Raw genomic sequence first — 72,089 nt, forward strand, 5'->3', positions numbered from 1 at the left:
GACCATGTCCTGCTCTAATTTAACCCACACAAATTTTATGTTTGCTAGTAAAGCTTGGGAATTAATAATACTCAAGCACAATGTTTCAGTAGTACTAATATGGAAAATATGACTCAGATGTACAAAGGATAATCACTTCCTCTATTAAACCCAGGCCCTGAGCATTGTTCCTGTCCAGAAGGCACAAGGACAATGTTACACAATCAGCATTCAATCCCCAGGGCAACAGATGACACTTTTGTGCTAAATCAAGACACACAGAGATTTTAAAAATCTTTTTATTATTGTAATGAGACTGCAATATTATCTAAATAAACTTTTCAATCACTTTTACACTCTATTTTCAGCATCAAGGTTTCAGTTGAAAATGCCACACAGTACTCTGTAGCCTGCACACTTTATAGAAACATTCAGTATTAAAAGGCTTTGAAAATGTGTTTCTTTAAAAACATTAGTTACAAATCCAAGTGTCTATTAAAGCAGATTTATTCCAGAGACTCACTGACAAACAATTCCACACGATCAGCCAAAGAACAAGCCTGTGTGTGCTTACAGTAACTGTGGAGTAACCCTGTCCATGGGTACTGCTACGAAAAATAAGAGCAGGAATTGGGGAGTGTCAGAGTAGTCAATGTGAGACAGAATTCAGGCCACTGCTCATGACAGTTAAATTTTGCTTAATTCTGTTTCTCACCAGTTAATACTTAAGGCAAATTTCCTTTTATGTTTATTTTCCCAAGCTAAACTAACTATATAAGCATAGCTCACCATACACTGAACAAAGTATTTTATGATCCATGTAAGATGTGGCAGGAAGAAATCAGATACGTTGCAATTAGAACTCTTGCATTTAGAATGATGAAACTCACATTTTCCATTTATATTCACCATGATTATTGACAAGTCTAACCTTTCCAATCTTACTAGAAATGTTATTTTAGATTTGAACCAAAAGGTTTATGCAGTTAGAGATGTCCCAGAGCATCTGATGCTCCTCCAGGAAGGAGTGTAGATACCTGTCCACAAATACTCAAATAAGGACAAATCCAATGCACTAGAAGTAGACAAGCCACAAATTACATTCAAATAAGAGATATTTCATATGATTCTTTTTACTACAACATACTAAACTTCAGTAGCTCCAACAAGCTGGGAAAAAGAATTTAATTTTTTAGCCAAGACTAATTTTCCCATGCCACAGTCTTCAATTTGCAAGGGCAATGTAACATCAGCATCCACTCCCCAGCTGTAAAACTTCTCATCAGTAATACACAGCAAAAATATATCTGACATAAGAAACAATAATGCAAACATGTACTTGAACATCAAAATACTGGCACAAAAATGAGAGGAGACGATTGTGGTGGCATCCTTGAGTATCTGGACCATAAGATGTGTTAGCATAAAAAGTATCTAATGAAAAAGGCAGCATTTTGCCTTTTTGAACCTATTGTTAATCACACATTCAAATAAAAACCAAAACTAACTGGAGACAGCACCAGCAGTGCCCTGCCTGTTCTGTCCTGCTGCTCCTGGGATACGATTTCCCATCTTTTGATTCCATAAACCAGGCAACACAAGGCAGAATTTAATCTCCAGGGTGTGCACTTAAAAATACGAACATCTTAATGGAAAAAAAAAGGACGTTTCATGGATTTCTGGAATGTCAGGAGACAAATTTCTAAGTTAAAGATTTCATTCCAGACAGTTCTGAAATGTCATTACAGTGAATCCACTGAGAAGAACAGTGATTTTAAACTGAAAAACTGGACTGAGAAAACACATTGTTCCAGGGAAGAACTGTGTGCTTTGTGACCTGTATTTATTTTTAAATATATTTATAATTTTATAGTACAGACTCAATCATTTATACATATAAATACAACAGTACTGAAGTACTATAAAGAACTGATTTTTAGAAGTAAATGGACTAGACTTTTACAACTTTTATGCAGGTATGGACACTTTAAAATTTAGTTCCTGCTACAGTTGAAAAAGTTGAAATATTCTTGTACAATTTTATTACAGGTTTCTTCCTCCTCTTGTGAAAATGATGAAATTTTAGCAAAAAGAAACATAACACAGTTCTTATTTCTGACTTCAAACACATTTAACAGTATTTGCTCAAATCACACAATTCAGCTATTACAGTGATCCAAGAGAAAAATGTATTTTCACACAGTGGAATCTCATTCTGACAGACAACCCCAACAGCTCAAACCCATGAAATTCTTACTCCTGTGTCACCTCCTCCTTAGGCTGTTTCAGTTCAGTCAGAATCTCTTTTCCAGCTTCTCCTGCTTTTGAGGCAAAGAGAACAGCTCCCTGTTTAAAGCCCAGGAGCTTCAAGCTTCTGGCATAATCTGCATACACAGCATGGATCAATTTATGTAAATGAAGCATTAAGGAAAACACAAATTAATAGCAACATGAAAAAAACTCAGAATCTTTTTTTGCCTTCTTACTCCTTAGCTCTCCCAAGGGGAAAATGCTGAATGTTGCTGCCAATTGTGTCAATCCAATATTTTTCAGCACAAATAGAGAGAAAAAAGTTGCTTTAAATCCTGCTGTTGAATGCAAATTAGCATGACAGGCAATAGGCAGAGTGATATAAACTAAAGCAGACACATTTCAGATATATAAAAATACCTACCATACACAATGGCATAACTTGTAACAGAAATTAAAAAAAAAATTAAGGTCACACTATAAGATTTGTTTGTCAATTAGACTTGAAGTTATCTCATGACTTATTAGTGGCTTTTTTATTTACAAGCTGCCATCAGTGATGACCATAAAGCAGGATCAGGTATTATTTACATATACATTATTATCTATTGCATGAAATACAAAAGTCAGGGCAACTGCTCAGCTTCCAGAACACCAGGTTAGATACGGAATTCTTTAGATACCTTCAAGATATTTTCTGCTGAAAATGCTCATCTGATGTTGACCTTTAATTTCTTTGTTTGCACTGTCTCAGAACTGACTCCTTCATAAAGGACATCAGTCACTAAAACAATAAGATGGTGTACAGAGGGATCCAATAAAGGGATTGTTTTTTCCTGAACATACAATGTTTAAAAGATACCTGAACTACTTATTTCACTATACAGGCTGCAGCAATAATTTCCAATAACACTTTATCATCCTTTCTTTTTTGTCCTATCACAGTATTTTTTTTCAGTTCAAGTTTGTATTAAAGTGACACAGCCCTCACAGAGTATCAGGGTGAGGTAAGAATATCAATTTATGCAAATGACTCCTTTTAACTTGTTTCTCAAACTACACAACCTGGAAAACAGAAGTAGGAACTCCTATTTCTGTGCAGACCAATCCATCCAACAGAGGCTCCCACATACTCACTGTGTATGACTACACAGATGCAAAGACAGGATTTCCAGAAAAGGATATTTGTATCATCATTAACTTCAAATGCCCCGTACTTCAGACAAGCTTCTACAAATAAAGCTGCTCTATCAAAGTACCTCATGCTGTTAAATGGAAAAAAACAGAGAGAATCATTTGTTAGGATACAAACCAGGAAAGTGTTGCAGGTTACTGCACCAGAACACTTGCACAGAGGTTTTCTAAAACTTTCTTATATCTCTCCTTCCTCCCTGCACTCAAGCAACTGACATTTGATCCAAATTGTTTGAAAGATTAAGGCTCAAGTTACTCAGAAAAATTCATAGTTACTATAAATCATTGTTGCTTGGTCAGTGGGTGCTTGCAATCTTAAAGCTTGCAGTAAATTTAAAAATCTATCAGCTGCAGCCTACAGAAATGATGCACTCCTGAGGTTAAATTCAACTCCAGAAAAACATGCTAAAGTAGAAACCAGTGCCAGAAACTGCATAGCCCCTTCCTTCCTCCTCCTTGACTTCTGAGTCACTAAATCTTGTGCAGTTTTGGACAAGAGAAAATACAGGTTGTGCTGTTTCGTCTTTACCTGTGCAACATCTCTGCAACTTTTGTAAAGCATCCAAGTGACAGGAGGACAAGAATGGCCTTGGACTTCTGGTTGACTTGTGGAGAGCAAAGGTGATCTACCCAACGCTTCAACACATCAGCACATTCCTCCGAGTTCAAACGGACCTGTGGGAGATGGCAGAGCCAGGTGTGAGTTCTCAGCTGCTGCTAAGGACTGCAGTCTGCTTCTGTTTCAGTCTTTCCAGTGCAACACTTGGGGCAGAAGTAAAAGTATCTGAAATTATCAGTTTTTAATAAAAAGTACACATATCCCTTGAATTAAAACAAGGGAAACTTAGAAATATATAGGTATGAAAATACTCCACTCTGGTCACTCCATTTTTACATGTGATCAACCTTATTTTTACCTCAAGCATTTTAAAATTCCAAGTATGAAGAACTTAAAAATTTTTTTCATCCTTTACTGAAGACTTAGGGACAAAACATCTCCATTTTTTTACAAGCAAAATTTACTCATTTAGATTCCATGTTTTCCTTGGGAAACATAACAGAAACTTTACTTAGAGACTGAAAAACCCTTACTGACTCTTGCCCATTATAATGTGGAGAATTAGTGCTGTGTGTAGGTAGTTTTACTGTACTTATATCTGCATACCAGAACAGAAGGAGATGCAATTTTTTTTTAAAAATCAGCAAGTCACACATGGAGCTCAGCACAAAGTCACTGCCCAGTTACTTTTCCACTTCCAGGAGTGGATTTTGTAGTTTATTACAAACTCTGTACTGCTGCAGCTATATGCAATTTCACAAACCACTGCTCAAAAATTAGAAAACTGAGTATTCCAACCACTTTTAGGCCCCAATCCTGTAACCTGGCCAACCAGGGCAGACCTGTGTAGTCAAAAAGGCTGAAGAGCCTGTCAGTGCTGATTGATGGATTGGCTTGTTGTAGCTTAAGACATGAGAAGAACTGATGCAGGTAATGCAAACTGATGTTTCAGTTATTTGACTGGAGAACTTCAGCACCCTCATGAGGCTTCAGAGCTACATATGCAGAGAGTGGGAGTCTCTGTTGGCACACTGGAGACTGGGCAGGGACGCACCTTTGCCAGCCAAGCCGCGCGGTTCCACTCGCCGTACGTCTGCAAGTAGCGACAGGCGTCAGCAGCCTTATCGATCAGACACAGCAGCTGCACACCCTCTGCAGAGGAAAGACACCCCATATAGTAAGTTGGGGGAAAAAACAGTGTGATCACATCATTATTCCCCCCCCAAAAAGGATCTCTGTATCCTTCTTAGCACATGAAGATGTTGAAAATTCCTAATTTCTGTCTATCTGTTATTGGGGTTTTTCCCAGGCTACAGAGCTCAGAAGGACCACACAAAGCTCTCATTTATCTTTGTTTTAAATAGAAAGGGGTTCACAGGATTCCTCATCATAAAGAGATAATGCCCTTTGTAAACCAAATAAACAGATTTCATAGGTAATCTTTATTTTCATTTAATATTGTCCATGATGTAATTATTGACAGTGAAGTGTCACTTGTCTAAAGGGTGGAAAATAGTTTTCCAGGCAAATAGAGACATGTGTATTTTCTCTGCACATCTCTGAGTATTTCAGTCAATTGTCATATGCTGAATGACTCTTGCATTAAGCAAAATTAACCTGCATTTGTAAGAAAACACATTTTGAAACAAGGTCTGAACTAAAATGGAACTAAGTCCATATTTCATCTTTGTAATAGGACACCAAATTTTAATTCACACTTTAATTAGAACAGTGGAAAACACATACCTTTATGTGCTCAGCCTCTTTTCTGCAAACAACTGCCAAAGATTTACTCCAGAAGTAACTTTTCCAATGAAAATGAATCAAAACTAATTGAACTTCATAACTGAGTTACTGATTATTTTTGTGTTGACTACTCTAGGTAGGGCATATTCTAACGCATGCAACATACAGAGTCTGTTATAACAGGACTCTCTCCTCTCCCATCTCCACTAGAAGCTTTAATAATGAACACATTTACTAGTTTATAAGCAAACAGAAAGTGGTATTTTACCTGCAAGCTTTCCATTGGCTATCATGTTGGTTGCTACCAGTTTAATGGTACTTTGAGATGGACCTGATGAGGTGACAGTTGTGACCAAACAAGCTTTGAGGGAGTCACAATAATAATGTGCATTCTCTGAACTGGTTTCTAACAATAGTTGCACTGCTCTGTCAGTCTGGGAAGAGAAAAATAGAAAGACTTTCAAACAAAAGTGAATATGGTGTGGTCAGTGTTCTATTTTTACCCTTTTTAAGACATGGAGCAAATGAAAGTTATTCTAAAACAGGCTGTAAAAATATCTACCAGCACAGTAATGACTAAGTTTCTATTTCAATAAAGCATTTGTAATAAGAATAGCATTATAAACCCATCCTGAATATAATGTAAATTAATGACTGTAAATAAAAAATAATTCAGAATATGTATTATTATAAACTTCTGCAGAGTTACAAAATGAGAGAAACATCTAAACAGGCAGAGAAGAAATAAAATTGTAAAGATGCACAAACTTGGGGCCAGGACCCCAAACACTATCAAGAATATTTCAGGTATCTTTTACTGGTAAGATTTGGTGACCTGCTCAAAAGCAAAGTGAAGTGGCACAGAAATCATTTAAGTTCAAGGTAGTAATACCAAAGCTATTTTTGGAAATGGATCCAGCACAACTGCAGTAGCAGGGAATAGTTCATTAGCAGGGAATAGTTCAAACTGTACAAGTCCAGCAAATCAGGGTCTCACTGCTCAGTACAGACCTGCCACAGGCTCAGGCACATCCTTGTTACCCAAAGGAGAGCACTAAGTGCACACTGAGTTATCCCAAAGATGTTTTAGTCATTTCTGGGAAACTGAAAATGTAGGGGTTTTTTTCCAGTCACAAGATGGAAAAATTTTCAAAGGATTCCCACAAAAATGTAATAGTCTGAAGCAGATAACATCAAACATTATCATATGTCATTACAGGCAGACAACAGTGTAATAACATACCAACAAGGCAAAAACTATGCACTGAGTTAATAAAAGTATGAAACAACAAACAAGGGTTAGAAAACAAATGTACTTGAATAGGTTAAGTACATAAAACACAGGGAAGAAGAATAAAAAATTCAAATATTACCCACAAACCTGGCCCAGGAGAAGAAGCTGATCAGCACATTTCCTGGTATGATCATATGTTGATCTCTTCACTTCCTGGAGATTTACCCTTTCAAGCTGGAATTTCTGGACAAAGAAGGAAAAATATTTTAAGTCTACTATAAGAAATAAAACAAAGCATTTAAGAGATATGTAAATATTAATTTAAAAGATATGTAAGTATTTTGAGAGTTTTTGGAACACCCTCTATTTTTAATTAACAGGCAATGATTTAATCCAGAGTGGTATGTGACCAATAAAAGTGAAATATGCACAGAGAAATGCTCCAAGATAAGAAGGTTGCAATGCTGAGTGTTTATTGTGCTGATGACATTCTTATTAAATTTGGTTTTGAACTCTTTGAAATACCTGGAAGTAGGAATTTTCACACAGTATGTCATAGCATATATCCAAAGGATTAACCAGCTGTTCAGGTGTGTCTGTTTGCTTTGCAGGCTTTTCCTGGCACAGGCTGTGCAAATAGTGGGCAGCAATAGTCCAGAAATGCAGTTCAGATTCATCCCCATACAGTCTGAGGAGATACAAACCAGCATGTGAAACAGGTTTGTGTTTTTTCATATGCCACATGAAAATATGACCCATTTTTTTACAAAGACAAGGCATTCTTGTGGACACCACCAGTAATCTGCATTACCAATGGGACAAACTACAAGAAGAGAAGGTTAAGGAAGGCTATAATAGCAATTAAACTCAGTGGATGTTCAGCATAGAAGATGTGGAAATTGGTATTTACTATTATTTTACACTTAATCACTAATATCCTCTTTCAATCAAAAGTTACTAAGTTTGAAAAACATCTTTAATACAGACAGACTGCAATTATCTCAGTTTAGGCAGAAGAACGACACAGAACAAATATATTTGAAATAAAAAGCTGTTTATATATAATCTATTGTGAAGTTCTCATTTACATTTTTGGGCTTTGCACAAGTAAATCTAACATAGTTGGCAGAACTGCATTTATAAAAGTACCACAAGAGTGCAGGAAGTTGTCTGTATCCAGTAAGCAAATAAAACTGTGTTTCAGTAAGGTAAAATTTCTGTTCTTGGCCCTAAAAACTCTCCAATACATGGAGAATGAAGTAGTTTAGGAACTGCACTGAGTTAAAGAAGAATAGGCTGAGAACCTAAACCTCAGCTCATTGATATGCATTAACAGCACCAAGATTTTACCAGGAAACATTTGCCAGAGTTATCTGAATCCACTACCTGGCAATGAGGAGACATCTTTGCAAGAGGGTAAAATCCGGATCAAGCAAAAGTTTCTTTATGTCACTGCAAAAGAAAAGGCCATAAATAATCAATAAAGGCTGTAAATAATCAATGAAATGCTGTGCAAGTTTTTCTGGTTGGTTGGTTTTGAACCCAAAGAGGATATATCACACACAAAGTGAAAAAAACCAAATCTTAAAATACGTGATTTGTTTTCTGAAATGAAAAAATGCATTTATGAAAACAGTTATATATAATTTGAAATATAACTGATCTCGAGAAGCAAGTCCAGTGAGTCCATGAGCAAGTCCTTATCCTTGCAATACAGGGGAACACCACAAGGGTGCATACAAAGCTATCAATTAGCCTGCAGTAATTTTCTAATTACAGTATTAATTCAATTACAAATAGTTTTGCAACCATGTAGTGTCACATGCATGAATTCACATTTTCTACATATGTTTCAGACTGGATAAAAATATGCTGTTACTTTCTCCATCCTACTAAAGGAAGCTTTACCTATAATTTTCATGGTTTAAATGGAATGTCAAAATCCCTTTCTGTGTAAGCAGAGTAACGTGCATGAACATTATTCTGACATAGTATCTTCAGTAAAGGATTTTTAGAATTGTCTTTTCTTCCTCAGAGAAGAATTAAATATCCTACCAAAACCTGAAGTATTTAAGTAGCAGTGTCTGGACCAATATCAAAGAAGAATAAATCCCTGGGAAGTACTGCTTAAAAAATTTCAAATGCTCACTGATCAGTTCCCAATATACCCTGACCCTAATCAGTATCTTTCAAGCACCAATTTTAGGAGTTACATAAAAATTAACTTTGTTTAAAAGAAAAGTTGTCTTTTCTCAAGCTTATCCTTAAAGAGGCAAAAACCATTCTTTCTTCATTAAGTTGTGAATTGCCACAACCTTCATGTTTTTTGCCTTCTTAGAATTCCACACCTTACTCCAGTAATAATAAGAAAATTCTTACTTGGACAATGAATTCAGCTGCTCTTGAAGAAGGTTTTTAATATTTTCATTCTCTGGATAATCACTAGATTTAAAAAAAAAAAAGGGAAACAAATACAGGTTATTTTATTACCAAAATGACAGTTATCTGAAATGGAAGAGTCCTACTTGTAGTAGAAAAACACAAGAACATATATGGAAATCTTTCAAAGTCCTATGGTAAACCATTCATGAAAGACTCTTTGTCTAGTTACTAGTTCCAAAATAGTAATGGAAGTTTTGTTTTGCTTCCTCTCAACCTCAGAGCCAGTGCCAATCTCTCTTTTCCCATTTTTCTTTTACTAATTAACCTTAAAATTAATGAAAATGTCAATGCCAAGAGCATTATTCTGTGTCCACAAGCAGGACCCAAACACAGCACAGGACAGAGGAATGTGCTCCTGTGATAAGGTGAAGATGGTTCACTGAGTCGAGGTTTGTCACACTGAGCATCACTTTCAGTTACACTTTAGGGACCAATTCTGACCACCACATTGACTTCTAGAACAAAAAGACACAGCTGTTCTCAGAAGTAACATAACCTGTAAATGACATAAAAATATTGCCAGTACCTTACAGCAGAGAGCAGTTTTCAATAGCCAAGTGCTACTGAAAGTCATGAGAAATAAAATACTTGACCTTAAAGCATATTTGTGACTTTTAGCAATAAACAGTGAACCAATTATCTTTTTGACTGTCTTAAAGAGTGAGGAAACTTAAATCTGTCAGTTATTTTCACAGAAAGACCAACAAAAGATGTAGGATTCAAAAAATAATGTTATATATAGATAAATATTTCTTCTTACATGTCCATTATATCTAGAGAATATTTCTCATCCCATGGCTGATGCAACAGGAATGCTTTTAAAGCTAATGAAGCCCTTGGAACAAGCAGATAGGGACACCAGGCAGGTTCTGAAACACAAGGAGAAGATTCATTTTCGACTGGTTAATGTGCAGTGTAACCCTGTGTTCAGGAAACAGAAAATGCACCACGTTGTTTGCAAGCACCAGAAAAAATCATAAATACCAGTCTATTCATACACCTAGCACAGGTTGGCAGATAGGAAAGCTTATCTCTACACTCAGGCAAAAACATTTCCTAGAAGGTACAGGGTTATCAACCATGATCTAATGAGAATTTCAGGACATTCCATAGTAATGTAGCCACAGACTCCTGGACTGCATTACACTGGCATTAAGTAGAGCTGTATACAATGATTATTGCTACTACAAGGGCAAGCTGAAAAATAAGCAAAGCTATACCCAAATGCATCATAATGCATGTTTAGCTTTGCTCCTGTGGCTTCTACAGTATCATACAAGGATTAACATCCATCATCAGGAAAGGATGTTGGGAAGTTTATTAGCAAAGAAGTAAAATGAAAATTACAGGATTAAGTGCTGTCATACAAATTTAGAAGTCAGTAACTCTGTATTTAGTACAAGGTTTGGGTGATGTGCAGTAAATGCCACCTAGTGACTGAGGAGTAAAACAAGCACCAAGCAGACAGATTATTAAACATTCAGAAATCCCCTGTACTTCCAAGTAGCAATCTGATACATGTGTTTCTGTAAATAAAAGATTACCAGAGTGTAGAGGCAGAAGGGCAGACAAACCACAGGCAGTCTTACAGCTGGCATATCCTAAATTAAGTGTGCTTGGTTTTAAACCATTAATCTTTAGAACTTAATATTACAGAACACTCATTTGATAGTAAAAATGGCTGTGATAAATCACATTTCCTCAAACATCCCACACCACAGTTCCCCACACACCACAGTTTTCCAAATATGTCTTAGTTAGAATCTACAGTGTTTTAAGGAAATCTAATGTTTCAAGGAAATTGTACGAGTAAAGGTGGGCTTGACTCAAAAGCAGAATTTGGGACACCAGCAATAAAAAATAAAAAATGTAGCTTAGTTAATCCGTTAAATATTTCAACTCCCCTCTTAAACATAAGGTAAAAAAGGGAGCACTAATATTACTATTTTAAAGCTCAGTTTGAAAAGCAATGAATCAATCTACAAATTGGCTTTTGATATCTGAAAAAAAATCAAAAAAGACATTTTTGCACTTTGTCAAATGTTTCAAAACCATGTCATGAGTATCACTGATGTAGGTACTGATACCTAACTGATATCCAACTGATACCCCAATGCTTTTTAAGTCAACATTCCAGATTATCTGCACAAAAAGGTCTTATTTTGTTCATTTTTATTCTAAGATATTAAAAAGTATATGGTATTTAGAAAATTCAGCTTGTACCAAAAAACCCATCCATATGACCTAAGCCTAAAAAAGTTGCTCTGTATCTATGAAAACCACTAGAGAGGCATCAAAGTCTCTTCACGAAACAATTCTCTGTTCTAACATTTTTATGGTCCCTTTTCAAACCGTAAGTGCAGCAGCATCTCCCAGCTGACAGCACAGACATCACCACACCTATGAGGTCCTGCTCGTCCATCCTGAAGCACGAGGGTTTCAGGGACAGGTCCAGGACCCGAATGCAGCCATCGTCTGACGCCAGCACCACTTTGTCAGAGGTGCACCAGTCCACATCCAGGACCCGGAAATTCACGTTCCTCCCACTCCTTAAACTGCTCACCATTTGTACCTGCAAAAGTTATTTGTCATTTTTAGTAGGCTCTCCATCACTCAGTGTAAGGCTGTGTCACCTGCCCAGGAGGCACAGCTCAAGATTCACAATAAAAGGTGAAGTTAGTTATAAATCATTTTAATAATGGTCTTTGCTGGAGAGTAGGGAATATAAAAATCATGGATGCCCAGAAACAATACTTTGCCCAGTTCACAAGGGAGAAAAGATCCTTTTTAGCACAGCTGTACAGCTGCCTTTTTGTTATCTTTTCTGACATAAAATTTCCATGGTGAACTGGTGGAAATCTACATTCCCTCTTTAATTCCAGTCCCCTGACCCAGCATACGTTCAGCAAGGTCAAGGTGAGGTCCTCACTAATTAATTATGCTCTTTATAAACATAGACCTTCTTGTTAAATACTGAACCTGTCTAGAAATACAACTAGACATAGTATTAATGTAACTTTATGGGAATGGGATGGTTCATTGTCCACAAACAAAAGAGAAACAAAACACTCTAAACTGTGCTTTTAACTACTGGTCAGTGGCTGGACATTTGGTAACCCCTCTGCACATCACAGAACATTACAGTTGTTAATATAAGGAAACAGTAGCAAAAATTCCACTGCAGTCAACATTCTGCTGCTTCCTTTCACTTGTTCCACAGTAAAGCACAGAGTTAGAGATGTCAGGCACAACAGCTCCAGGGCATGATTATTTTCATCAGTGAGAGAATTAGGACTGGTTGTAAGCAAAAGCTGAAGTTTTAAGGAAAGGATTACATGTACAATAGGACTGAGACTATAAAATATTACTACAGATTTCTGAAAGATTTTCAGCTGAAAATGTGATTTTGATTTTAAGTATTTTGACGCAGCAAACTCTGTCCTAGAAAAAAAGAGGGAAGAGCATCTTATGGCATCAAAACTACTTAAATGTGCTTCAAGGAGAGACTCATGGGATAATATTCAACTCTGCTTAGGTATCTCACAGTAGTTGTTTATATCTGCTGTCCAACTCTCATTACCAACAGAGTTCCATACTGCACTAATTAGGTGTCTGAGTCTGGAGTTGGTGCTCATACACAGCAAACAGAACAAAAAATAAAATTCCTGTTTCAAACCCTCATAACTGTACTTAGTCCAGGGGGTTAAGTTGATACAGTAGAATTATCTTCCCTTCCCCATGCTACTACAATTCCCTGAAACACCCATGAAGCAAACCCCAGAAAACTGTTGAATATAACTACAGAATTTCTGAGTAAGATGAGAAGCTAGACAATGTTAATTAACAAAATGTCTAGTTTTCTGGTACTTCTGGACAAATTAAATCTACTCTTAACAATGCACAGAAGTTAGGAAACCAGTAGTAAAACTAATCCTTTATCCACAGATTAAATTCTAAAACTGGGAACTCGCCCTTAAATTTCCCAGGTCCGTCTGAAAACCATTACAAGAGGATGACAAAGAGGATCTCAGACACATTGTCAGCTTTATGAGTGAAAGGTGCTTTTCATTGATGGCAGCTTAAAAATGCTTTATAGGAAGTAAAAGTCTTCTGAGCAAAGCCATACGAGTTTATCACACAACTGTCAGCAACAAATCATGACTCAGTAAAACTTAATCCCTCCCTCATTTTCAATAGTATCTGCTTAGAAAACACGTGCCTATCAAACCCACAGGCACTCACCTCTTTTGAATCCCAGATTTCTGCTCCATCGCTGTACAGTGCAAGAAGCTTTTGATTTCCTTTCCCTGGGGCAAAGCGGATCTTCTTCACCCAACTTCGGTGTGTTGGGATCCCCCTGGGAAAAGGGAAGAGCAACAGTAGCATCAGTCACTCTCCACCTGATAATGGGGGCAATTAGATCCTTTCCATGAACTTCACAGATCCTGATACTGCACAGACTGAGGGGAAGAATCTCTCTCTATATAAATACACACACCAATGGCTATACAGATTGCTACAGCTAAAATCATTAGATGACTGAGATAAATACTACAATACTTAACATTTTATCAGAAGCCACCACAGATTTAATGTAAAAAAGACACCTCGCTGCTTTTAGAACTTTGGTTAAATGTTAATTCTTCAGAAAACACAAAAGATGAAGTGTAGAGAACTGTAACACAGTAGATATTTTCTGAATTTTTATTTCAAAATATTTGCATTTTACCCTCAAACACCACGCACAACGAAGAAGAAAAATGAGGAAGGATGAAAAAAGCCCACATTCTAATACTCATTATCTCATGTTTGACAGACTTCATTTGCATTCCTACCTGGATACTCTGGCTTTCAAATCCCAGAAGTTTAAGTTTCCATCAACATCTCCAAGAACCAGTATATCCCCTTTCCAGGCAATACATGTAATGCTTCCCATACTTCCCTGAAAATATTTAAGAACAAAATCTTGTGATCAATAAACACATGAATAAACATTTCAACCCACACTCAACAAGAATAATTTTTTTACATATTTAAAAAAATTTTATGACGTGACAGATCAAATTCTATTCAGTCCAAACAATTGCATCCAATAAGAGCCCTTATCAAGTCATTCATATTTGCTTCAATATGCACCAAAAGATATTTCCTTGTAAGAAATTTTAGGATTATAGTAATGAAAATCACTTCTCTGTCTCTTATTGCAAGGAAACACCAACCTGACAGACCTCAGTGACCACAACAGTAGCATTTACTAAAGAAGGAAACAAAAATCAAAGAATACCTATTTCAAAGTATCAAAGCCTTTAAGAACAACTTAAAAAAGAAAGAATTCTTCGGAAGAGAACAAACTCAAACTCAGGAAACAGAGGCCCACTCAAGTCCCCCTGATGACATAAGATAAAATACCTTAATAGAACAGAATCATGTTTCAATAGCTGCCTTTTTTTTATTCAAGATTTTCTATATGCTTTACTAAAATTCTTAAAAATATGTCATGCAATTTATTCAGAAAGCAAGTCAGGATCTAGGAAGATTCCAACTTGCAAAAAACCTCATTTATTTCAACAATGTTTACAACATAAAAATGGTAAGATTCTGAAAACAGAATTGTTATAGTGTTTGAAGTTGGAATTTGTATTTCAGATTTCAAACTACTGCATCAGTGACCACTTGCTGCCACAAAGCATATTCCTGATGGTTTTTTTCAGGTACTCATAGCTCAGAAAAAAATTGAAGCATCAATGATATAGAAAATTTGAACTCACATCTGGAGGAATTCTTGCACTGTCTTTTACTGAGTTTCCTTCTACTGTGAGATGATAAACCTGCCCATCAGCACCTGTAAACACAAAGTGCTCTCTGGCAGAAATGTTCTGGCTCAGCTCTGATTTACTTTCAGCTTCCTGTAACAAGCTTTAAAAAGAACACAATGAGACACAATTATTTCTTTCTTGAAATGAAAATTGCAAGGCAAATTCCATTTAATGCAGAGAGGCAGCACAAAAAAAAAGCAAATATCCTTCAAAACAATTTATCTAGAAGGAACAGTGGAAATGTCTGCAGGCAAGTAATCATTTTGCTGTAAGAACCCGGTAACCAAGGGGCTACAGACACACCTGAGAGAGACATCAAAGTACATCAAACTCCCACATATAAAAACAAAAGGGAGGTCCACAGAGTTGCTTTGCCAGCTACAAACTCAAAGGGTCAGTTCCAAAATACATGGAATGATGGCATAGGGTAGGGTAGAATAACAACAAGTGATGTAGAAGAGCATCCCATCAGTGAGAGGTACCTGATGACAGAGGACTCCACGCTGGTCACTTCAGTGTCCGACGCCACCGTCTGCCGGGCCATGGCCTCCCGCGCTGCCAGCTGCTTCTTCCTCAGGCTCTTCAAGTTATGGGAAGGGGACCATTCCTGGGAAAAACAGTCCAGGAAAAATAGAAAGGACAAATGTTTATTTCCTGAACTCACTGGGGATTGGTAATGATTTCCAAGATGACAGCTCCCTCCATCACCCAAGGGGCAGACCACATTTTTTCACCAGTTCCTCCTTTTCCTCTTGCCTCTCTACGATGACAGATGAAAATGGTGACAGGTAAAATGTTACAGCCCTTGTGTGTAAATGCTACAGATACACTCGCCCTTTGCTACAAAATTGTTCACAGATTTTTATACTATCTCAACTTAAGGCATTTAATAAATAGTAACAGAATATTCCTTACCAGAGCAGTTGCTGTAGGGAAGTTTTTAGACATCTCTCTGAGCAGAGTGCATGTTCTGACATCCCAGATCTCCAGTGGTTTGTCTTTAAATACCACAGCTAGGTACTGCCTAAAACAAATGAGAATTTACTACAGCAAAAGGAAACATTCCCATTTCATTTGAGCACTTTACTTCACATGTATTGTTCACATCAGCACTCTGGAAATCCTCAAAAACCAAGAGGAAGCAGAACAAATTAATTTGGTTTAAATCCCCCTCTGAAGAGCAAAAGCATGTCTGAAGAAGAGTTCTCCTCAAAGCTGACAGGAATTTCTGTCAGGTGGTTCTGCTCAATTACTGTAAAGGAGACAAGGGAAGTAGTTCAGAGGCAGCAGCACCTCTAATTTGGCCACATCCAGCCTGAGTTGTGACTGCACAAATATCAGAAGGACACACCAAGAGTGTCAGATGAACAGATTTTTTCCTCTCCTCCAGATGCAGGCCACTCCCTAACCCAGGAATAAAATCATCTTACACTTGCTAGGTACGTCTTCAGACTGTTCATCTGTGGAGCTACATGAGTATAATACCTTTAATATACCATTTTTCACATTTAATTGAAAACAGAGGCTGTGCAGACTATGCACTGTCTGCCACTGCAGTTATCTCTATTCAAATGAACTTTCCTTTCTTGCTCTCACTCAGCACTCTCTGGTCTCTTCATCTAAGCCCACGGCGGTTCTTAATTTTTAATGTGTTAATAAGACCATTATACACTTCAGCTCTTCCAAATTCTCTGAAATGTTTACATGCTTCTGAAAATATTCCTCTTCCAAGCTAGAGGACATTAATTTTTTTCCTCCATTGTGTAGAGATGATGCCTTATTAAATTCAACACTACTTTAATTTCATTTAGAAAAAGAAGTAATTTCCCAGAGCATTACTTTTTTTTGGTATTATGAAGACCTGTCACAGGCCTGAGCTCAAAATAATGAGGACATGAAGTAAATAATTTGGTTGTTTATCAGCTGACTTTCCAAATAACTGGTTTTCCAGTAGACAATTATTATATAAAGGTGTGAAAATACTTAGAAAAACTAATAAACCTGAAAAATCATCCAATTTTTAATGCTAAACCTCCCAGTTTTACTGAGGCTTATGTTATAGAAAAGAGAATTAACTCATAACAAAATCAAAATTGACACAAACTGTTCAGCACTTTTATTCTCCCTAATATTATCAAAACTCCTGTTCAGTCAACACAATTTTTATAAGAAATATTAATGAGTGATCTTGCAATGTGATTGAATCATTAAATAACTAAGACAACCACAGAAACATTCACATCTTTCACATTTGGAATTAATATTCTGAAGTATTTTTCTTTTGATGCTGTTGTACATTTTTCTATACACCCTGAAGTGTTTTTTCCCTGGAATCTCCATTGTGTCATGAGGATCTTCATGGAGCTCAGTCAAAAGTGTAACCCTCCCCAGGCTGACACACTCACTTCAAATGAGACACCTTGATCATTTCAATGGCTGGCTCGTCATTGCCCCGCTCCCCACGGAAGGCAACGCTCCTGCCTGCAACACAAACACAGCAGGGGGAAACAGAAACAGTTACCAAACTAAACAGAAATACAGCAAGAGCTCACAAATTGTTCTGTTTGCAAACAGAAAGAGTTTACAAACCAAACCAGAACATCTCCAAGTGACCTGCCCCATCTTACACTACTCTTGTCATCGTTAAAGTTTTGCTTCTCTTTCTTTCCAGCTAAAAGAACAAACCCTAAGAATTTACAACCTTATGCCCAACAAAATTTCCTGCCACTTGGACAAAGTGTTGCAGAATTACAGATGTTATACATAATAATGATGTACAAACACAGGGGCACCACACCATCTCCTGTTCAAGTTTCATTCTCCTCAGCTTTCAAGGAAAATACAAGCTTTTAAAATTTAGCTACTCTTGTGGCTGCTCATACCTAAATTATTTATGCCAATTATGTGAATAAATCTAATTATCAAGAATGCTGGTTAGAGTCCTCATGTTAGAGACCAGGCTACAGGAAATCTTCCAGCTCTATTTTCTTCATTAGTGATGAAACACCTCAGGAATTTTCTTCCATTTTTTTGTTCAGAAATGTAAATGTGAATTTTGTCCAAGTGTTTCTAAAGAAAATACTAATCAGCAGAGTTTTCCTAGCCCTAAAATAGAAAGCTGGGCACACAAGTGATGGAAGCAGCAACAATCAAACAGTTAAACTGCTAAGGCTAAAAAACCTTCCTGACAGCTTTAAAAGAAGAAATGTAACATTTTTAAGCAAAACATATGCTAAGGTTTCAGGTATTCACATTTACTTGAACCTTGGCTGCCTATGGAAATACTGAACTTTTCATAACTTCTGATTAGAAATGTTCAATACAAGCTGATTTACAAGCTGAATGAACAATCAAAATTCCATTTTATGAGATTAATGTCAAAATGTGCTATTCTTTTGGTTTTGGTTTTAAGCAGATGAGTAAAAGACATTATATGGGAAAAAATTAAAACACTGTCATGTTACAAGAATAACCTCTTTGTGCAGCATCCTGGAAATACAATTGAGCTTTTTCCCTAAGCTTAAAAAAACAATTATAAAAAATCACTTTACACTATATAAAGTGATTCAGAGTTAGCCATGTGTTACAAGATTCAGGCTCTTCAATTAGAAATTAAATGGCTCCAAGTTTTCACATTCAAAAATAACTTGAAACTACTGAAGTGCTTTCTGTTTTGGGCTGTTTGATCTACCCAGTTATACGTCCTAATATTGTGCAAAGATTGAGTTCAAACACAAAGACATTTGTCACCCACTATGAGGCCAGAATAGTTGAAAAACACACACAATCTGATCACTTTGCTATCAACAGTATCTTTGAAAAGTTATTTACTTGTTTAACCTTTCCAATTCTTTCTAGAAGTATGAGATTTTATTGCTAAAACACCCACAAATTCTGGCCAAGTGCCTGATCTACTCTGAAAAATCCTCTGCTGCCAATACAAACCACCATAAAAGGTTCAACACTATTTCAGGTGCCCGTGACACACACTATGACAATACACCTTTGGAAATACATGCATTTTGTGAACAAAACCCATCACCAGCACTGGTGCTCTGTGACTGCTCCTAAACCTCCTGCTGACATCTCATTTTTTAATTAGTCCAAGCCACAAATGTTTTTGCAAATGTGTTGGTTCTGTAGAGCACCAGACAAAACACATCATGTGGCTAAACAAGGACAGAAGAGGAAAAACAGTTAAACTCTTCTCCACTACTTTATTTTGTCATGACAGCAGAAGGAATAAAAAAAATGGTGAGAACTTATGCTTGTCACTGCCCAGCAAATGTGTCAGCTTCTGGAAGATTCCTCAGCAAACACTCACCTGTTGGGAGGTCCACCAGCTGCAGCTCATTCCTTACCAGTCCCAGATTGTTGGGTGTTGATGTAGCAAAGGAAATGAACCCAGTCAGGCTTATCCACTCAATTCCCCTGTGAGCAGAAGGGAGTACATGGAGCATGTTGGCCAAAATATTTGAGTGGCTAGAAAACAGCCTGAGGTACAATTCTTCTTTTTTTGCAAGCATAGTCTTCAGAAACATCAGCACAGAAGTAATTTCTACACTTTATGGAAACATTATATTTAAGGATAAAAATAAGGTATGCTTTCACACCTATGATGTAAATATAAAGCTTTCTTTTCAGACCATAGTTGTTGTTCTTTGGTTAAACCAAAAATTTCAGCTAAAAGCACTGTCAACTTTTGCAAAAATCCCTCACACACACTCAGCTGTAGAGTGGAATAAAAGCAGTGCTCCGATTAAATCAATGATCACTACCAAACAACTCAGATTTGCCAGCATATAGAGAAATATTTATAAGGACAGCAGGGTGGGCAGACTTCATTCCTTCAATACAGAGAGGGGAGAAATAAAGATGATAAAAAGAAAGACCCTGAAGAGATTTTAAAGGCTATCACTAAAGAACTGAAAACCAGATGATTTTTTTGTTCTTTTAGATCACACCAAGGCAGCTCCCAGCCAAATCTCCCTGAAGTGCTGCAAGGATGGGAAGTTCCCCTGCACACAACACACTGTCAGCACAGAGATGGATTCTAAGCAAGTTCTTGGGATACAGCACAGAGCAAAAAGGACAGAAGGTGGCACTGGGTGGTGCTGTTCCAAAAGGAGATTGTCCTCCATCCCCATTTCACACACACACCTTGTGCCTGCAAAAATTGCTGAGTGCTTTATCTGAGATATAAATCAAGGAACTAATCTAAAAGAAAATTGAGGCTGCTCTAATACATACATATGCCCAACTTCATTTTAACATGGATGAAAGGATTTGGGTTTTCCTCAAATCCTTCAAACACAGATTACTTAAGAACTGTTTCCAGGACAACTAAGTATTCTGTTACTTCAACTGTAAATTCATGGTGTGCTTTGCAAGAATAAATGTGAAATATGAGAAAGATAAATAACAGTATTTATGATTTAATGCCAGTAAATCCAGCTCATGTTATATTAAGCAGAAGTTTCCTAAATGCAATGTAGATGGGTGAAAACAAAAAGTACTCCCATAATATCTTGCACATATAATTTACAGCCATATTTATTGTTTTGGTCCAAGCTTCAAAAATATGGGGAGCTTTATTCCTAAGTCCCCAAGAAAAGTTAAGAATTTAAGATCCAGGATTTCCCAGCAGGACCTATGAAAGTTCAACCAATCATTTCTATCAAAATGAGAAATACTCCATGATTAATTGAAACATTACAGGAATGATTGAATAGAAATCTACAGCTGCAGTGATGTGTGACATTGCAAGTCTCCAAAGGGTCATAAATACAGGGAGCTTTCTGAAATGGAAGAAATGGGAATTCTGACACCTTTTCATTTTTTATCTATTACTCTACCATGTTTTTTGGAAAAAGCCCAGACACTCAATGCATTGTCACTGCTGGGAGTTATTCACCCTTCTCCTTCCCTCAAAGACCTGAAGCATTTTCTACACTTCTTTCATCATCTCAGATTTAACAGGGCAAGTCCTTTTTCTCTGCTGCTGCCTGGCCATCTGTCAATACCAATAAAAATCTACAGAAACCCAAGACACTCATAATCAAAAGGAAAGCTTAGCTTGGCTAACTGCTTGCACCTGAAACAATACGGAATTTTTTTACTGTCACATAAATTGAGAATCTGAAGACAGTGGTTTAAATTCTAATGCAGGAAACAAGGAATTTCTTCCCTATTGAAACAGCTCCATTTGCAAAATTTCCTCATGAAGGACACCTTTGACTACCAGAATTAAGGGTTATATTCAGCTGTCAACTATCAAATCCACTCTTTTGAAATACGAAATTCAGGGATTCTATACATTTAACCTGTCCCAGTTACTTCAGGGGGAAGACTCAGTTGCTTTCATCAATGTTTCCAATGCAAACAAATTACAGAGGGTACTGAAGCAGCTAAAAACACAAATTACTTTTCTACTTGGGAATGGATTGCTGTGACTTTATGACATGGCAGCTGCTACTTAAATTTGAGGATTATACTAAAAAGAGAAAGGTAAAATTGGAAATAAACCCAAAGTGGTAGTAGATATTTTCTTTCTAATTTCCCTATTCAAGTAAAGTTTTAAGGAGGTGATGAATGTTTGCAAAGCAGTTTCCCAAAGAGCACTCAGCTTAAATTCAAATCCTAAACCAGCTTCAATTCAACTGCTAAAATTTGGGATGCAATGCAGTAATTTCCAAGTTTTGCCTGCAGGCCATAAGTATTAACAGAGAGATTTTAATTTTGAAAATAAAAGCTGGTGCAGACTTGAACTTGTTGAGCTTCAGTTAAAAAGAATGAGCAGCACTGCTGCAGTCACAGGAATCTCCACCAGAACAAGCAAAAGGAGCAGTGAGAGGTGCAAATGTACCACTGAACTAAAAGCATATTGGAGGCCTTTTATTTCCATGTCTCAAATAGATTCTCTGCACTGAAGATGGATTATCATCTCCATTCTTGCCACAACAGCTCAGATTGGTCCCTGGAGAGCAGGGATCAGACTCGGGGATTTCAGGGCTCTTCTAATTCCTCTTAGTAATAAGAATTATTTGCAATTCTCTCTATCCTGAAGGAAGACTGACCTGCTCACAGCTCCACTCAGCCAACAAAAGGAACAGTCCCCTTCTTGTTTTCACCCCTCACTTCTGCTCCCAGCAGTGGCCTGACTGACTTTCCCTTTGTGGGCTCAGAAGCATTTCTGCTGCTTTTTGCCTCAATCTCCTTATCAAAATAAAACTAAGCTTAACAGAAAAGTGTTTACTTACATAGTTCTAAACAAAGAGTAAAACAGCTAAGTAATAATCATGGATAAAATAAATACTCAAGGTTACTCACAAGTATGAACTATCTTAAAAGGAGGACAGAAAGACAATTCCTCTTCCTAATCACAACACAGAATTTCAAAGTTGAAATAAAAACAAAATTCCAAACAAATGAAAAAAATCAACATGGAACTACATATGTAGCCTCCACAAAACAACACTTTAATCTCAAAAATAAATAATAATTGCTAATGCTCAAACAACTCAGTGGCCATTATTTTAGCACACTTGATTTGTAAAGTACAACTGACATACTTTTGTTACTCTCTCTTCTTAAACTACAGAGCACTGCAAACACTGCTGGCCTGGAATTACAATTTCAGGGTATTCTCAATTACATACTAAAATAATTATGTTCCCTGAGGGTGTATTTTCAGATATAGAGGCATTATCCAATCTATCTGCATTTTAGAGGCAAAGTAAGAATTCCCACTGAAAGAAAAACTGTTGCACTCCATGAAAAGTAATTAAAATAAAAAAGAATCCCCGTGCCTTAGTCTAAATTGCTGCAAACATTCCCTTGAACTTGTGAAAACTTTGGAGAAAGTCATTCAGACCACTAAGGCCAGGATTGAGGAAATTATAACAAATGCTTAAAAGACTTACCCAGATAACAGCTCATGGTTAAACAGAATTCACAAACATTTTAGTTTAGTTCTAAAAACACCACTTGTTGAGGACAGTAGCTATAGAAAGACAATGTACTCTTGAAGGTTCTTACAAGCTGCAAACCTTTTACAAATTGAAAAGCCCAAACTAACAATACTTGTAATAATACACAAAGCTTTTTTCCAAAAGTGTATTTATTTCCTCCTCTCCCTCATCTTGTTTTCTTTGATCTGTGAAGTGTTTGTAGGGGTTTTTATTTTGAATTCTGTGATCACTTGAATTAAAAAAAGGACTACCCACTTGTGCTGCGTAACAGAAAATAAAATGAAAATAATTTTGTAAGTAGCTAATGGTATGAAATCAAAAGATTCAAATGGTTTAGGACAGAAAGGAGCACTTTATTCTTACAGTGCCAACTAATCACACCACAAACACAAAAAAACCTCACCTAATTTTTGTGGTAGATTCCAAGCAAGTTTCCATAGTGAACTCCCAGAGCCACCTATTCTTAGTCATCTGTACTTTTCTTATCTTTTTGTAGAGTGCACATTAAAATGCAGACTTTAACCAGATAAAGATTTCATGACACAATTCTGATATAATTTTTACTAATGTTAATACTAGAAATATTTCATTTTCATGCTTAATTCCGTATGGAAATACATATCCAGCAACCAACATCTTGAATTTCTTTGCCATTAGTAATCCAAAAACTTATGCCATTGTGTACACACAAATGCTGATTCCTATATTCATTTTTTAAAATCTTTCAAAAATAAAATTATTCTCACTTCAGTTAGGACTAGAGCTGTCTCAACAGCTACTGCAGCCCCAAGGGGGCAAAGTAAATAAAGTCTGACGTACCAAACAGAATTATTTCAAAGGACACAATTCAGGAGTCCCAACTGTTACATAAATAAGACACTGAAATAAAGTTTCTTGTCCTAAAAAGACTTCTTTGTACTACAGTGACTAAAGGCTGAAGTAGTTGATATGCATCTCAGATCAGCAGATACAACTCAGATATTTGTTACAATGTCATTTTCACTGCAATTTTGTCACTGTGTTCCAGTTTATGCACAGCAAGGACGCTGTTGGGGCAGAGCCTCAACAGGCAATTCCCTTCAGTGTCATTACCAACCAGGCAGGACACTCACACTGCTGGTATAACATGAGACAGATGATTTAGTATTTGCTTCCTACAAGGATTATAGTAGGAATTAAAATGAAAATCTTACTTGACTTCACAGGAATGGATGCTCAGCTCTTTGTGCAAGACTCCGCTTGTAAGATGGAACACCAGGACAGAGCCATTACTTGTACCTGTGAAAATTGATTAAAAAAATATAGACACACATTTGCTTCTTCTTTTCCTTACTTCAGTGAAAATGCAGGGCTGACAGCTATTTCTCTCTCATTTTTAAAAAATGTCTGAAACCATTACACTTCACAATTTTAGAAAAGGTACTTTGATTTCTAGCACTGAGATCCCAAATATTAAACCCTCCAGTGATATCCATTTGGATCAAGGCTTTTCCTGAGCCTATTTGTAAAGCCTGGAGAAAATCTCTTCATTCTTCTTCCTTTTTCACAACATACCCATCCAGCTGCAGGAGAAAGGAATGATTTTTTTTGTTTTGATAACTGGAGATGAGTAAATGCCTCAAGGAAATGTATTAACTGTTATCCACCAGTAATGCTAGGGGAGAATCATGGGTAGATTTTATGGAATCATTACAGCAATTCTGTTTTCTCATCCCTGAAATAATGAGCTCTTTAAAATTAGGAATCAGTAACTTAGTAGCTATTAGCTTCAATTACATCAAAAACCTTCCAAAACACTGGAAGTTGTAATTTTTTATTAGGCACTTCTTTATACTCATATCACCTTCATCAAATACAACAATGGATACCTAAAGAGCCATTTGGGTACCTGAAGTTTAGAAAGACCTTGCTGTAAATGCACTCTACACCAACCTATTTGTTTCCTAATCTTTGCATTTCACTTAAGAATTACAGCTTATAGAAAACCAGAAGTTACATTTCAGTAGCATCACATCATATCATGATAGCTTGCTTATGTTTTGCAGTCCCTGTTAATCCAGAAACCAATGAAGGCTCCACAGCACAGGCAGCCTCAGGAACTACAGGAATGTCCCAGTTCTGACCTATGACAGACACAGGCTTTGGGCAGCCCAGAATCTGCTGGTTATTTAGATACACCAAGGGCATGTCAGAACAATCCAAATCCAGAGGTCCAATTTTTTAATCCACTGCAATCTTTAAATTACAGCACCTCTGTCTGCTGACAGGAGAGAAAGAGCAGCCTCTGTGGATGCACTGTGAAACCCCGGAGGTGGTCTGAAAAAGCACGCCAGAAAAATCAGATTTAAAGAGAGAGAACTCAAGAGTTAATAAATCAGGTACTCACTGGCAACTATTCTAATATCTAGATAGTTTACACTTGTAATAAGACAGAACAGATTCATACAGGAAAAATAACGTGCTTCAAGTGTATTTTCAGATATTCACATCAGAGCAAAAGTACAGTCTCTGTAAAGTCCATTCACTTCTTCCAGGAGTGCAAGGTTGCAGAAATCCACATTTCTTGATGTTTAAAATGAAGTGAGAGCAGCATGTCAAACGCTCAGTATATCAACAGACCAATATCAAAGTAAAAGAAAGGATAAATACAAACTTGCTACTGTATTGCAATTTTTCAGGTAGCATTGCTTAGACCCAAGGCAGGAAAAGAGAATCCAAAGACTACCACAGATGCAAACTAATACAAGGGTTGACATCTTTCATTAGTTACACAGGATCAAAAGACAGATTTTTTTCTTCTGTGGTAACAACTATATTTGCATTTAATACATTCTTTTCAGAGCAGTGAATAACCTAATTCAAGGCACTCACCAACAGCGAGGATTGGCTCATACTGTTTAATGTTCTTTGTTGTGAGAGGTGGGCACATGCGGATGGCAAAGGGAGGCAAAGGGAGCCCTGAAAGAAGCCCAGTCAGCAGGAATTTGAGGTGAACTTCTTGCAGAAATGAACTCCTTAACTGCTCTTCTCCAGCACTTGCACCTTGGCCTGCTTAAAAATTAAAGCTCTTGTTAGTATTGTTTTAATCTGAGTCTGGTTATGCAAAGTTATCAGACACAGAAATTTATATAATAAAATATTACAGATAACCCACAAGACACGTTCCTTCCTGTTTAGCTTTGTGGGATGAAACTTTCTGGAAGACCACACTTCTAATTCTCCAGTACCAGCTTTCTTTCCTAACACTAAGCAGGACATAAAAAAGGCAAGAAACAAACCAAGTGGAATTATTTCAGTCTTCTTCCAGAATTCATCTCAAACAGTAAAACTTGAGCACAGTCTGCCTCTTAGAAATAGAGCGAATTGGCTCAGGAGCAGCAACAGAGACAGGCATAGAAAGATGTAATTCCACTGCTGTGCACCCTCTGCAGGCAGCTGTACCAGCCCAAATGCTGCCAGGTACAAAAATATCATTAGCTACAGTGTCCATAACTACAGGAAATGCAGGCAAAATAAAAATCATGGAATCACAGAGTGGTTTGGGTCAGAAGGGACTTTAAAGCTCATCTCACTCCATCTCCCTGCCATGGGCAGGGACACCTCCCACCAGACCAGGGTACTCAGAGCCCCTTCCAGCCCAGACTCAAAAATTCATGCCCTAAATGGCATCGTTAAGCACATGAGATAAAGTGCAAAAGTACTTGCCACAGTGTTAAGGTACCAGCTTATACAGAACCTTTCACCAAAAGCAATTCCAGATCTGCACCTTTGGATCTCTGAGCAGCACTAGTTGTTTTACCAACAAAAATTAGTTTTCAGACATAAAGGTAACCATCTTAATGGAAAATTCCTCAGTATTGAAGTGCTGGTTGCTACCCAGATTTCAAGGAGATGGGATGTGGCAGACAAATTTGCTTCATTCCTTTAAGATTAATATCAAAAAATGAAAGTGTTTTGCCAAATTCCATTTTAATACATTTTTTTCATCAGAGAAAATGAATTGGTCCTCAACATTGGTCCTCAAATGGATTCACATGAAAATTCCTTCAGCAAACAGGAATTCTTTTATTTCAGAGTTACTATTTAAATTGCTTAGAAAGTAATTCTAGCAAATGTGGTTCCCAAGCTAAGATGTACAATGATTCAAAACCCTGTAATATTAATGAAAGAAATTCTTACCAATCATGTTGTCTAATGAGAGGTCTGGAAGTTTATTTTGGAATGCTCCTACAGGAATTCCACAGAAGGAGACTGGGGAGTACAAAGGTGATGCACTTGAACTGCTGTAGAAGAAATGAAAACAAACCCTAATGCAAACAGAATCTCCATCTAAAGGGCCTCACCCAGCCCCTGCAGCCTCGGAATCGTGTCCTGCTGCGCTGAGGGCAGATCAATGTCAGAAGCAGAGACCAAAGACCACTGACTGCTCCAAGCTGAATGTAAAGATGAAATTTAAAGCACAGACAATACAAAATGTACCTCTTTAAAATCTCACTGGAAAATCCTTTCAGTTCAAATTTTCACCATGACCAGCAAATGCAGCAGGATCAGTAGCTAATGAAGGAAGACTCCTTCAAAATCCATTAAAGACTCTGTGCCAACTTTAAATATGCTTTACTTTTCAATACAATCCAACCATACCCACAATCCTCAAGGCTCAGTGGCTCCTATAATATTATTACATTCTTTCAGGTTATATAATCACTGCAAAGATCAATGTTTTAGAAATGACTCTTAAGGATACAAGAAGTAAAACCCAGGAACACAGGGATTCTAAACAGCTTTCCTGGATATGCAGCACAAGGAATCTATCTAGCAGCACTTTTCAGAATACCAAGAATAAAAACATTAAATCACTGATGAGCAACAAAAGGATCTAAGTTCAAAATCTGGTACTATCAACATTTGAAAGTGTGTTAAGAATTCTGTTTCTTTTATGGCACTAAGGTATTTGTTTTATTCAATAGTACTTTAAAGGGTTCTTGCAGCAGAACGACCTTGAACATTCAAAGAACTGTGTTACTTCATACAGTATTTGCAGACTGCTCAAAATCTACAGTTCTAGAGGCTTTGTACCTAAAACATCGTTTATACCACCGTAGTCCAGTCACCAGCTGTGCAGCTTCATATTGCTCAGTGTCACATTCACACAAATCGAGCAGAAAACACTTCCCCTACAAGAAGTTTAGCTCCTTACAGACTCATTTTGAAGTCCTTACATGTGACTCAAAGTGAGGATCTGTTCCTTAGGAAATAGAAAAAGTCTGAATAACATCCAGAGAGAGGAAAACATTCCTTCAAATCACTGAGAATATTCATTCTATCTTTTGTTTCCTTACTCCAACCACTTAGGGTGGAATTATCTTTTAAAGGAAGAAGAGTAAATACAGTTCCTTCACTTCCCCAAGGAATGGGAACTGATCCATTTCGACAACACATTTTGTTCCTCTTCCTTTCATTCACACACATGCCCAGCACATGTCACACCACCACACACAGAGGGACACCAAAATAGCTTACAGAATATAATGAAATACTACACACCCCTTGTGAAAGGAACAGAGCGAAACTTTGGTAAGAAATAAATCCCCTTACCTGTTGCGCACATTTCTGGCAGAAACACTGGATTTTAACTCCCAGATCATGACCCTGCCATCACTGACTATGAGAGCTGCAGAATTCTCATTCACTGGGCAACACACCATAGTGAAGGGTCGAACTGTTTTTGTTACCCTGATTGCATCACACTGACTTCTTAAGTCATAGATCAACTCCTGAACTGGGTCTGGATCTGTAACATCAACATCCCACAGAGAGCAAACAACTAGTGAAAAACATATTATGTCATCAATCAACACAGGTATGTTTTAAGCAGGGCTAGCTCTGATTGAAATCCACGTTTCCTGTGCAACAATTAGGAAAAGCCATCAAAAACTACATACTGCTGGTTTTGCTGTACACAACACAGCTCTGGAAGGTTCTCCAAAATGTAACACTGTCTTTAAAATATCTTACTCAACATGAATCTTGCAAAACCTAAAAAATAACTGGTTCACATCAGGGCAGAAAGTGCATCTGCTCTCCACAGTCCAAAGCTCCAGGTTTATTGGCAGACCTGGAAGCCAGTAATGTACCTCACTAGAAGTTAGCCAAAGCAAACCAACCAAATAACAACAAAAAAATCTCTTATTTACTTTTACAGAACTGTCTTTTCCCTTTTTTCCTATCTCCTCCGTTAGACTTAAAAGACCATTTGTAGCAATATTTCATAAGAAACAAAGCATTAATAATTTAGATTTTAATCTAAATTTAAGCCCATATCTTAGTTCTAGAATCAATTCTTCCAATTGACCAAATGACTTCCAAAACTTTGTGTTTGCCTGAAAAATATGTCCTTTCTTAAAGACAAAAAGAACACACTAGTCATCTTTTATGTATAACATTCTTCTATGTGTGACTGCTAAGCCACTTCTAATTAAAGTATTATTTAGTGATAAAAGGATTTTCAGGATATTAATATAATCTATTTTGCACTTGAGAAGTCAAAAACTATTTGGGGAAAATGCAGCACGAATATAAATTTAAATGAAATGTATAAGGTGAAAAACACTGGAAGGGCTGTAATTCACCACACTGAGGCATGACAGTTAATATTGGTGTTAATTACTAATTAAAATGCATCAGAGTTCAGTTCAGGATGTTTTGGACACTAAACTTACCTGGCTCTTCATTTGGGGTTCCAGTTATGCTGCAGTTCAATCTGCGAACTCTTAGAGTTATACAACCATTTTCATGGAGGCAAAACAACCCATCCCGCTGGAAACAAGGAATTACCTACACAGAGAGAGACACTAAACTGCATTATCAGAATCTGCACCTTTGCAAAGGGCACTCACAAATGAACACATTAAAAATGTTACAGTTACAGCAACATTTCCACGCATTTCTTTAGCTACAGGATTTGTGACCGAGGAAGTCAATTAATCTGAAAAATTAATTGATTTTCTTTGAATTGTTTGCTGGCTCAAAGGACATTTTTCCCCCAATGAACTAACTTATTTTCATTCTCTAGAACTAAAAAACACAACTACCAGTGGATCATCAATTTAACTATGATCTTAAAGAAGTATTTCTGTGATAAAAACCAAGCAAACCTTCATTACCTGTATGAAAGGCACACCTGTTCTCTCAATTGCAATCACACCCACTGTCTGATTCACTTCCAAGTCAAGAATCAGAATCTCTCTGGGATACAATAAGAGCATGTAGTTTCTTTTGGAAGGCAAATATGACAACTGAAGACAGTCATTGAGTGTTACAGATTCAGCACTGCAAAATGTCAGAAATAAGCATTTATCAGGTTGTGTCACAATAAAATTAACAGCATAATTTTTCCTGCAGCTGCATTTTTTCAAGTAATCCCTGTTTCAATCACAAGGTAACTACAGATTTCCATTTAACTGTTACAGCAGTGTACAGCACCACTGAGTTCCAAAAACACACTCTGATGGCTTCTGTCTAAATAAGATTATGGAGTAATTGTAAAAATAGTGTTTCATTCAAATAGAACATGTGTAATTCTTGCACATCTCACATGCAAAGCAATTCCCTTGGGAACAGCGCTGGCTGCCCTGACATTTACTGACATTCATGGGAAATTACCCTTAACCATTCTGCTTACTCCAATTTTTACATTGTTATGCATATTACTTTATTTTGAAATTAACTGAACCACTCTGTCAAGAACTGAACCACTCTATCAAGAATCCCAGTCTATAACTCAGAGAAAGCAGCAAAGAGCAGGAAAGCCCATCATTATGTGAAATGTGAGCAGGAGATTGGCTGCAAGGGTAAGAGGTTCCTTTGGCACATGGAATCCAGTGGACTTGGGTCACATTGAAGGAAATCATCCTCATACTGAGCTCAGTTTTCAAAGCCTCTGAACTCATTTAATGTACGATCCCTTCAAGGGGGGTTGTGTTTGGTTTTCATCTCCTCATTCCACACCACAGTAAACCCTCCTCACATAATTTCTGCATCTCAGTCCTTGATTTGGGACTATGAGTCGCTTTTTGTGTGCACTTTCCTGACAAACTCCTGCCCATCTTTCCTTCAAGTTTCCCTGAACTCATAAAACCCCACAAATCGTTGCTGCTACAAGTTTCCCCCCTTTTTTATTTCCCCTCATTCTAGTCTTTTCAGGTGTTCTGGCTTGAAAAGGAGGGAGAAAAGAGAAGCCAGTTATACCTTTGGCAGTATTAATATATAAATTAAAATGCAATCAGGAGAAAGCATAAAAATGGTCTTTTTGTTGATTTGCTGCTCATACAGAGCATACATAAGGCTGCAGCAGCCTTTGTGTTGCCTCAGTATTTGCAAATCAGGTGTTCTGTTTGATGCAGCATAAAACAGGCAATACAGAACACACAATCCAAGATCATGCCCAGTAACTTCATTAAAAAATCACAGGCTTTTTACACTAATCATTTAAATAAATGCCTACTGCTGCAGTATCGTGTACAATGTTACAGTGACAACACTCCTCATAATTTTAATTCTCTTACTGTATCACTCTTCAATCAAAATGAATAATGGCAGCCCATTTTCATCATTTTTTTTTCCACTAAGAAAGATGTTTCTGAATTTACACCTGCATAAAAATCTGTTAGCAAAGGGAGAAAAATATGTCATTGATTTATATAAAACATGCTGGGACAATATGGTTGTTTTTGTGAGCAGAACTGGACATCCTAAATATTATCCTCACACAGGATATCCATCTCCCTACCCCAGTGAGTTTTCTTTTTTTAAACTAATTACTTTATAAGCTTTAATATAATTATATGTATAAAATATAAGTATGCAAAACATTATCTGAGAAGAAATATTTGCAACCTACCTTGGTTTTTCATTACTGATTAAGATTTTAACTTTATCAAGGGCCTTTTTGGCCCCAGTAGCAGCAGCCAGCTTGTTGTGAGAAGGACTGGAATGGGGACTAGAGATGTAAACTTTCTTCCCTGAGCTGGCAGGAGCTTTGGAAGGAGAGAAGTCAGAGATGAACACTATTCCCTCACTGGTTAGCACTGTACCAAGAGAAAAAAAAAAGGCAAAATTCAATCTGCAATTTGATTGCAGCATTCCAGTTTAACGACATCTTAGTGAGAAGAAATGCTAATAACTTTAATAATACTTTATCAGGTAGAAAACTCATAATTCTAGAGAACCAGCACCTTCTACTAAAAAAGCAGCAGATGGTACACTATAATTAATATTCACAAAGCTCAACTTTCAAAATTAAGTTTATACTAAAATTACTGTATTCCTGGCAGAAACTCAGTTATTCTCTCTCATCAACTTTTTCCTTTAAGCTTCACAGTGCAAACAGAAGACAGGGTTGTGCACATTGGCTGTATCATCACAAGTTGTACTGGTGCAGAGCATGGCTCAAAGAATCATTACCTCACATTATTTATGTTGCAGCACAACGTTTTGGCTCAGATGTATAACCAAGGTGTTTGCAGAAGGTTGAATGCTATGGAAGATAAAAGAAATCCAAAACTACAAAGCCTCAAATTGTGCTGTCTCATTACAGATCAGGAGTGATGGAGTCAAATTCAAGAATAAAATGGTGACTCTCTCATTTCTCTCAGTTTCCTTCTGCTAAAATGAATAAATCTGCACAAGATCCCTCCTGACATCTGAATTGCTTCTGAAGCTGATGCTCACACTGTATTCCCTTAAAAAAAATCCTTTCTGTTGAAAACAGTATTTATTCTTGGTCTACTTATCTCCCTGGACTCTCCCTCAGCAGCCATCCTTTTATAGCTTATTATGTTTCACAGGGCTCTCTGTACTTGTCTCTCTCCAGCTTCCAATCCACACACTTTATACTTTCTCAGTAAAGTCTCCAACATTTCTTGTCAGGTCTCAAAGTTCTCCACTCATGCCTGCTTTTCCCCTCCCCTCACACAATGGCATCTTATTTCAGAAGATTCCACACTGGCCAAAGACTCCCTGTCTTTTCTTTGAGACTTCTTCATGGCATTGATAACTTTATTCCCTCCAATCCACTTCTTTTAATCTCAGTATTAGCATTCCAGTTTAACCATTTTCCTTGTCACGTGTATCCAGGTCACACTGTTTTATACAGACAAACTTACAAGCTAAGTGTGATGGATCAAAGGGGTCAAAGGAAAAAGACAGGATATTTTCAGCATAACTTTTCTTCCAAAGTTTGGTGCCTGTGTCTGCATTCCACAGTACAATGTAGTTGGGTGGATGAACTGCAAGCAGCAAATCTCTAGAAGCATCTTGATTCCACAACCACTGCATGTCTGTCAAAAGAAAGAAGGAAAAACAGCGAACTTACATTACAAAAAAAGCTTGTTCTATTTTAAAACTCTTCTTCTATACCTCATCTTTAAAGAAATCAATAGTGGCTTGTCAGTCAAATGTTTCTATTTCATAATCCTAAATGTAAGTTCCTATTATAGCCTGAATTTATGTTTTTAACAATTAGCAGCAAACTGGGTTGCACAAAATCCATGTCCTACCTGAAGTCACATATTTTCAGCCACTGAATTTCTATCTGAAACCTCTGTAATTAATATCTGAGATGGTATCAGTACTGTCCCTGGAAATGGATGCCTTCTCCACTTCAAACACTTTTTAATCAGAGAGTCTTAAGTTCAAGAGTAAAATGAAACTGCCTGTAACACTCAATCAAGAACACAAGAGATTAAGCAACAGGATGACTGAAGGGGGATGATGGCCCACCATCACAGCCGGGCACCATCTGAACATTCAAGACATATGGACATAAAAGATTATGTTTCCTGTCAATAAGAGCAGAGAGACATCCCCAGTTCCTTGAAAGGAGCTGTATCAGAGCTGCCCACACACTCCCTGGGGCAGTGGTTTAGAGAACAGAATGTGTCAGGAAGGAAATGGATGAGGATACCCCAGTGTAGCTCCCACCACTGAGTACGTGACCTCACCAAGTCACAGCTGCTCTACAGGTCAAATATATTAAGATGTCAAAAAAACCCCAACCCTCTTCCTTCCTCAGCTGTTCTTCTGTTTTATCAGTGCTTTTCCCTGGGTTTCACAGAAAAGATAAAAAAAAGGCAGCCATGTGTGTCCAGTTCCATGTGTTACACTGTTAGTTAACAAAGGTTTAACTCCTTCTCAGCTGAATACAAAATCTGGATCAAATAAAAGGATCTTGCACTGATGCACCAATTTTCTCCTCACTGAAACAGTGAAGCTCCAGCTGTTACCCCACAAAACTCTTGCAGGTAACAGAGAAAACCAGCAGACCATTCTGGGGCTCAACCTCTGTATTTGCACCACTTTCTACAGGCTTGAAGAAAGTCTCAGAAACACATGTTAGAGGTTATTGCTGAATCAAACCAGGGACTGAGGACAAACCAGAATTTAATTCTGTTGCTTATTAGTCTTTTTCCTTGCTCAGCAGCTTGGAAAGCCCTCACTGGGTCTGAAAAAACTGGACAAATCTCCAAATTTCTCCACCAAAACTCCACCAAATACTCGGTGAACTGGTGTCAGGAGTAACTAAAACCCAACTCATAATGCACACACAAACAAAAAGTAATAAAACTAATAAAATTAACTGCAGTCAAGAGAAAAAAATTTTCATAGGATTTTCAAAACCAGAATAACAAAACCCAAACAACCTACTTTCATAAGTGGGCCTTCACAATACAGAATTTAAAAAACCCATCAGGTATAAAGGAAGCACCATTACAAGGTTTTAAAACAGTTGAAATACTCAAAAAAACCAGAAAAATTAATGCTGTTAAAGCACCACACCCCCTCAGGTGCAAAGCAAACTGCACTAAAACCCCAGCTGAAAAGCAGAAATATGTACCTGGCACTGTAAATTCTTATTATTGTTTTTATTTCAATCAACAGCATTCATAAAAATAGATTCTAACTTTTTGTCACAAGATCTAGGAAAATATTACTGTAATTAATTAGAACTCACAGGATTCCTCTGGGAGACAGTAAATCTTACATTCACTCACAAGAGCAAGCAAACCTACAGAAGGCAGGTAATCCCAACAGTGAAATTCCCTGCCAGAACTGAGCACAGTTTATAAAATGCAGGTGATGGATTTGTACACAAAATGCTCCATAAAATAACTTCCATATGAACATCATGCACTATCACTACCTTGAATTGGTTTTGAATGTTCTTGTATCTCACACCGAGGTGCTCCCGTTGCCACATCCCACACAATGATTTTTCCTGCAGCATCAGCAGAAGCCAAACGTAAGGAATATGGAGAGCCAATGTTGTGATGGTAATTTTCTTTGGCCCATTTCACCTGAAGATACAGATGGAAACAGGTTAAAGGAGACAAACATATATAACACAGACACACATTTCATATTTTTTTCAGCTGAATAAACAAATAGTAATTAACTCAATGAAAAAGCATTTTAATAGTTAATGCCAACAGCACTTGTGCCACATACCTTTAAGCTTCCATCACTTGTGCAAATTTAAGGGAGGTCACAACTCTGCTGCATGACTGCATGGCTGATATGCTCTAATTACATAAATCAATAAGCCTTGTTCCTGAAGGCAACTACAGCAATTTAAACACATATGCCTTGTACATAAGGAGTTCACTCAAATATTCAGAGCAAACCAAGTGACAAATCTTTAAGGTTCTGTGGACATCCACAAACCCACACCCACTGATTTCCAAACAAATGAAAGTGGAAAAATTATCAACCAATTTTCCTATACATTCTAAACCATGTCATATTTATTTGTAATCTGACAAATATTATGGTGTTGGGGAGGAAGGAAGGTTAGTCTTTCATTTATGGATTGTCTCATACCTAAATAATAAAATATCCAAGCTACTGCTGACATTTGCTAACTTTTCAGCCCTTGTCAGCACGTTGCCACCACTGATTTCCACAAACCACTTTCTGGTTTGGGATTTCAGGCTGCATGGGCTTCTAAGTTGGCAATATCTATGAAAATTCTGTGTTTTGAAATGTGAAACATTTTGTCTACAAGTTTTCCCAGGGGATAGATAACACTGGCTTCTTCCTTATCTTTTCAATATGGAATTGCTTTGCTATCTGGTTTTAAGGTGAAATTCTCCCCCTGGGAGAGACTGAAGACACCAACAGAATAAAGAAACCTTATTGTTAAGCTAAAGGGAATTTATCTGCTGCAAAAATTACCCTACAACTACCAGTGTGCTGCCACACCTGACAGAGAAAGGGTGAGGCCAAACACTGAACTTTCTGCTGATATTAGTCAAGAAATTTAAAAAAATTGAAATAGAATTATCATTAGGCACCACTAACTTTGCATGTTTCTACCTGAATCACAAAGAACTCCAGAGAGACTCTTCTCTACCTACAAATGTAATTTCTGCCATTCCTGCTTCCCTGCTGTTCCAAACAGAATCACCCACATGAAGATACCTGCATGTGGCTGCCTACATAACCAGCAAAACTAATTCCTGAACTTTATAATAATTTTTAAAAGCTACAATGTCATTATCTGTCTGACTCTTGGCTAAGACCTTGTACGGATCTGTATCAGTTTTGCCCTATCCAGTATTTTCACTCAGGATTTGAACAGTCCATTTATTCTCTTTAAGAAGTTCACTGAACTCTGCAGCACAGAAATACACATTATATCATACAAAGATACATAAACAACACCATCTATGTAGCTAATTAATATCCTGAAACTTCAAAACAATCCACAAAAATATTGAAGCTCTTCAGTGTGCAGAGAGAAATCACCATAACATGATGGCTCAAAAGTCAGTAAATTATCCAACCCAAAGATAAAATAATTGTGATTAATTTTTAAACACCACAGTGGCCATATCTGATACAGGACTAGTCTATCTATATGAAGATGGACTGTTTAAAAAAGTTATACATGGGAGAAAATAAGTCTGTGAGTTGCAGAAGGCACATTCAACCTTTTACTTTTACTACAAAAAACCCCCACCAAAATCCCACCATTTAGGAATCTAGTCTTCTTCATACATTACTGACTGCCTCCTAATACAGCATTTTGCCAAGGACTATCAAACATTTTATCTGCCAGCTAAACATTCCTCTAAGCCCTAAGTGAATCTGTCATTGTTCCCAACCACAGAAATGACATCTCAAAGAAATATATCCTGTTCCACACTTGGCTCCAATTTCAAGTCAAGTACCCTACACTCAAATTTTATATTGATAAAATAAATGTTCAGTTCTGTCTGCTATTGTTCCTTTTCTCTAGGTGGGAAAAGAAAAAAAAGCTTAATTTCTAGAGGAATGGTGCACTTCCCACAACAGGGAAGATCAGAAAGGGCATCAACAAAGAGCATCATGTGATATTTTGTGATGTTCATTAGAAATTCTCTCATATTGAAAGCTTTCCGAGAAACAGTTGCGTGTTCTATAATACTAAAAAATTTTTCTAGATATTCTATAACCTCTATATACTCTATGAAGACATACCATCAACCTCAGCTCAAATTTCAGCATGTACAGTTTGGCTCAGCTGTAAAAGAGATCATGTAAAACGCAGGTATTTTACAAGATATTTTATGTGAAAATCAAGTGCAGTATCATGTCAAATATTTACAGTGATTTACAAAATTAACATATACACCAGAATCAAGTAAGGTACATTAAAATGTGTACTTCTCACCTTGACAACACTAGATTTGTGTCTCTCCAAAACCTGCAAAGTCTGAGCAGTGTTGGCATCCACCACCAGCACAAGGGAATGACATCCATATGCAATCAAACCTTGCCAGCCCCTAGGAAAGCACATCATCAGCAGCAAGCAAACAACCAAAGCTCTTCACATCAAGTATGAGGCTTTTTTTTGGTAAGTTGAATGAACGTCACTGGACATGGTATTTGATGTTTATGATATGGTAAATACTATTTAATAATATAAAAGGACTGTAAAATGCCATTGCACTGTCTGCTGAACCATTTGCTGACAGAACCCTCAGCCACCACAAAGCACCTCTTTGTGCCCATCTGCAAAAATCCTCCTCTGTAAATTTAAGACACTGCACAGGAATTCATGAAGAGCATTTCCAAATTTTATATGGAAGAACACAGGTAAGAAATAGATTTGCATTTCTTTTTTTTCTTTATTTATTTGGAGACTAAGAAGGAGCACATAAACACTTCTCACAGTAACAGCAAAAATCTGCTGAGGCCTGTCTGAGTTCAGAAGTGAATCACAGAATCACAAACTGGTTTGGGTTGAAAAGGACCTTGAAGATCATCTCATTCCACCCCCTGCCATAGGCAAGGACACCTTCCACCAGCCCAGGTTGTTTCAAGCCCCATCCAGCCTGGTCTTGGACACTTCCAGGGATGGGGCAGCCACAGCTTCTCTGGGCAACTTATTCCAGGGCCTCACCACGTTCAGAGGGAAGAATTTCTTCTCATATCTAATCTAAACCTACTCCCTTTCAGTGTGAAGCCATAGGAAAGTCCTGTCACCACATGCTTTCCTAAGAAGTCCCCTCTCCAGCTCTCCTGCAGGCTCCCTTCAGGTAACCAATGACACTTACGAGCTTTGCTGAAAACCAAGCAGGTGGCAACATCCAAAGAAGAAAAATTTCAAACCAAGCACTTCTGAGTACTTTGATGTTCACTGCTTTGCAAGCTGACAAACCTAAAGGCTACGGTTTTAAACCAGGACTTGGTCCAGCTAATTTTCCTGCCTAGGACTGAGCAGTTTTGGGATAACGAGTTACAGCACAGCTGGGAGAGCTCATTGCTCAGAGCAATGAATACAGAAGTGTGCGTGCTGACTCTGTACACCAAGTCCCAAAGATAACATGAAGAGAAACCAGAAGAAGCTGCTCTGATCTCTACAGTTCACTGCATCGACAAGACCTCCACCCATCCACAGAAGGAAATCATAGAATGGGCTGCGTTAGAAAGTACCGTGAAGATCATCTCGTTCCACCCCCTGCCATGGGACAACACCTTCCACCAGCCCAGGTCGCTCAAAACCCTCTCCAGGAAAGGAACATCCACAACTTCCCTGGGCTACCTGTGTCAGCGCCTCACCAGCCTCACAGCCAAGAATTTCTTCCTAATACCTAACCTAGACCTACACTCTCAATGCGAACCCACTCGCCGCTGCCGGGAGGGGCTGGGCCATGGCTTTGTTCTCGCAGCGAGCTGGGCAGCTGCAGCTCCCGGGGCCTCTCGGGGGTCCCGGCGGGGTTGAGTGGACACCCCGGGCCCGGAGGAGAGACAGCCGGGGCTGAGCGAGCCTGGCCCAAGGCTGAGGCCAAGGAGCCACCTGGGACCCCCTCACCAGCCCACCCACAGCCCCTCGCCAGCCCACCCACAGCCCCTCACCAGTCCGCCGCGCCCCGGTTGGGCGCGCTGAGGGCGCCCGTCAGGGTCCGCGCCGGCAGTTTGATGTTGACAGTGAAACGCTGCATGGCGAGGGCTCGGAGCGGAGCCCAAGCGGAGCCCGGCGGGGCCGCCCCAGCCCCGCAGCCGCTGCCGAGCGGCCCAGCCCGGGCCCGCCCCGCAGGAAGCGCCGCCTCGGCGCGGCCGCCGCTCCGCGCTCCGCCGGGGCCCCGCGGCTCGGGAACCGGCGTTCCGGGGCAGCCATCGGCCGGGGGTGTCCGGGGGTTGTGAGGGGTGTATGGGGGTGTGTATGGGGTGTCCGGGGGTGTGTGGGGTCTCCGAGGTGTCTGTGGTGCCCGGTTCCAGCCGCCCCCCCGTGCCTCGCACAATAATTAGGGCTGGAAGGGGCCTCTGGGGGGTGGCCCAGGCCAACCTCCCTGCCAAGGCAGGATCACGTGGAGCAGGGACACAGGAACACATCCGGACGGGTTTGGGATGTCCCTGCAGGGATCGAGACTCCATGCCCTCCCTGGGCAGCTCTTCCAGGCTCTGCCACCCTCAATCATAGAATCGATTGGGTTGGAAAAGACCTCCGAGATCATCAAGTCCAACCCTTGGTCCAACTCCAGTCCCTTTACCAGATCATGGCACTCAGTGCCACGGCCAAGCTCAGGTTAAAAACCTCCAGGGATGGGGAATCCACCCCCTCTCTGGGCAGCCCATTCCATTGCCTGATTACTCTCTCTGGAAAGAATTTTTTTCTGATCTCCAAGTTAAATTTCCCCTGGCAGAGCTTGAGCCTCGTGCCCCCTTGTCCTATTGCTGAGTGCCTGGGAGAAGAGACCAACCCCCACCTGGCCAGAACTTCCCTTCAGGTAGTTGAAAAGAAGTTGTTATGTTGAGGTGGAACTTGGTGTGTTTTAGTTTATGGCCTCTGCTCCTTGTGCTGTTGCTGAGCACCACCCAAAAGAGTCTGGCACCATCCTCTGGCACCTGCCTTTGAGCTATTTATGTGTGTTAATGAGACCCCCTGCAGTCTTCTGTCATTAAACTTTTCTAGATAACCAGGAACATCTGTGCACCTGAGACACCTCACCTGGAGCAGGGTCCCTGTGCCATCTCCAGCTGCAGGGATGCTGCAGCACCACAGGCCACCAAGCCCTACCTCAGCAACCTGTCCTGCTGCCGTCAGACTGTCACCAGCACCAGGCAAAGCCACCTGGGATAACACATTCCTGAGCAAGAACACTGGGCATTGCCCTGGAGCACACCAGGCTGCAGAGCATTGTGGTTGTACTCAGTGATCTCAAAGATGTTTCCCATCCTGTGATTCTGTGAAGCTTCCAAAACAATTTTCTGTGCCACAGCATTAATAAGATGACCAGAATCACACAGCTGCAGGCATGTTATTTATGTATCCATAGGTGAATGTTTTAAAGTTCTGTATTTACTGAATCACAGGCTATTCTGAGTTGGAAGGGACCCACAAGGATCATCGAGTCCAACTCTTAAGCGACCTTGGCATTGTTGCAACCAAGTTTGAACCAACGGAGCTAATCTCACCATACATAAACTGTTGGGGGGTTTGTTTCTCCTCATAATAATTGTTTGTTTGTTATATTTTGTATAGAAAAAGATGCCACTAGATGGCCAAAGATGGCAAGAATGTAATGCCAGATGCACATTTTTGCAGTACCGCAGTGTCACTTTGTCACTGAAGATTTAGTAATGCTGGTCTTCTTTTTTCCCTCTTTTTATTCTAATCTCAATTGAATTTGTGCAAGTGGGAACTCAAAAAACCTGCAGCTGACACCTTTTCCAACTCTTTTCTAAAGAAATCTGCTCTGGAAACAGTACATTGCTCAGTACCATTTTCAGGTCACTTTAACATTGAAACGAATTTCTCAAAACTATCTTGTCCCAAAAGATCTCTCTTAAAAAACTGAAAAATTACTATTTGGAGAAGTAAAAGGCTCTTTTGTTCCCTTTTCTTTGTTATCATTTGAGGACAACATGACCTACACCTCTAGAGACCAGTACTGTGAGAGCCTGAGCTGTCACTAGCTTCATTAATTGTAGTTATTTTTTGCTAATTGTGTGTTTTTATTGTGTCCTTAGACAACCTGCTGCTGCTCATATATTTAGAGGATTCTGGTTATTTTCCTCCTTTGTTGTATTGGTATTTTTTGAGAATGGTCCTTTAGAACTTCCATTACACAACAATGAAAGGATCTTCTCAACAGTTTTCTATCCCTTTTCTTGACATCAGAAAACCAAGCAATAAATGAAATGCTTAAAAATATAGATGCTTTCAGGTAGCTGAAGACAAGGACAGGTATCAGAAAAGGGGTAAAAAATTAAGACTGTAAGATTGGTTTTGAGAGTCAGCAGGGTGAAAATCAGAGGGTGGGATCCAGGCAAACGTGTACTGAAGATCCATCAGAGGTTTAGAGAGGAGATGAGGGAGAGGTTTGTCAACAGTGACAAGAACAATTGGAACAGCTGAAAGGAAAAGAAATGCTGTGAGATATCAGAAGGAAAGAAAAAGTGTGTACTGGATGAACTACTTCTGATTCCTGGAGTCCATCTGTAGCTCCTCACCAATACAGAGACTGAAGCAGAGCAAATGGATGTGAACTGAAACCAGAGATGCCAACTTTTTCTTTTGAGGTTATTATCCCTGTTTCACATCTTATTGTTAACTTAAATCATTGCCAAGCAAGAGTGCAAAATGCACCAATGCACTTAGTCCTCTCACTCATCTGTAAATACACTTTTGGCTGTTATACAAAAAGTAGATACCAAGAGCTTACAGCTGTTGAACTGCATAGTCAGCAATGCTGTTAAACCCACTAAAACCTCTGGGACTATCAAGGGTCCAAGATATGAAAGCCAGTGGGAGAGACTTCATTCCGGACAGCTTGAGCTCCCACAGTCCTCACAAAGGATGTATGGAGAATAAAGTTGTGGGTGATCATAAAAAGCATGTTAATAAGCTAATGATTAAATAAATGAGAACTATGATATTTCATTGCTTTTGGCTCATGATTGGAAGTAATTTTTCTGTGAGATTGAACTAGAAGTGGAACCAAAGCAGAGAGCTGTGTACAGTCTCCTTTTAGGTTTCTCTTTAATGTAATAACTACTGCAGGAATAATCCTGTGAAAGCTTGTGGGACCTCTTTAATTTCCATGCCCTAAAGTCAGAGCTCCAGGAGCTCCTGGGATCCACCAGTGAACCCCCACACTCTGAGTCTGTGCTGTGTTGCATTCCATTATACAAACCCCAGTTTGAACTCAGAGTATGTAACCAATTCATACATGCTATGGGGCATGATTGTATTTGCCTTACAAATTATGCTGCTGTTGCCTTAGTGTTAGCATTTCTACTCCATACATTTAAAGCTTCTTGAGTTTTCTGCTAGGAAAGTGTCCCTGGGTGAAGAGGGGGTAAAAACTATGCACAGAACTGGTGCCATTCTCTCTGTCAGGATTTTGTTATTTAAAACCAAGGGACTGAGGGGTTCTTTTTTTTTTCTTTCCTTTTTTTGCAAAAAGTCAAGATTCATTTAATCACGGTCTAACTTTGTAATCCTAATAGGGATCTTTAAATTTCATGTTGTAATTTCAGAAAAAGATTAAATAACTGGATTTGATGAAAGAGATTCTATTTCTGGGACTTTGGAGTTCTGCTAAAATTAACATAGAAATAAAATCAATATATGAATTTCAGACTGTGGAATATTTAGCACCTAGAACTCTATCAGCTTGATGCAAACCCAGATGGCTTTAATCAAAGACTCAAATACTTGTCTCCCTTCTCAAATGTTTTCAGCTCAAAAGTTTAAAATTATCCAGAAACTCTTCTCCAAGAGAGCGTGTATAGTCTAATCCAGTTCCACTGAACTTGCTGGTCATGTAAATTTAAACTCTCAAAGGTGATGGAGCAAACTGTGAAGAGCTCTAATGTCTTGCCTGCAGGCTCATTTTGTTTTGAACAAGGAAAAGCTTCTCAAGTGGTCTGCTGTTTCGTTTCTTTTTCTGAAAATATTTTCCTTAGCCTTAAGCATTTCTCTTTGCCAAAGGATTAAAAGGGATGAGGAAACATAGAACAAATTATTGTTTGACTCACTTATTATACTCGACTTCTACGGTGTCAGTTTTGTGCCATTGCTTTCTGATTTCATCCAAGCCTTAAGTATCCATAACTGCTTGAACAGAGTCCCTGAGAGGCTCTGGCCCTTCTGTTTCTTCATGGTCTCTTCTTTAAATATTTCCTCTGATGATCATGTACCTACTTCCCTGAAATACATTACTGTAACTTAGTTCACAGCTGGATTAGATTTGCAGCCTGCCGTTATTAAAGAAAATTTTCATTAAATTTATCTTTTTGGGTTTCAGGTGTCATTTCAGGAAAACTCATTTAGGGACAGCTATGAAGAGTACTTTGATGCTCCTTTTGTGTCTGGTGAGAGTGATGCTGAGCCTCTCTGACAAGGCTTCTTTTAGCCATTCTGGGAGCAGAAATCTCACTGCACTGGTGTCTGTTCTTAGTGCACAGCTCAATAGGTGTCTGAGGAGACATGGAACGAGAGTGGGCATCTGGTCAACATGAGGAGACCAGAGACGTCCATGCTGTGCAGGGAACAGAATGCACTTCCTCCTGCTGTGTTGCTGCTGGTTCTGTGTGATTTGTGCTGCCTGTGGTTGCTGGACATCCTGTGTGTGAGAGCAACAAATTCTGTCCTCTCTCTCTTTTACGTGTGTGTTTTCATCTTCTCTCTGGCTTTGGTTGGTTTTTGTGAAGGGAAATTGGAAGTATTTCAGAGCTTTGCAAATGTCCCAGCAACCTGAGAAAGCATTTGCTTATTATTTTATTAGGTATGTAATAAAGCAGTATTTTTTTGTAGCTAATAAGTAATTTACCAACATCAGTGCATTCAAGGTACAGGGTAAGAGTGACAGTGATGTGAAGGTGGGATTTGGAATCTATGTGAAACAATGCAGAATACTCAACACTGATAAATCAATCAGTGTTCCTGACAACCTGAGCTTCCATGACATAAATGTTTAAGGAGGGAGAAGTCTCTTAGAACACATGCTTAATGAAAAAATAATGAAAAATGAAGTAAAGACTGATTTTAAGAGCCATCTGCAACTCCATGGCTCCAGCTCATGAAAATGTGAACACAGTAATTTACTGAATTTGATAAAGTGCATATTGAGAAATAGCAGTGTGCTCATGTATCTTGCATATTAAGTGGAAGGAAACTTTTAATCCATGTTATTAATGTTTTGGGTTGTGTAGGTTTTTTTAAACAAAATTCAAAAACTTAAATGTCGAGAAACCACAAATACCCAACGAAGTATTATTAATTTCTGCATGTAATGTATCCTACATATTAATATTTAAGGTTGGATGCAGCCCAAAAATTGTTCTTATGAGAGCATAAACCTTAATTATTTCACAATGTATAAGATTTTCATTAGATGGTTTTCACATTCTTTGGAAAACTATGTATTAAGACTTGTTTGATTCCAATGCCCAGTGAAGTTTGGCAGCCAATGTCAAAGTCTGGCCCTGCTTCAAAGCTTTAGATGGAACACACCCATGGAAAATAACTGGGTGTAATCCAAAATGTGGCAGTGAAACCTGCATGTGCCAAGGGATGGCACAGCCTGGCACATCAGGCACTTGAACCATGGCAAGTCCTTCAGCAGTGTCTCTCCTCCCCAAAATAGGGTGTGAATTCTGTGGTCTAATGGTTTAGGACTAAATGAAGCTGTGAAGCTTTGAGCCTCCTTATAAAGAGGGAAACTGAGGGGGCCTAAAACTTGCTCTGATAATAAAACATAAAGAATGAAATCAAAGGCTGAGATGGCCTGTGAAAGATGAATTCCCTGTGTAAACACAAGGAGCTTTGGCAGGCAGACAGTGACATTAAAGCAAAATTTTGTTCCCATTCTTGCTGTTCCTCCTGGCAGTTCCTTGGCTGTCAGTGGACACTGTGGTGACCACTGCTATTCCAGGTTATGGATGCATTCCCACCAGTCCCTCTGAGAGGTATCAGCAGCTTTGGGTTGTTCTTTCTGATAAGGCATTACATATCCAATGCCAAAAGCAGCTTCATAATTGCTCTCTTTTTTTTTTTTTTCTGATAAAATGAATTTTGAGAGTGTTTTGCTACAGGGTTTGGATTCTTTGGTGAACCTTATTGTTCTTTTTTGTAAAGTATCCCAGAAAATGCTCCTATCTCTTTGATATACTGATAAATATTAGGTGGAGGATCAAAACCTTCCAGGTAAAAAAAAGCAAAACATAGAAGTTCCAGGAAAATTCAGGGAAAATGATGCACAGAGCTTGCTTTCCTGTGATTTCCCTCTAGCTGTGCATGATTTCTTTTTCCTCTGGAGCAGTTACAGATTGATCACAAGCAGGAAGAAAAGATGTGCTTTTTGGAACACAAGGTTTAAGTACACCAGAGTTCCCACTCAACTTGATTTGGGATTTTCCATTTTTCCTCTTTAAATGAAACAAAGAGTGATCACCTAGGAACCAGTCTTTAAGAACCAGAAAATGATGCATCAATCTGGCAGAACAAAATTATCATCTCTGCAATCTGTATGTTGGCAGCAGAAAAAGATACACAGATTTTTGTCACAGGGAGAGTAACACTAGACAGCTGCTGGAATCCAAATATTAAATAAAAATATTTTAAAAACAGCTTCTGAAGTTGGTTCACTGATGATGCTTTACAGGTTGTGGCTCTTGGGCATGCAGTGGGAAGGACACTGGTGCATCCTGGAGGAAAGAGCAGCAAATGGCATTTGAAATTTGGTTAAAGGATGAAAGATGACTCTGGCAAAGGCTCTGAAAGCAATCCAGTGCACTGAAGGAAGCTCCCAAAGTCTTCTTCAGTAGGGCTGGCTCCTGACAGGGCTGTTTTTCACACTTTAAACTGCTTCCTCATGGGGCATTGTGTTACAGAGAGAAATCAAATAAGTCGTAACACTTTTTCTATGGCGATGTGTTACTGTTCAGATTGCAGGTTTTAAAGAGCTTATCTAAATGTTTCCCATAAGTGCAATAAATGTTTGATCTGACTTTGAAATAGTGCTGAAAAAGCAAGTTTTATGTTCACTGATAAAGGTAATGTAGAGGGGTAAAAATCCTCATAAGGCCCATCACATTTGACATATTAAGTGTCCTGTTGTTTTAAGTGTCTTCAGGGTAGGAAAGGACTTGGCTGAAATACTGCATCTATTAAAGACAAATGCCATGTATCCATATGTATGAAAATCATCCTCTGAAGTGTCCTTTAAAAAAAATAGACATTCTAATAGAGATCAGCCCCCTGTCTCACCAACCATGAATAAAATGTGTTTCCTTACAGTCCTGTCTGAGGTGTATTTGTTGGTTTATGTTCTGTGACATCACCAGTATCCATCTGTTTTTCCCCTTCAGTGAGAGTAGTGGGGAGAGAGGTTGTAGCTTTGCTGTAGTGGTGATTTTCTAAAATGTTCACATCCTTTTCTTTAAAGAAGATTCTTTAAAATGTGATTTGCTCTTCCAACATGCAGTGGATGTCAGAGAAATAATAACAGCTGCTGTTTCAGTTCATTCTTATATATGCAAGAGAGACTTTGGCTTCAAACCTGTGATAAATTGACTTGAAGGCCCTCCACACTGTGGCAATATTCCCACACTTGATTTTATGTACTTTTTATTTACCTTTTCCATTTCTCACTTCCCTCTCTTCAGCACAAGAAAAACAAAGGCAGATTAGAAAACAAGCAAACAACAACAACAAACCTTCAAACCCACAGACAGACACAAACCAAAAAAATCCCAACAAACCCCAAAGGCCCAGACCTTCAGGAGCTGGCACGAAATTCATTAAATTCTTTTTAGGAGTTTGATCAGTGAAAGACATCTCATGCCTCTGAAATATGATTTCTGTTCAAGTGGGAATTATGATGAAATGCAGGACTAAGACATCTGAAATGCAGGACTTGTAAAGGGATACACAGTGTTCCTCCAGACCTCATTAAGATTACCTAAAATGACCCAATCAGTGTCAGAAAAAATCAGAAATTATAAACTACTGGAGAATTTATATGTTTTTTTTTTTAAATTCCCTCAATGTGAGGTCATAGAACAGAGCTGTAAGAAATGCATCTCTGAACTTAAATTTACAGGAATGCTCAAACATGTAGGGAATTTTTTCCCACAAATAATATTTAGAAGCATCTGACCACAGTTTTCTCAAGACAAGCTTATATGGAAACAACCTTTAAAAACTGTGTAAGGCAATTTAAGAAGTCAGATTTTTCCAGTGTGCAATGTGGCTGGGGAATTTAAAATCTGTGGCATTAAGTTAGATTTCCTTAGTGAAAAAAATGTACCTCTATCTCTTTCTTGCAAAACATCTTCAGATTCTTCCCTTGAAACTCTGCCACAAAGGAGTCGTTGTGTTCCTGCACAGCAAATCTGGGGATGGTTTCAGTTTGCCATTTTTCCTTCCCTGCAGAGCAGGACTCCTGGGAGAACAGGAAGGATGAAATATATTCAGGTTGAAGCCATTCCATCAGGGTGTATTTACAATAATATACTTCATGCCTGGCATTCTTAACAGGACGTAAATTGTGAAAATAAGAAAAATTATTTCCAAATAATGTCATATGGAACCATTTTACTTTTTTTTTCATTTATGAAATAATTAGATAAATTCTACTTTAAGCCAGGTCTTCAATTCTGACAGAAAGACTTTGTTTCATTAAAATTACAGCTGAACTTTTGCTTCTGTATTGATAATTTTTGTACCTATATCCCAGAGCCAGTGCTCATGAAGCCTGCCCATCCAACTTCCAAGTTTTCCAAAATTATGAATGTGCTTACTGCAGGTTGAATACAAAGCAAACCTGTTGAACTGTCTCTGTGGAGCAAGGGGTTATTTTCTATTCTTCAATAAATGCAAAGTTCTCTTTGTAATGCATTTGTCTGCCAAGTTTAGATATAACATTTCTGTTCTTCATTATGCTAAAAGCCCCCAGATCCCTGATAATGAGATTTTCCCAATATCTTACCTAAGGGGAGCAATAATATTCTTTTACTGGGGACATGACATGTATTCATCTTCTCTTGAGAAGGCATTAACTGAAAAAATTACTACTCCAAAATTTGCATAATTTAAGGACCGTCTATTCCTTAATTCTTAGTGGATATAATTTGATAAGTATCTGTATTGATGACCATGTAGCAGAAACATACTTGGGGCTTTCAGTGTAGGAGAAATTACTTTTTTAAGACTGTTGGTGCTTTTTGATGGATGTTGGGGGAAGAATATTTCTTGAACTCGCTTTGGGATAAAACAATGAGTTTCAAGGCTTGTATATCTGTATTAAAGCACAGTATGAGCTGTCACCAGAGCTCCCATCGTCACAAATTTAGTGCACAGCAGTTGTAAGCAGGTGGCTGCTTGTGGCAGCAATGGGGAGAAATTCGGGAGATGAAGGACCACAAGATGACAATGAAGAGCAACCTGAAGCTGATTAACATGACCAAGAGCTCAGCTGCTCCCAACCAGGGGAACACAATTTTCACAGGCTAAGTGTTCAGCTACTCTTGAAAGCCTTCTTATATTTTATTTTCTATTCCCTTGCAAGCTGTTTCTTCCAGCAATTTTGGAATTTTTGCTGTGAGAAGGAGCTGATATTCGGTTTTAATACAAATTAAACAGCCACTTTTTCACAGATGAGAACAACAGATCTAAAGTTGTGAGCCCAAAGCACCTTTTCCCTGCTTAGCAATTCTGTTCCATCTCCAGCCTTATCTTTTTATGCTCCTTCTCTTTTTCTCTCTTTGCTGCATTTTGCACATACTGGGGAATAGAGATGTTTTTCATGCAGTGGATTATTGTAGGTAAGTTTTCCATAATAAAACAGTTCTCGAGCTCCCTGTTCTCCCCAGAATTTTAAATAAAATATCCCTGATTTGAAGTCAGAATGATCAATCTGAATCAGAGCCCAGACATGAAAGCTTCAGAGCAGAAGACATTAAAAAAAATTAAATATTTAGCATGAATTATATAATATTGAATCCAAAGGAGATTTGAAGTCAGAGGGGTGATATTTACAAAGCATTCTTGATTTTGACACCAAAAAATGTTTAACCTGTTTACAAAAATATTCTCAAATAAACCCACAAGTTCCTAGACCTAACTTTCTAACTTTTTGTAAATGTATCTTTAAATATTAATATATACTATTCAAAACTTCTGCCTTGCATTTTTAATAATAAGCCACCTTTGTTATACCAAGCATAATATTTTATAAACCTTGCAGGGCTGTTTTCAGCCTTGTGGGAGGAAAAGAGAACAAACCTAAAAAGGGAGAAAGTTATACCTCAAGTTAATCCTCTTCTTACTTGGCCTGAATAGAAGAACTTTTGGTCACACTATAGATGCAAAATTGCTGAGAACTACAAAGTGAGCTGTAGAAATTAGGTGTAGATCCATAAGGGTTGGTATTTTTCAAAATTGTTTTAAGTATGAAGTCTTAAATTCCAGAAGATTTGAAGTCCCCCAACTTTGCAGGGATTAGGAAGTCTGATTGGTGTGTATGAGTCAGCAAACTGAATAGATGCAGATGATGTACACGGCCAACAGTCATTATTTCTTGAATATTTTTGAGTGAAAAAGGCAGTTTGGGAACATAATCTTGTGGTTCATAATATTTTGTAGTCCTTTGTGAAGTAATTTAAACACAAGTAATGTCAAGGCCTTGATTTTCACGTGGTATTGACAAGCATGTCTAATCCATTGTGCCACAATTTACTGAGGGATAATTGCTCATTTACAGAAATAAAAAAAAAAACAACCAAACCAAAATAACACCATCAAAACACAAAAAACCTTTATGATTTTTTTCCCTTTAAATGATAGCACATTTCTTCGGTTTTTGTTTTATTTTTCATGTTTTATAAACCTGAAAGGACTAGTTATGTGACTTTGAGGAAGGCAGTTTACAGCAGGGAAGATTATGTTGGCACTGTTCTAGCCCTCTTCATATCCTGATTTATGCATTAAATGTTGGCCAGTAGTTTTTAAATTATTGTAGCAAGATTAGAAATTACACAAGGAAAGTGGCAGGAAGAATAAGAAGAGAACCAAATAGAAACCTGATTACTTCAGGTATTACTATTGGGATCATAATTAAGTACACTCCTCATTTCATTACAAAATTCCATGGAAAGTATAACTGGGTTTTGATTGTTTTTTTAATTCCAATTGTTATATTGATTTCCTCAGCCCTCAGAAGGGCTACAGGGCAAAATGAGTTGCTGCATCTTTGATTAAGTGGAAAGCAATCTGATTTGCAATTTTCCAATATCTTTTCTATTCAGCTCAGTGAGTCACTGCCTGAGACACCTGAGAGCACAACAAGATTTAGCAACAGGCAACACTGTCAGGATGCAGACACCCCATACATATGTGGGGGTGGGAAAATGATGGGTTTGTTCATAAGTAGCTCTGTAGTAGGAACAGAAATACTGTGCTCTCCATGACCTGTGGTTTTCAGTCCCATAAAGAAAGCCCTTACTGGTCAAAACTCAGCGGTACCCAAGATACCAAGAAGTTTTTCTTTGATTAATTGTGATTCCTCATATGGTATGATGTGGTAACTGCAGTGGTAATTAATCCTGGGGAGTGTTTGCTGCTGATCCCCGTCAGTGTTAATGGCCTGGCAAAGGCATTCACAGCAAGGCATCAACGATGGACATCTGCTTTCAAAATAAAAGGTTTGTCTTCTTATAACTGAAATAAGAACACTTGTCTGTTGTAGGGCACTGAACATTCCTCACCATACACCTGCTAAAAGAAAAAAGCACCAGGACACTTATTTTGAGGCAGGAAAAACTCTCTCAAAGGAAGATGAAGAGGCTCCTCCAGGTCTCCGACAAATTGATGGCACAGCTGGGAAGGATTTGAGTCTCTGATGTGCCAGTCTGATGCCCTGTGTTCCCTCAAATAAAAGGATTCACAGAGCAGGAGGCTGCGTGGCGAAACCTCCTCATTAATTGATACACTGAGGATCTCACATCAACACTTCTTTGAAAATCAAGGTTTAGCTGTAAGTAACCCCAGTTTTTCCCATAGAACTACTTGTACCACTGAAACAACTTGCAGCTACTGGGATACAAATCTCATCTGTCCAAAGAAAATCCTCATTAATAAATTGTGACAATTCTGTTTTTTCCCCCAAGCCTTTTATGTGACCCCAAACCCTTCTCGCTGCTTGTGATAGTTTTGCCTTTGAGAAGAATGAAGTTTTTTCCAAGGTGAGCTCACATCAGTGGAGTTACTGCAAAGGGGATTTGGTACTTTCTTTTCTCTCTTTAACAGCAATGAAGAAAGTGGGGGCACTGAGCAGAAATAGTTGCAAAAGGCGAAAACAGAGGAGCTGTCCCAGCCTCCCGGTGCTTTGCACGTATAGTGGAAGTGGTGCTGGGCACAGACTGGGATGTGAATACTCTGGAAATGCACATTTGGCCAAGTCCTCTCGGCCAAAGGGATGTTGTCTGGAAGCAGCTTGGATTCATTTGCTCATGGCTTACCAAACTACAGCCTGCATGTTGGTATTTATCATATCAAGTACCCTCAGACTGGATGTGCTGCTACAAAAGTTAAACAGCAGCAGATTCATTGTTTCAGTGAAAAATTGTTGCCTCTTCAAGCAAAGCTTCCAAATTTCCACAACACGAACTGGTATGGAACTTGAGGCATTTCCATTTTTAATTTTCCCTTGCCATGACTGGCTTTAATTAACAAAAATTATGGTGGCAAGGATTGGCACTGATAGATGCTGGAACCAATTACTAGGATGGCATGAGTTAAGATTTAAAATGTAGATTTAATTTTGGAAAAGAATAATATTAAAAAAAAATTAAAATCAACTCTAAAGCCTCTATAAAGATTACAGATTGCACTACTGAGCTGGCCTGGCTCTTCCAGGGAAGTGCATTTTGTCAGCTATTTGCATGCAGTGCTCTGCCACATTTTCTGAAGCCTTTCCCAAAGGCAGGAGCTCATACATTTGTAATTCCTACCCATCTCTTTGATTAAACAATTGAACCCCCTTGTAGCTTTTCTATTTTTGCATATTTTGATCCATTTGGTCACTGTAGGGATATGTTTTCAAAGTTGTCTTGAAACATGCAGAGACTTTTGATTGTACCCCCTGGAGTCCTCAAAGGCAATGACACATTCTAATCAACAGACAGCTCTGGGTATATTAAAAATGTATCCCCAAAATTTCATGGCTGAGACAAATAAAGATTTAAAAATTAGCTTGACTTGTTTTTTTAATGTTTTCTTGCTCTTGAGTTTTTATATGGTAGGTCTTTTCTAAAAGTCAAAGAATAGGGAAAGAAATATCTGGAAAAACTGGAAGCAAAGTAGAAATGGAAAGAAAAAGAGAGAAAGGAGTAGAGAATGAGATTTCAGTCCCATCTAGTAGTGATAAATGAAAGGTTTCTCAAAGTCCAGGGCAAATATGTCTGTAGATTTCCCCTGCTCTGTTTTACACATAAATTCAATCAGCACCTGCCCATTTTTCTGAGTCATCAGTGGAAATTATTTGGGTAAATCTCATTTGGTGGACTAGCTGCCTGTTACTATTTCTTAACATCTTAGAGTTAAAGCATTTGGATATTAGAAGTCTTTTTTCTTTGTTGAATTTCAGTATACATTCTGCTTACATATTCCACAACACACACATTAATCTTATATTCATGACTTTTAATTAATTTTCTGCCTTTCATGGTAACTTATTCACTAACATCCCTTTTAACTCAGTCTTTGAAAGAGTTTCTTTTTTAAAAGGCAAGGAGCAGTTTCTCCAAACTTCTCCTGTTCCCACCACAGGTTTAAAGTCCAAGAGGGAGAGTGGGATGTGCTTTGTCTCACCACCTGACTCAGTGCCCTGAGGCTGGAGACAGACAGGCCCAGGGCAGCACAGATTTCATTCTCAATGCAAACTAAACATCTCTCAGTAAACCAGGACAGAGTTTCCTTTGAAATGATGGAAAACTAGCCAGGACAGCTTTCAGGGCAGGAATTATTTTAGGAAGTCTCATTCTAATATTGTCCAAGGCACTAATTCTCCAGACCCCAAAACATGCAAGAAATAAAATTATCAGAGAAGGAAATGCCTTCTCACCCAAATGATGAGGCAGAGGAAAAAACCTGCAGGTCACTGGAACAGCACCCTCCCTGTAAGATCTTTATTAATATTACTCTTGTAATAATAATCCATACAATAAATCTTTTCAGCCAGAGAGGATTGGACTGATGCTTATATAGTGTAAAATGATGCTCCTCTGCTGAAATGAAAGCAGCTGTGCTGAGTCATGTGAAGTATAAATTAGCTGATTGTTGTGAAAGTTTTGTCAGTTATTAAACACCTGTAACAAGGACAGGCATCATCTGGCTTATATTTTGAGATAAGCCTTAAATCCTGATGTTTACTCTTAGTTACAGTTTACTTTATTGAACTGCCCTTCCTCCCTGGCTCTCTTAAGGGACACAGGTGTGTGCTCACCAGTGCAAACACTGCCATCATCTTCCCTTACATTGTGTAAAATGATTTAAATTCCACCACAGAAAAACATGTCTGGCTGGCACATTCCATTGAAACATCCCAGTGTTCTTCCAAGAACCCAGTTCTTTCCTCAGATTGACAAAATTGGATTACACTGAGGAATAAATTGCAGAAGGTGCCAAGAGCTGCCAAGAGGCAGCACCAAATCCTTGTAAGCCTCTTCTCTTACAAATGGAGCTGAAACTCCTCCAGAACAATAAATAAAACCAGGATTCCTACTGCAGATTTTAATCATTTCAGAAAACTGGCTCATTTCAAGATTCTTAGGGATGTTTTGCACTGGATTTACATTTATTTGTGTACCTGAGGAGTAGATGCTCCCCAGTTGCCCTCTCTAAAAATCCACTCAGACACACCATTGGTAGAATACAAAATTTTAGTTAAAAAACCACACTGACCTTAACTTAAATACATTGCTACAGCTCATCCAGGTTGTTTTAATATGCTAATAAAAATTCAGCTGGTGCACAATGCTTCTCTGTTGTTATGATTTTCAAACAAATTCAAACACAATGTTTATAACAGCATGTTAGTTCCTGGTCTTTGGAATTTGCTAAACTTAAAATCTGGAGGGTGAAACTGTTCAGAACTGCTGCTTTTTATTTCAACACACATCTCCTATGGGACTATAATTTTGTCCAGCTCTGGACTGGCAGCCCTGGCAGCAGTTACAGCACAAGCAAACCTTGCTGTGGAGGCTGCACCTTTCCACTGGGGTCTGTGCTGGGTGGGGGGTACCTGGGGGGGTTTGGTGCCCTCACCTGAACAGCAACTGCTCAGGTGTTTGCCTGGTTAAGTGCTCCAATCCACACCTGATTCCTGACTTCAAATGATCTGATTTTCCCTTGTATTAGAAGACGGTGATTTGCCTTTGGGAAACAGGCTGTCCTGTCTAAATACACACAGTTTTCAATACACAAGTGTGAAAAACATTGGCTGCCTTCTTGGCTGAAAAGTAGGTGAATTATGAGAAACATCTGCCAGTCTGGAGAGCTCAGTTCAGTAGTCACAGCACACATTTCAATAAAGTCATAAAATCTCAAAATTTAAGTTAGTGAGAATATGGGGAATAAAAGTTATTTACTTATAACAAGGCTGTCAGGAAAAAATCCTCTCTTTTATGTTTTTTTCCTGAGATGAGCTGCTAAAAGTCTCAGGGCATTATCGGTGAGCACAAAAGGTAATTCAGGTGAGCTGAGTAGTATTTTCTCTCTGTCATTACCAGACCACAGATTCCCCCCCAAAAAGTTGAATGAACAAAGCTACTGCCTATGTCTTCTGCCAGTTGTGATGATCAGACCAATCAGTGGCTCCACTTTCCAGGACCCAAATCCTGCACTGAGTGAGTCAGTGCAGGACCCAAATCCTGCACTGAAGAGGCAATGACACACAGGGAACAGTGACAACTTAGAGTCAAACTGAGTTGCAAGTTTTTTGCTTGAGCATTTTATTTTCTTCTCCTGGCTATGCAGAAATTCGTGGGGTGGGCTGGGAGGAATTCCTAGAGCTGACATTGTGTTGTGAGTCTGCCCAGGGGCACTTTGTGGTGCCTGAAATGGTAAGACATGAAGGAGCTGCAGTTAATGCACAATGTTTTCCAGGTACTTTGTTCCAGTGCTGTTCTGAGCTATTAGCAAGTAGAACAAATGTTAACCAGTTCAGTGGGATTCCCTTTCCTTTAAATAATGAAAGGAACTCTTATATCCACTGTAACAGTCCCAAGGAGCAAGTATAGACAGCTCTGATTAATTAATTTGTATCTTTTCTGTAAGATTATAACCCCCCTCTACTAAAATGTAATAGGATTGGACTCAAATCTTTGATAAACATGTATAGTATTGGTAGAAAGATGATAAATCTTCAGTTTACATAATTAGTTACATGATTTCTTTAATCTGATACAGCTGCTGTTGAAACAATTGTAGTCCCAAAGGGTTACAAAGTGAAAAAAAAATTAAAAAATAGGATTATAATTTCACTAGAGGGCTATCATCATTTAGATGCTTATTCCTTTCCTCTTTAATTGCCTCCACACGAGTGACATGTTAAACACACCCCTTCCTGAATTGTGGAAGGAGGAAGGGGTGGTATTGTGAGGACAGTAAATAATAGAAAGCTTCCTGCCTTCCTGCTATGGGCAAAATTAGGGTTAGTGAGAAACACCCACATGGGTAAAACTGCTGTTGGTGCACTGATAGAGACAAAGGTTCCTCACCAAGGTGATGACTCTGGCAGCATTTTAATGGCATCTGTTATCCTTGGTTGTGTATAAGGAAACATCAATAGCTACATGGATGTTTCTTCATTAACTGATGACATTAAGCTAATGACGAAATAATGATCTGTGCAGGACTAATGTTTTTACTGTAAATTAATAACCCAAGAAGAGTGTGTTTTGGATTACTTGGGTACTTCCTTTAAATAATTTCTAAAACTGATTTTTTTCTGGGCTGTTTTCTTCTCCCAGAATGTCCATCAAAAGCAAACACCACAGTTGCCTTTCCAGGGTGCAGTGTTCTGTGCTTTGATAAATAGCTGCCTCAGCTGACATTTATAGTAGTAAATCTTGTCCATTTTTCAAAAGCCTGAGGCTCAAAGGGACCTTCCCACACCAGTTAAGCCTGGACTTTTGAAATTGAAGTAAAACTGGACCCTGTGAGATGCTGAAGGTCAGTAATTTCATGAGTGATGAGGGAGACCCACCAGGGTGACACAAAGCTTTTACAGCATCCTGGGACCTTTTACAGCATCCTGAGACTTTTTACACCATCTTGGGCCCATGGATAAATATGGAAAAATCCTAGTGCACTCCAGAAGCCTGAGAAAGTCACACTACCATAATCCTTAACTTGCCTCAGCCCTCCATAGGCTCCATGTGCCCCACTGATGCTAAACCCAAATCTTTCCTGACTCCCTCTAAAGTAAAGCTACAGAGACTGAGACAACTACCTCAAATCTCCACCAAACCTACAGCTGAGCAAGGAGGAACCTCCCCATCTTCAGTGTCTTCACATCTCCCAACTACCAAGCTGTTAATGCTCCCTGCCAAAGCTTTTCTGATCTTCATAACCCAACAGTCCCCTACCTGTCTCTTCCTTATCAAACTAGACAAAGTGTTGTGTCACTGGAGCTCCCTTCCACCATTTTCTCAGCCCACTCAGCAGAACACTCTGATCCAGGTTGAATCTTTTCACATACCCAAGTTTAACTTCCTGCAAGGTAATTTTCTATAAAATGCTTCATTTATTAACAAGTAAAGTTCCTTCCCCTGGATGTCATGACTGTGAGCTGTAGATAAAGGTCAATTATTGGAGCTAGATAGAATAAAACAATAAAATGTTTTCTTTGGTTGAAGGCATATGAAACAATGAATCATTCGTGTATCCTTCACAAGAGTCACACTGAACAGAGCAAATAATTAACAACACTTAATAACAGTAGCTGCATTTTTTGGGCAGTCTAAGTACTTCAAACGCATTCACTGCTTGAAAAGAGTCCTTGATTCCATGAGCTAACTTATATTTTAAAAAGTGACAGTAATTCAGATCTGAAAACTCTGGGATGTTTCAACCAGACCAGTCAGAGCCATCCAAGCAATCCAAGCCCACTTTGGCTCCTTCTCCGGCCCTGTTGTCTCCATATGTTCAGTGAGCCTGAGGATGCTCTCAGCTGCCACATGGCAAAGCTGTCCCACTTCAGCAAAGCAGGACAGGTTGTTGCCATCCACTCCTCTGAGTAGTTTCTCTGATCATCCATCAGAGAAAGTCGCAATAATGGCACTGAATTTGGTAGCAGGTATTTAATCCTCTTGCACAGCCTGTAGGAAAGCTGACTAAATTCAGTAAGAAGAATTTCCATTAAGTCATAGGCTCCATATTGGGGTTTTCATATGCTGATTATCTAAGCATAGCATTTGGGCAGATGATTTATTGCAGGTCAGCATTCCCTTATTATGTATTTGCAGCATGATATTTATTCTTATGTATTTGCACATATTATAGTGAAACATCTGCTCATGCAGCTCTGCTGGATCTCTAGCAGAAAAATTAACTTTTCCTAGCACAGCCAGAGCATATCAGAAAAGGAATCTTATTCCCTTCAAATCACAGGGGTGGTGAAGAATATAATCTATTTTACATTCTGTCTCAAGACAGTTACAAATAAGGAATCCTCTGGCACAGGGTCACTGATTGTTACTATTTCTGTTTTCACCCATAAGATGATGGCAAACCCCAATTTTATTTCCTGTGTATTCTCTCTCTCTCTCACACACACACCACCATCAGAAATTCAGTTTTTGCCTTAATAATAGCAATCATCCCTCCTCTTATAATTCTGCTCTTTTTCCCAAAGATTTTTCTCCATGCTTTGGTGGTGACTGACCAGATATTCAGTGCCTTTTTCCTCAAGACTTCTTGTTCATCCCTAAAGGCATTCTCTAGTTCCCTTTCATCTGCTACCACCTCTTTGATCTTGGGGACTCTTTTCTTTATCTGTCTTGAAGCTCACAGGCCAAATTTTCAGAATTAAAGCTGAAACTGCAAAGGACAGAATGGAATAAAGATGTAGATTGTTTGCTGGGACCATGCTGGAGTATAAAATAAAACATAATATCTCAACCAAGGAAAAATGCACTGCAGAACAGACAGAAAATGACCCAAGTAGCTGAAATCACACATCACTCCAAACACTGTGTTTTCTTGTCTTTAAATATGAGCTGCCTCAAAGTTTTTTTGAAATAGCCCCTCTTTAATGGCATATGGCTCTCCCAGGAAGACGAGTCCTTAAATCCTTCCCAACAAAAAAGCATCTTAAAGATGAAAATCTGTGTAGTAAATAAAAGGTGCTAAGAATTCCGCTTGACAAGGGTTTTTTTGAAGTTACCCACAGTTTGTCATATGATTCAAAGCCTGCTCTGGGATGTCTTTGACACTGGAAATAGGAATGCTGTTGAAGTGTAATACAACTCAGGGAAAGTTTTACACTCCATGGTATTGATAGGAACGATAAAAAAGAAAGTCAAGGGCAGAGATGTGGAAGAAATGAAGTACCACAAGTAAAAGACACACAGAGGAGTTGCAGAAAAGCTTGGAGAAAGAGGAGAACCCCCCTGGAGCAGCAGCAACTACAGAGGAGGAGTTAGGGGAGCCCAGACTGACCTGTTTGTGAGGGACTTTGGGGCACTATTGCTTTTCATTTCCCAGCCAAATTAAAAAAGCCAGAACACAGATCTGTTAATTTACACCCAGACTCAGGACAGGGACTATGCCCAAGCTCTTAAAATTGCTATTGACAGTTCTGATTATCCAGTCTGAAGTTACTTAAGAAGGCTGATTTTCAGATGATGAAGTTTCTGTGTCTTCAGGCCCCTTTAATATCTCACTGCCCACAGAGAGCTGAGACATCCAAACCAGCTGATAGACTCCTGTCAGGTATCTTTCCTATTGCTTGGGACAGAGGGATGAGAAACCTGGTTCTAAATAGGTGAGAGAACAAATAGCAGGAAATCCAGAGGCTGGCTGGAGCAGAGACCTCTGCAAGGGAAGGTGGAGGTGAGCCCTTCTCTGCCCCATGGGCAGGGAGGCAGCTGGGCAAGAGCACAGCTCTAACCCAGCCAAGCAAGCTGGGCTCAGAGAAAGAGGGAGCTGGGGATATTTGGGAGCAGGGAAAGACGTTTGGAGACATTGGAAGAAGGTGGAAGCTTTCCTGTATCTCAGTCTGAAAAGGACAATGAACAGCATGAAAAGGGGAGATAGGTTTTGGAAGAGAGGAGGCTGACAAGCAGTGGTCACTGTGCTGCTGGAAAATCCATATGCATATCTGTATGCCTTTTTAATCCCAAAAACATCAGGCTGGGCCTCTTTTTTTCCTTCCTGTGTGCAGAAGGAAAGGCAGGCACAGAGAGGAACTCACTGCAGACCAGCACAGCAAAAGTGAGCCTGGTGCCTACAGGACCCCTGGGCAACTATTGGTGTGTGCCTTTCACTTCTCATGGTTTTCAATGGTTCCAAAATACAGCCTTTTTATACTCCCTGGAAACCTGTATTTATAGCTGTTCACTGAGAAGTTGATTACTTCTTAGAGGAGTCCATGATGAATTGCCTCAGTTAATAACTTTTTTTCCCAAGAATTACAGTCTTCAATTTAATGGAGTTATAAAAGCGTAACTTGAACTCTCTTGATTTCATTGTAAAGCAGAGAGATTTGGAAAGATTTAATAACTGATAATCTGCTTGACAGATTTAAAGAATAAAAGTGTTCTTCAGATGTATATTTCTAAGCATGCATGGACTGCAAAACAGTATTATAAAAACATTAAAAAGAAAGGCAAGACAGTGAAAAATATTGTTGTAGGTTATAGGATTCTGATAAGGACAGTATTACATTTTGTAATATGATGATCATCCTAAAATGAGATGTTAGAACAAAATCAGTGCTCACTGCTCTGTTTGCAAGGGAGATATAGAAAAGTAAAATCTGTGAAAATCCTGACCAATTGTTAGCAACATGCCTGCAACTAGAATAAATTACATAAAGTCATTCATGCAGGAAATCAGATTGTTATGGGTCCCAGTTCTCCAGAATGTCTCCTGTATTAACATGTAACCTCACAGAAGTAGCACTGCTAGAAGGCACTGGAGTGTGAATTTTGGAAGTTAAGAATAATACAAACCAGCTACTAATAATGAAACCCATCCATTTTTTCCTCTGATACACCTCAACTGTCATATAGAGGTGCTGCCTAAAGTGAGCAAGGAACTCTGCTTCCGGTCCTGGAATTGCTGGAATTTCCTAACATTACTCACAGACCTGTTTGTTTGGACAAAAATTGAAATTTCAAAGTAAAACATTCAGAATATTCTAAAATGTTTGTGTTACCAGCAGACAGGGACAATTTCTGTTACACAAGACCCTTCCCCACAGCCTTCCTAAGCCAGATTTTTGCCAAAGATTTGCCTCATTTTCTGCATTTTTACAGTCCCAGCACCAGCACGATTCTTTGTATCAACATTGATCTCTTTCCTCTCTCAGGCCAATTATTCAAGTCATTAACTGTTAATACTTAATGAAATTTCTTGGTTCCAACCACATTAAAAGTCGATATTGTTTGTCAGCCAGGTCAACATTCAATGCATTTCCTAATTTCCAAAGCCCATGCCACCAATACCTCTGGTGGAATTCTGCTTTAGCTTTCAAGGCCAGCCTACAAACATTTACAGACAATATTTAGTACAGAAGAATGTGTTGGACAAGAATTTCCTCCACTGGAAACTGCTCTTTACATCTCTGTCCATGCAGTCCAACAAACTGTGCAAGACTTTGTGTTCCAATCCAGATCAGACTGAAGCAGGAAACCTGAGGAACACTGTTCAGTTGTGAACTCAGTGTCTGAGTCACTTTGGGTGCTTCCTTTTTGCCCAGTCTGGGCTTTCATAAGCAGGTTTTATCATGAAGTGGGAGGGGGTCACCAAAGCAGAATGGTCTGAGGATCTGATGTTCTCACTCTACATCCTTCACTGTGTGCTGTGGACTGGACTCCCAATAGTGCTGGGGATGCACCTTCTGATATTTCTTCTTTGTAAAGGATCTTTCTGTGAATTCCAAGACCACCCCACAACCCAAACTCATAAGTGGTGAGGGGGATGAGTCTGAGTTCATCCAAAAGCTGACTCCTCACCTGTACCAAAGTGATAATGTTGACTTGCCTGTAAAAATATTAAGCTGTGACTACAGGAAGTTTTCCTTTTGCTAGTGGAGATTCTTCCACTGTTACTATTTTGCTGTACTATTTACTCAGCTTCTCTGAAACAGGAAATATTGAGACATTACAATCTAAGTCAAGGAGAATTGGTTTAACCAAAGGTCAGGCTCAACGAGTACTGTCAGCTTTCAGTGAGTGATACCCTTATTGGCCTTTTGCAGAGGGACCAAATGGCATTAGTGATGCTGCCAATTTGTATCCAACTCCACCTGGAGGGTTTCTTTTAATTTATTTTTTAATCTTTTAAGTATTTCCTCACCCCCATATGCTCACTTTTCCCCTGACCCTGGAGAGACAGAGATGGAGCTTCAGATTGTGAGGGTACCAAAGTGCCCTTTAGCTGGGAAATGCTCATCTTCCCTGTTAATCCTAGTATAGGATAATCATAAGGACAGAGGGTAGAAAAGGAGGTGGAATTCAAAATAATCATTAGCTTATTTGATGCCGTGAATGACCCTTCCCCCCAAAAACAGGACTTTGAGCCACGTTAGTGTAGGGTAAGATAAAAAGTAAAGGTCCTTTAATAACACAGGGCCTACAGCCCACAGGAATACAGGATGACATGCATGTGTCTTAGTTCTTGTTTCCATGGCTTTTATAATAAGATCCTTCCAATCATTGCTTTACACATTTCTCAGTCCAGCCCCAGTCCCACCCCTGGTCCAAGCCCCTGGAATTGGGTCTGGGGTCGTCAGGACCCTCTGTCTTCATCAGCTCTTCTTCCTCGGGCACACAAAGGTCTCTTGGAGCTCATCCAATTCTGGCTTTTGGGTCACTCTGACCTATGTTTATGTTTCATTCTGTGGGCCTTCTGATATCCTTCAGCTCTTTACCTTGGAAAGGAGTCTAAACAAGATTAATTAACTAAAGGAATTTGAGCTCCCTGTTCTGGGACAGGGGTAGTGATAGAAAGGCATTAAACTTAAACTGTTAGAAATATTAACCCTCTAAAAATCTACAACTACTGTGTTCCTAAAATCTACAAAATGTGAAAATCAGAACAAAAACCCTTTCGGCATCAATTGAATGCAGTTTCCATCTAAGATGACCATGATGCACAAGGAAAGAAGGCAATGCACTGAAAGGAGACAAATTAGGTGTAGAGAAAACAAAATTTATCACGTGTGAAAATAAAATTAAGTAAAAAGACAAAAGGAAGAAGCTGGAGTTAGGAGGTGAGATAAATATAAGCTACATGGACAAAAACATCCTTACTAGAGAGCAGAGAGAAAAAGGGAGGGAATCTAGACTGGAAGCCTGAAAATGAAAATTCTCATTAAAGATTGAAAATGAAATACCTGAAAAGAAAAACAGCTGTGAAAAAGAGATGGAAATCGCAAGGGAAATCCGTGTACGTGGAAGATTGTGAAGAGATGATGAACTAACAAAGTGTACATAAGACCATAAATACCCTGAGGGGAAAATTAAACTGCAAAAGAGAAGTAGAAAGTAAACCAACAGAAAGTGCTCAAGGAGAGAAAAAAATATCAAAAGCACAGATGGAGAGGACAGAGTGTGTTGCACTGTATTTTATGGAAGGATGGAGCATATTTACCACTTTGAATCTTCGCAGACTGAGAAAGTGGAAAACTTTGAAATTTGCAATCAGGGTTCTGCCCTTTAAGCAATAAAGTATATGCATGATTTTATTTTCCAATTAATGTGTGGAGTCGCTGTAATTAAGCAATAAATAAATGAATAAATAAGAAAAGCCAAACAGGTTTCAGCCTTCACTGGTGCTAATAAGAACCACGGTGTAGCTACAGGGGTGTTATTCCAATAGCATTGAAAGCAAAAGCCCCATGCATTTGGTTGTGACTACCAGACACAGGGCCAAGGACAGAAGAAAATAATGTGCTTTCCAGATTAAAAAAGGTATTTCATTGATTTTAGTATGTTTAATTAGTGTCTTTGCCTATTTAAAATATCCTTTTTCACTATTCCCTTCTATTCTTCAAGAAAATAAATGACCCCCCCACAAACAGTGGTCTGTTCTTTCACAGGGCAATAAAGTACAGAGAGACTAAACATGAGGTGAGGAGATATAGAAGTACCAACACAAGGAGGAAGTTGTGTCCCAGTGGGTAATCATTGATCATTAACATTGTAATTCCTGACACATGAAGATTTTCAGCACAGCTTGAATTTAAACATGCTGAAGTCTGAGGGAAGCCAAAATTGACACAAGTAGGTATAGAAGTGCTTTCCTGGGAGGGGTTTATAATCAGGTGTAAAAAGATTCAGGGCTGTAAATGTAAGTATTTGATGACTCATTTACTTGTTAAAATTACAAGAAAATGAATGCACGAGTTGCTTTACAGCTGCAACAGGCAACACATCTGATAAGTGACATAAAGCAGAGCTGCATTTTGTGTTCAGGCTTGCACAGCACCCTGTGGCAGAAGCTGTTTGCCACCTTCACAGTGTCCAGACACACAAACACACCCATGCAAGGAGATGGTTTGGACAACTGGATAAACAGAATGATCAGCAACACAAGCAAAAATAACCCACAAGTGGCTGTAGACTCATTACGAGTAAGGTTTCTGGGTTTAAGTTTATTCCCTTTTTTGTTTTGCTTTGGTTTAAATCCATCAAAGCCAATAAACTGATGGAGATGTGTCTGAGTTATTGTTCATAGGCAGTATAAGTTAATTGATTCTTTATCAGGAAAAAAATAAGCAAAAGAGGGATTGTTATAAAGGAGTTTAGTGGCAGAGTTAAAGCTTTTATGCTGCTGAATCTTCTGCAGGCATCTGTTTTGTTTTGGGGTTTTTTTTCATTTTTTAAAAAAAAATCATCTGTTAAGGTGCCTGATTAGTGCTTTGGTTTATTTATTTTTCAGGTATCACAGATTTTCCTGTGATGGCTCATTTACTCCAAGAGAATTCTCTTCTGCACTTCAGAGATTTCTGCTCATCTCCAGCCCAATGTTCACAGCTCGAGGGGGGTGGGAAAGGAGTTCAGCTCTAGAGGTTTTAACAGTGGATGGTTCACAATTCAAAATGGATGAGAAGCAGCATTTCCTCTGTACTACAATCCCACTCTTCCAGAGAGACAGAATGGATTAATAAATATCTCCTCCCCAAATTCTGGACATCAGGACTCCAAGGAGATATTGGGATGTGGAGGCACCAGGCTTGCCTGTGGCCTTTGCTCCTCTCTCAGGCAGCCCCAGGAGGAGGATGCCATCACAGCCATTTCCCAAAGCTCATGTAAAACCACTTTTCCTGGTTTAGCTCCCTTTGTCTTCCCAGCCTGCCCCCTCCATTGCCCTCCTGTGCTGCAAACAGCCACAGTGCCCCAATTTACATGCAACACAGGAAAGCTTCATCATTTCCTATCACTGCCGTGCTTTACTTGGCTCTGGAAAGCTGTAAGCTCATTCTGAGTTAACTTTGATATTTTAATTGGGGTTGGAAGATTTCCCTTCCAATGCACTGGCTGTGACAGTGAAGCCATTGCAATGGGTAATTAATGCATTTACTTGCCCCTTGTCATTATGTAGTAAAAGATGCTTTTCAGAAGTCACAATTGTCTGGATCTCTGGGAATCACTGACACAGAACTTTTCCTTTTTTTGGGCAGCACTGAACAAGCCAAATTCAGTGTTTCATACACGGTGCTGATAACCACCTTGGAGACTTTCAGAGTGTTGTTTGATTGCTCCTCATTGGAATATGTATTTCCATGGCCCTTTTTCTCCAAGGTACAGCTTTCATTAATGAGCTTTCACTTTAAACCAAGTGAGAGCTTCAGCTCTGAGGTACCAATGCAATTCCTGACAACTGCCTGCCATGGAAAGCAAACGCTGAGTCTGTGCAGGGATGGAATCCAAGAGCACAGACCTCCCTACAGCAAAGAGAAACCCTTGAGACAAACCCCCACATCTCTTTACAGCAGTCTGTGTTTGAATAACCACTTACATATCTCTGCCTCGGGGTGTTGGGGCATCATTTTGTAACCCTCTGACAAGGACCATTTGGATTTTTCACGTCTTCCCCATGGAAAATAATTAAGGTAAAAGGAAAAATTTTGTGCTGCAGTGACTCATGGCTTTTCTCTTCCCACTAATTCTTTTGATTGGAAAGGAAACCTTTGTTGCAGCTCTCGGGACAGTCAGGTATTTTATAGCCCTTTCCCTACAGCTGCTGGAACATTCCTATCTGCTGGACTCATTCCCACAGCTCAGGGTTGCCATTCCACTTGGAGCAGCACTGCAGCAGTGAAGGAAAGCTGCCCTGGTGTTCCCTCATCTTTTCCTGCCTGTGGATCTCCTACCACTTTTTATGGCTATCCTGGGCAGTGTTGTTGGAAAAGTTAATAAAAGGAACCCTTTGTCCAGTTGAAAAGAAAAAAACAGAAGAGAACAATCTTGCTTCTTTTTTAATACTTCACTGCTCTTTTCATTCACCTGGTTGCCCTTTAATACATTAATATCTGAATATTAAATTTTCAAATCAGGGTCTTTCTGTACAGATATCAGGATGTTGTTTCCATCCAGCAGCCAATTAAAACTAGTTGTTTGCCTTGCAAAAACTAAAATGCTTTCCAGAAGGTACTGGAAGGAAACAATTAACAGATGATCTTCCGTGACTGCTCCTGACAACATCACACGTTTCCTTATTGTTTGTCATCTCTTGTCTTCAGGACATAAACAAAGATTTTTCCCAGGGGAAAATCTGTGTCACTATGTGGTGCTGCACTGACGGGCTCAAATTAGCAGTTGATGTGAATTGCCATAAAACTTGCCAACTTTCCTCTTCATCACTGAAAATGAAATTTAATTGATGAAAGCAGCAGCAGGTGAAAATAAAGCTTGTCTCTTTAGCATTCTAGTGATAAATAGCAGAGATTTAGCGAATTAATTCTGAGTTTAGAGAGTAGCTGGTGTGCAAGAGGAGATCAGAGCAGCAACTGGAGAACCTGGATAATAGCACAGTTCAATGTGTTAACTATAGAACTGGGTATGAGACAGCAAAGTGCCTGAGTGAAGGTGAAAGGAGAGATTTTGGCATGGAAAAATGAAATGGAAAAGAATGAGAAAGGGGAAAATAGATAAAAATGCACAGTTTCTATCCCAGCAGTTCATACCTTTTTGGTTCCCAGCCAGATTTTGGTCAATGTTTTTCACTGGCTGGTTTTGTATTTCAAAAGGGGAAAGATTCTCTATCCAGAAAATAGGAGGCAAAGTGCTTGGAAATCTGGGCTCATTTCCCCCCTCTGCCATGAGCTTTTTCTGTGCCCTTCAGCAGCCACTTGTGCCAACATTTTCAAGTGCAGTTTTCCTAACTAGGCCACGACTTAGAAGGTCTAATGAGCCTCCACACCGTCTACCACAGCAGAGATGCTTGTAGCAATGGAAGAAAAACTCACTAAACCCACAGAAGCACTGAAAAAGATCTACTTTTCTGACCTTTTATTATGTTAATACAGAAGACTAGATGTGGAGCTGTAACAAACAAACTCTGCATCTTCCTTTTATTAAGACTGATTTGCTTTGTGCAGATGTTAAAACTCTGAAGTTTTCCTGAACTGCTGCTTGTGAATTGAACAACAAAACTTCAAAAGAAGCTCAAACAGGATTACCCAAGCTAAATCTCAGGCTTGAATACTCAGCTCTTTTCGGATACACACAGAACACTGCCTGTTGGTAATGACAGACCAGATGATACACAAACTCCTAGTCTCCAAAAAACAATCCTGTTAGCACAGCTTCATTTAAGAGCCTGGAAGTGTTTGGTCTGCATTTTAATGCGATCAAACTTAATCAGTTTAACATGGCTGGAGAACAGTATTTTCCACTCTGAGTAACTTTCCATGACAAACACTGGGGAAAAGGTTGAAATAAGTCATGAAGAACTTGGTCTTTTTTATATCCCCTCTGAATTCTTACATTTTCCAGTTCCACCAGGAACCTCTACTGCAGAGTCCCCAGGTCAGGTTAGGCAAATCATACTCACATTTTCACTATCCACTCCTTATTTTTGTTGGTTCTCAGCTTGGGAACAAGATGGGCAGAGGCGCCATCACTCACCCTGCACAAGGGATTTATGGGAATCTAAATTACAGCTGCTTAAACCTGCTCTATTGACAACTGCTGCAAAGGGAATATGGAACAATAAGGATTTTCTGCTTTTTTCTTGTAAAGGTAGAAAATTTATCATGCAGTAAATGTACTTATTCTCTCCTGTGCATAATACTATCAATTAAACAAACATCCTAGTCATTCTTTCCCACATGTACTTCAGATAGAGACATTGAGCTGTAACATCACATTTCTGTGATCCTTCACACTTTGGCTGAACATTTTTTCAGCAAATTCTCTTCTTGTTCTCACAGGACAACAGAAACATTGTGGCCTCAGTCACATCTCCCCCCTTAATACAAAGTATAATCCTCTTCTTTTTTGCCCTTATTTTTTGTTTTGTATTAGAAAGGACATTTTTTGTGAAGATATCCAAGTGCAGCCTGGGTTCTCATAGGTTTTCAGTTTATTAGGTTGAGAAATTAAACAGCAAAGTCTTGACATTACTTGCACTTTGAAACCATTGCAGTATTGATCATTCTGGTGGTCATTAGTTGTGGTTATTGGTCATTAGTTGTGGTCATTAGTTGTGGTTATTGGTCATTCTAGTGGTCATTAGTTGTAGTTGTTAGGGTGGCTCTATTTTCAGTGCCCAGCAGAAGCAGCTGGATGAGGTGCCAGGGCATTCCAGTGGCAGAGGAAGGATTCAGCCCTGCAGTACCCACACTGTATTCCCAGTTTCTCTGGTTTGTCCATCCCATGTCACACACACACAGAGTCTTCCTGTACCTTGGACCCAGGAGGCCCTTGGGTTTCATCACCTTTCCATTAGACAATTCCCAGCATTTCTTTTGCATCTTTCATCCCAATATTTTATTTCAGCTAGCCTGACATTTTATAAAGGAAAAAATATATTTCATTTTTTTCCCCCCCATTTAGTTCTTACAAAAGTATAACATTTAAAACTTAATAAATAGCTTCTAAAATTTAATTCCCTTTGCCCCTGACAGAACTTTTCTTTCCCCCAGAAAATTCACTCTAAAAGGAGCTGCAGAAAGGCAGTATTATAAAACTTTCAGATCATGTATATATGGAACTAAAAGGAACTTACATTTTCTTTAGTGCTGTATCAGAGTTGTGTTGTTAGACACAGCCTCAAAGGAAGCAGGAGGGTGTGCTATTGTGCTGATTTCAAAATAAGCAACAACACTGAGGCTATTCAAAAGAATTTAATTTAAAAAAAAGGGCAAAAAGTACCATGAACCAACTCTAACATTTTCTAATTAAAACAGAGAAAAAAGCCACAAAACAGACAAACAAATATAACTACAAATTTTCCCGTGCAAGCCATGTCTTTCAAGTAAGAGCCAGACCTGCTGAAGGGCTTTTTATAACCCTCATGGCCTTGGGCACAGGTGGGTTCCCATTGGCTTCAGCTGCCCATTTTTAGAGCAGCAGTTTCCTGCACTCCATGTTGCAAATATGTCTCTGATTTGGGGGGTTGTATCCCCTCTGTGGCCTGCAGTGGGTCTGTGGCTGAATCATAGAATGAACTGGGTTGGAAGAGACCTTTGAGATCATCAGGTCCAACCCTTGATCCAACCCCACTTTCCTTACCAGATCATGGCACTCAGTGCCACGTCCAGTCTCATCTTAAAAATCACCAGGGATGGTGAATTCACCCTCTCTCTGGGCAGGCCATTCTAATGCCTGATTACTCTCTCTGGAAAGAATTTCTTTCTGACATGCAACCCAAACTTCCCTTGGCAGAGCTTAAGCCCCTGCCCTCTTGTTCTACTGCTGGTTGCCTGAGAGAAGAGACCAACCCCAACCTGGCTACAACATCCTTTCAGGTAATTGTAGAGAGTGATAAGGTCTCCCCTGAGCCTCCTCTTCTCCAGGCTGAACACCTCCAGCTCCCTCAGCCCTTCCTCACAGGGATTGTACTCCATTCCCTTCTCCAGCCTTGTTGCTCTTCTCTGGCCCTGCTCCAGCCCCTCAATATCTTTCCTGAACTGAGGGACACAGAACTGCAAACCTGCTCTTGTTGCAGCAGGGAACACACACACTCCATGGGGATGTGTTGGGAGGACAAGACAGTTCTACAACTTCTGGCAAAGCCTCACGACTTTAGATTGGAGGTCAGCAGTAAGCCAAGAGTTCTCCACTGTGTGTTCATCACAAGGAGTTCACTTTACACTGACAGTAGGTTTGGTTTAGTAAATATGTTCTATCAAGGGTGGTGTAAAGGTGTTGTGGTGTTCCAACAATTTTATGGCTGTTTATTGAAGGACACACCATGACTGGCAGGTGTTTGCTGATGGAAATGTGTCCTCCTGAAAGAACCAAGTCTGTGCTCAACTAGAACTGATTTTGAAGGTTATTTTCCAGAGGACTAAGCATAATAAAATTTTCATCTCCCAGTAAAAAAGCCACTGGCCAGTTGTCCCATGTACATGTCATGTGCTTAACCCGTGTGTGGCTCCTCCTCCAGGGCACAGACTGTCCCTGTAAGGCTTTGGTATTTAACAAGTGCCCCCTGTCAGCCACTGCCATCTGAGTCAATTTTTCCCTGCCTCTGGAACTTTGGAATTTTCCAGGATGTGGTTTTTGTCTCTGGACACACCACCATGGACAGCTACAGTCCATCCTTTGTGTGCAATAAACCTTGAGGGCTGCAGGAAGGGCACTCAGCTCTCTGTGACATTTCATGCCATCACCTTTAAACACTCAAAGTACTCAGAACGTGTTCATGGAGCCCTTCCAGCCCATTAAGGCTCTGGGATTCCCTCACAAGCCAACAAAAGGAATCTGTATTTTGAAATATCCACTTTTCTACTTCTCTGCCAGGTCAGAACAGTTTGCAGAAGCTTTCTCAGCTTTCCCTGTGATTCCCCTGCTCTGTTAGAGTCAAATATTGCTGTGAGCTGTGGTTCTGAGCTAAAGCACCTCCTCTCACTTGACCATACATGGGGATATTTTTATACCAGTGGTAATTTGAAAAGCATTAATTGGGGGTGGGGGGAAGGGGGAGGGGATGGCTTCTTAAAGGATTGTGTTGCCATCATATTTATTTGTTTCCAGTCTTTTTTGTAGCCCATCTAAAAGTCCCCCACTGTCAGCACACTTTTGTTGTTTATGGGGTTTTTTTTGTTACTAATTCTGACAACACTTTCAGACTATTCAGGTTTTTTCCCCCAAAAGGGCTCCTACCATCAGTTCTTTCATATCTGTTCCTCTTTTGCCCACAGCTGGAACCTCCAAAGTCCCATCATTTAGTTTTATTTGAGGGAACTGATTCCCCTAAGCTCTTCTGTCATATTCAAGGAAACTGTGTGCCACATTTTCCTCTGAGTCACAGGAGGCAGGGAATTAAACAACTTGTTCTCATCAAGTATCTTTATTCTTCCAGCAGTGCCAAATTAACGCTGCCTGTGCCAGTGCAACCCCTTCCAATGCTTTGGAGTTTGAATCTCCATTTTTCCTAAAATAAATACAGATGGATGGGGACTCCCATGGGCTATCCCACGTGGCTTCCAGCAGTGATAAACCTTTGGCAGGTGCTCCTGAGGAAGCCACGTTGCTCCCTGAGGAGAAAGTTGGCTTTGCAGACATCTCCAGCCATGAGGGTTTGGAACATCCTGTCTTCTGTTTTACCACTTCACACAGCTCCAGGTTGCCCTCAGGAATCTCTTCCACTGGCAGAGATAATGAATGATTTCCATTTGTAAACAGTAAGAAGTTGGTTTTGGAAGCTCTAGCTCCTAAAAGCAGGAGTGTTGGGGAGGAGTGAATTGTTCATGAACCCACAGCTGTTCCAGCCACTGGGGGCTCAGATGTGGCTGAGCCTGGACACTGCAAACAGGAGCTGGAGGTCAAGAAAATGCAACCATTCCATGTCTAAGCACAATCTGAAGTTAAATTGTTGACTCAAAGCCCATTGCAGCTATTGCATATTACTGGGATCCAGGAAGGCCATGCTTTGGTTTCCTGAACTGGACCCACATGTATGTGACAAACTCAGGAGTAAAAGTGATCCCCAGAAACACATAACT

At 39.1% G+C, this 72,089-nt stretch overlaps 1 protein-coding gene across 2 annotated transcripts; it reads right to left on the minus strand.

Moving 5' to 3' along the window:
* Positions 1–264: 264 nt before the first annotated feature.
* Positions 265–39,758, minus strand: WDR11 (WD repeat domain 11). 2 transcript variants are annotated; one of them, XM_071563537.1, is made up of 29 exons: positions 39,589–39,758; positions 37,901–38,012; positions 35,390–35,543; positions 33,354–33,527; positions 32,090–32,276; positions 30,354–30,519; positions 29,910–30,024; positions 28,786–28,981; positions 27,370–27,473; positions 26,062–26,238; positions 24,384–24,468; positions 19,545–19,651; positions 17,626–17,701; positions 16,136–16,244; positions 15,703–15,827; positions 15,173–15,320; positions 14,240–14,346; positions 13,647–13,761; positions 11,805–11,976; positions 10,165–10,273; positions 9,342–9,404; positions 8,349–8,414; positions 7,488–7,650; positions 7,110–7,205; positions 5,997–6,162; positions 5,037–5,134; positions 3,953–4,098; positions 3,412–3,494; positions 265–2,387 (listed from the first exon to the last, which is right to left on the minus strand). In XM_071563537.1, the coding sequence occupies exons 1-29, from the start codon at positions 39,672–39,674 to the stop codon at positions 2,233–2,235; spliced, it is 3,660 nt and encodes a 1,219-aa protein (XP_071419638.1). In that variant the 5' UTR covers positions 39,675–39,758; the 3' UTR covers positions 265–2,232. The 2 variants fall into 2 exon arrangements, with proteins under 2 accessions (XP_071419638.1, XP_071419637.1); XM_071563536.1 differs by having other exon boundaries at positions 26,062–26,241.
* Positions 39,759–72,089: the final 32,331 nt, after the last annotated feature.

Source organism: Pithys albifrons, chromosome 9 (assembly GCF_047495875.1).
Source record: "Pithys albifrons albifrons isolate INPA30051 chromosome 9, PitAlb_v1, whole genome shotgun sequence".
Lineage (NCBI taxonomy): Eukaryota > Metazoa > Chordata > Aves > Passeriformes > Thamnophilidae > Pithys > Pithys albifrons.

Coding starts and splice junctions, on each gene's coding strand:
- WDR11 (XM_071563536.1), bottom strand. CDS start 39,674: ATGCAGCGTTTCACTGTCAACATCAAACTGCCGGCGCGGACCCTGACG. Junction 17,702..19,544: donor GCTGGTGGACCTCCCAACAG/GTGAGTGTTTGC, acceptor TTTGTGTTGCAG/GCAGGAGCGTTGCCTTCCGT. Junction 7,206..7,487: donor GTGAAAATTCCTACTTCCAG/GTATTTCAAAGA, acceptor TTCTTTGTCCAG/AAATTCCAGCTTGAAAGGGT.